General features: G+C 43.2%; 1 protein-coding gene and 2 long non-coding RNA genes across 3 annotated transcripts; all 3 read right to left on the bottom strand.

Annotated features, from left to right (window-relative positions):
* Nucleotides 1-8,258: 8,258 nt before the first annotated feature.
* LOC135747140 (uncharacterized) lies at nt 8,259-10,303 on the bottom strand. Its single transcript, XR_010531693.2, has 3 exons — nt 9,883-10,303; nt 9,682-9,724; nt 8,259-8,431 (listed from the first exon to the last, which is right to left on the bottom strand). It is a non-coding gene; the product is annotated as an uncharacterized lncRNA (long non-coding RNA).
* A 178-nt stretch (nt 10,304-10,481) lies between these two features.
* LOC135748596 (uncharacterized) lies at nt 10,482-14,518 on the bottom strand. Its single transcript, XR_010532150.2, has 3 exons — nt 14,161-14,518; nt 11,135-11,280; nt 10,482-11,032 (listed from the first exon to the last, which is right to left on the bottom strand). It is a non-coding gene; the product is annotated as an uncharacterized lncRNA (long non-coding RNA).
* A 25,628-nt stretch (nt 14,519-40,146) lies between these two features.
* Nucleotides 40,147-68,524, bottom strand: LOC135747146 (guanylate-binding protein 1-like). The gene is made up of 11 exons (XM_065265824.2): nt 68,403-68,524; nt 49,028-49,209; nt 48,814-48,941; nt 48,573-48,682; nt 48,273-48,484; nt 47,817-48,059; nt 47,390-47,538; nt 46,676-46,807; nt 41,201-41,413; nt 41,013-41,115; nt 40,147-40,823 (listed from the first exon to the last, which is right to left on the bottom strand). Exons 1-11 carry the CDS (start codon nt 68,405-68,407, stop codon nt 40,453-40,455), a joined length of 1,848 nt encoding a protein of 615 aa, XP_065121896.1. The 5' UTR covers nt 68,408-68,524; the 3' UTR covers nt 40,147-40,452.
* Between the last annotated feature and the right edge of the window lie 3,565 nt (nt 68,525-72,089).

Here is a 72,089-nt window from a genome sequence, read left to right as displayed (position 1 = left end):
CTATTAAGCCACGCCCCTAGCAACCACTTTTGAGCACCCTAGCAACCTATCCCATAGACTGCCATTATAAAATGCCCAGATGGATATCTTTGCACCACAGTGTCATAGAGACATGGGGGTGGGCTCATTTTACTCAGGCATCCAATCAGTCGCTCAGGATCCTTACAGAGTTGCTAAGCCACGCCCCTAGCAACCACTTTTGAGCACCCTGGCAACATAAAATACAAACAGTTATATCTCGGCATCAGAACATCGTAGAGACACGGGGGTTGAACCGTTTTACTTGTGACTAGGGGTGTAACAATTGGGCACATCATTGGCCACTCCCAAGCCACGCCCCTAGCAACCAAATTTGAGCACCCTAGCAACCGAATAAACAAAGCCTTATATCTCCGCATCAGAACATCGTAGAGACACGGGGTTTGGACCGTTTTACTTGTGACTTGGAGTGTAATCACTGGGCACATCATTGGCCACTCCCAAGCCACGCCCCTAGCAACCAAATACAGTACCCTAGCAACAGAGTAAACAAAGCCTTATATCTCCGCATCAGAACATCGTAGAGACACGGGGGTTGGACCGTTTTACTTGTGACTCGGAGTGTAATCACTGGGCACTTCATTGGCCACTCCCAAGCCACGCCCCTAGCAACCAAATACAGTGCCCTAGCAACAGAGTAAACAAACCCTTATATCTCCGCATAAGAACATCGTAGAGACACGGGGGTTTGACCGTTTGACTCATGACTCGGAGGGTAATCACTAGTGGATGCCATTTTTTTCCCTAGCAACCAAATACAGTACCCTAGCAACAGAGTAAACAAAGCCTTATATCTCCGCATCAGAACATCGTAGAGACATGGGGTTTGGACCGTTTGACTCGTGACTCGGAGGGTAATCACTAGTGGATCCCATTTTTTCCCTAGCAACCAAATACAGTACCCTAGCAACAGAGTAAACAAAGCCTTATATCTCCGCATCAGAACATCGTAGAGACACGGGGGTTGGACCGTTTGACTCATGACTCGGAGGGTAATCACTAGTGGATGCTATTTTTTTCCCTAGCAACCAAATACAGTACCCTAGCAACAGAGTAAACAAAACCTTATATCTCCGCATCAGAACATCGTAGAGACACGGGGGTTGGACCGTTTGACTCGTGACTCGGAGGGTAATCACTAGTGGATGCCATTTTTTTCCCTAGCAACCAAATACAGTACCCTAGCAACAGAGTAAACAAAGCCTTATATCTCCGCATCAGAACATCGTAAAGACACAGGGTTTGGACCGTTTGACTCGTGACTCGGAGGGTAATCACTAGTGGATGCCATTTTTTCCCTAGCAACCAAATACAGTACCCTAGCAACAGAGTAAACAAAGCCTTATATCTCCGCATCAGAACATCGTAGAGACACGGGGGTTGGATCGTTTGACTCGTGACTCGGAGGGTAATCACTAGTGGATGCCATTTTTCCCCCTAGAAACCAAATACAGTACCCTAGCAACAGAGTAAACAAAGCCTTATATCTCCTCATCAGAACATCGTAGTGACACGGGGGTTGGACCGTTTGACTCGTGACTCGGAGGGTAATCACTAGTGGATGCCATTTTTTCCCCTAGCAACCAAATACAGTACCCTAGCAACAGAGTAAACAAAGCCTTATATCTCTGCATCAGAACATCATAGAGACACGAGGGTTGGATCATTTTACTTTTGGCTTGGAGTATAATCATAAATTGTCCCTCGAAATTTGCCACGGCAAGCACCACTTCACATTTTCTTCAGGAAATGTACCTATCTAGTTATTATTCTTCTTTTTCTGGACACTTTTTCGGCGCGTAACTCGTCCCGCACGGTTTAACGTAGTCCCATGAAAGAGGGCTCAAATCGACCGGATTATTGAGGAGAGGTGTGCTATGACTTTTATAAGCGATCGGGTGCAGGATTTCTGAAAGGGGGGCGAAAAACCACCCGAAAAATCCCATTGACTTAACATTGCGCCCAACTTTGACGAGTCATAGCTCCGCTCGAGGATTTTATAGAAACATGTGGGTTACAACATTTGAAGAGGGTGGTAGGCTCTCTAAGAACATACATCATAATGGGGTGTAAGTTGTACCCCTGGGGTGTAAGAGGTGCCCAAAAATGCCTAATGAAAAGTCAATGGGGCAAAATCCCATAGACTTAACATTGCAAAAATTTTGACGGGTCATAGGTCCGAGCCAGGATTTCATAGAAACATATGGGTTACAACATTTGAAGAGGGTGGTAGGCTCTGTAAGAACATACATCACATTGGGGTGTAAGTTGTACCCCTGGGGTATAAGAGGCACCCGAAAATTCCCATTGACTTATAATGGGGCAGGAAACATGCCCATATAAGGGAATAAAACAGTTCCAGATGGGATATCTTTGGTTTACAGTGTCGTAGAGATAAGTGGGTGGGCTCATTTTACTCGGGCATCCAATCAGTCTCTCAGGATCATCCCAGAGCTATTAAGCCACGCCCCTAGCAACAATTTTGGGCACCCTAGCAACATCTCCCATAGACTGCCATTATAAAATGCCCAGATGGATATCTTTGCACCACAGTGTCAAAGAGACATAGGGGTGGGCTCATTTTACTAAGGCATCCAATCAGTCTCTCAGGATCCTTACATAGGTATTAAGCCACGCCCCTAGCAACCACTTTTGAGCACCCTAGCAACATAAAATTCAAACAGTTATATCTCAGCATCAGAACATCGTAGAGACACGGGGGTTGGACCGTTTGACTCGTGACTCAGAGTGTAATCATTATGGGATGCCATTTTTTTCCCTAGCAACCAAATACAGTACCCTAGCAACAGAGTAAACAAAGCCTTATATCTCCGCATCAGAACATCGTAGAGACACGGGGGCTGGACCGTTTGACTCGTGACTCAGAGTGTAATCATTATGGGATGCCATTTTTTCCCCTAGCAACCAAATACAGTACCCTAGCAACAGAGTAAACAAAGCCTTATATCTCCGCATCAGAACATCGTAGAGACACGGGGGTTGGACCGTTTGACTCGTGACTCAGAGTGTAATCATTATGGGATGCCATTTTTTTCCCTAGCAACCAAATAGAGTACCCTAGCAACAGAGTAAACAAAGCCTTATATCTCCGCATCAGAATATCGTAGAGACACGGGGGTTGGACCGTTTGACTCGTGACTCGGAGTGTAATCACTATGGGATGCCAATTTTTTCCCTAGCAACCAAATACAGTACCCTAGCAACAGAGTAAACAAAGCCTTATATCTCCGCATCAGAACATCGTAGAGACACGGGGGTTGGACCGTTTGACTCGTGGCTCAGAGTGTAATCATTATGGGGTGCCATTTTTTCCCTAGCAACCAAATACAGTACCCTAGCAACAGAGTAAACAAAGCCTTATATCTCCGCATCAGAACATCGTACAGACACGGGGGTTGGACCGTTTGACTCGTGACTCGGAGTGTAATCATTATGGGATGCCAATTTTTTCCCTAGCAACCAAATACAGTACCCTAGCAACAGAGTAAACAAAGCCTTATATCTCCGCATCAGAACATCGTACAGACACGGGGGTTGGACCGTTTGACTCGTGACTCGGGGTGTAATCATTATGGGATGCCAATTTTTTCCCTAGCAACCAAATACAGTACCCTAGCAACAGAGTAAACAAAGCCTTATATCTCCGCATCAGAACATCGTAGAGACACGGGGGTTGGACCGTTTTACTTTTGGGTTGGAGTATAATCATATATTGTCCCGAGAATTTTGCCACGGCAAGCACCACTCACATTTTCTTCAGGAAATGTACCTATCTAGTTATTATTATTCTTTTTCTGGACACTTTTTCGGCGCGTAACTCGTCCCGCACGCTTTGTCGTAGACCCATAAATTAGGGCTCAAATCGACCGGCTTATTGAGGAGAGGTGTGCTATGACTTTTATAAGCGATCGGGTGCAGGATTTCCGAAAGGGGGGCGAAAAACCACCCAAAAAATCCCATTGACTTAACATTGCGCCCAACTTTGACGAGTCATAGCTCCGCTCGAGGATTTTGTAGAAACATGTGGGTTACAACACTTGAAGAGGGTGGTAGGCTCTGTAAGAACATGGATCACAATGGGGTGTAAGTTGTACCCCTGGGGTGTAAGAGGTGCCCAAAAGTGCCCCAATGAAAAGTCAATGGGGCAAAATCCCATAGACTTACCATTGCAAAAATTTTGACGGGTCATAGGTCCGAGCCAGGATTTCATAGAAACATGTGGGTTACTACATTTGAAGAGGGTGCTAGACTCTGTCAGGACGTCCCCCACAATGGGGTGTAAGGTTACCATAGCAACCATTTTGGGCACCCTAGCAACCTATACCATAGACTGCAATTATAAAATGCCCGGATGGATATCTTTGCACCACAGTGTCATAGAGACATGGGGGTGGGCTCATTTTACTCAGGCATCCAATCAGTCTCTCAGGATCCTTACAGACTTACTAAGCCACGCCCCTAGCAACCACTTTTGAGCACCCTAGCAACATAAAATACAAACAGTTATATCTCGGCATCAGAACATCGTAGAGACACGGGGGTTGGACCGTTTTACTTGTGACTAGGGGTGTAACAATTGGGCACATCATTGGCCACTCCCAAGCCACGCCCCTAGCAACCAAATTTGAGCACCCTAGCAACCGAATAAACAAAGCCTTATATCTCCGCATCAGAACATCGTAGAGACACGGGGTTTGGACCGTTTTACTTGTGACTCGGAGTGTAATCACTGGGCACATAATTGGCCACTCCCAAGCCACGCCCCTAGCAACCAAATACAGTACCCTAGCAACAGAGTAAACAAAGCCTTATATCTCCGCATCAGAACATCGTAGAGACATGGGGGTTGGACCGTTTGACTCGTGACTCAGAGTGTAATCATTATGGGATGCCAATTTTTCCCTAGCAACCAAATACAGTACCCTAGCAACAGAGTAAACAAAGCCTTATATCTCCGCATCAGAACATCGTAGAGACACGGGGGTTGGACCGTTTGACTCGTGACTCGGCGGGTAATCACTATGAGATGCCAATTTTTTCCCTAGCAACCAAATACAGTACCCTAGCAACAGAGTAAACAAAGCCTTATATCTCCGCATCAGAACATCGTAGAGACATGGGGGTTGGACCGTTTGACTCGTGACTCAGAGTGTAATCATTATGGGATGCCAATTTTTTCCCTAGCAACCAAATATAGTACCCTAGCAACAGAGTAAACAAAGCCTTATATCTCAGCATCAGAACATCGTAGAGACACGGGGGTTGGACCGTTTGACTCGTGACTCAGATTGTAATCATTATGGGATGCCAATTTTTTCCCTAGCAACCAAATATAGTACCCTAGCAACAGAGTAAACAAAGCCTTATATCTCAGCATCAGAACATCGTAGAGACACGGGGGTTGGACCGTTTGACTCGTGACTCAGATTGTAATCATTATGGGATGCCAATTTTTTCCCTAGCAACCAAATATAGTACCCTAGCAACAGAGTAAACAAAGCCTTATATCTCCGCATCAGAACATCGTAGAGACATGGGGGTTGGACCGTTTGACTCGTGACTCGGCGGGTAATCACTATGAGATGCCAATTTTTTCCCTAGCAACCAAATACAGTACCCTAGCAACAGAGTAAACAAAGCCTTATATCTCCGCATAAGAACATCGTAGAGACATGGGGGTTGGACCGTTTGACTCGTGACTCAGAGTGTAATCATTATGGGATGTCAAAATTTTCCCTAGCAACCAAATACAGTACCCTAGCAACCGAATAAACAAAGCCTTATATCTCTGCACCAGAACATCGTTGAGACACGGGGGTTGGACCGTATGACTCGTGACTCAGAGTGTAATCATTATGGGATGCCAAATTTTTCCCTAGCAACCAAATACAGTACCCTAGCAACCGGATAAACACAGCCTTATATCTCCACATCAGAACATCGTACAGACACGGGAGTTGGATCGTTTAACTTTTGGCTTGGAGTATAATCATATATGGTCCCCAGAATTTTGCCACGGCAAGCACCACTCACATTTTCTTCAGGAAATGTACCTATCTAGTTATTATTATTCTTCCTTTTCTTCTGAGACAAAATTTCTAACTCTAACTCGTCCTAGAGCTTTCAAGCTACAGCCATCAAACTTTGGACATACCTTCGGTCTGATCTGACTCGAGTTGCTATATCTTTTCTAACTGATGGGACCTTCCGAATTCCTAAACGGGGCGCTGAAACACCCCAAAATTTCCATTGACTTAACATTGAGACAATTTTTGACGGGTCATAGCTGCGAGTGAGAAACTTGTAGAAACTTGTGGCTTACCACATTTAAGGAGGCTGACAGGCTGTGTAAGAACATACCTCACAATGGGGTGTAAGCTGTACCCCTGGGGTGTAAGAGGCCCCCAAAATTTCCCATTGACTTATAATGGGGCAGGAAACATGCCCATAAAAGGGAATAAAAGCGTCCCAGATGGAATATCTTCACTTTAGAGTGTCTTAGAGACATGGGGGTGGGCTCATTTTACTCAAGCATCCAATCAGTCTCTTAGGATCACCCCAGAGCTATTAAGCCACGCCCCTAGCAACAATTTTGGGTACCCTAGCAACATCTCCCATAGACTACCATTATAAAAAGCCCAGATGGATATCTTTGCACCAGAGTGTCATAGAGACATAGGGGTGGGCTCATTTTACTCAGGCATCCAATCAGTCTCTTAGGATTCTTATTGAGGTATTAAGCCACGCCCCTAGCAACAAAATATGAAGACCCTAGCAACATAATAAACAAAGCCTTATATCTCTGGATCTGAACATCGTAGAGACACGGGGGTTGGACCGTTTTACTTGTGGCTTGAAGGGTGATCATTATGGGATGCCAATTTTCTCCCTAGCAACCAAACTTAGTACCCTAGCAACGCAATAAATGTTAGCTTCATGCTAGCTTCCTGCTAATCATGCTACCTTCATGCTAGCTTCATGCTAATCATGCTAACATCATGCTAGCTTCATGCTAATCATGCTAGCATCATGTTAGCATCATGCTAATCATACTAGCATCATGCTAGCTTCATGCTAACTTCATGCTAATCATGCTAGCTTCATGCTAGCTTCATGCTAATCATGCTAGCATCATGCTAGCTTCATGCTAATCATGCTAGCATCATGCTAGCTTCATGCTAATCATGCTAGCATCATGCTAGCTTCATGCTAATCATGCTAGCATCATGCTAGCTTCATGTTAATCATGCTAGCTTCATGCTAGCTTCATGCTAATCATGTTAGCATCATGCTAATCATGCTAGCATCATGCTAGCTTCATGCTAATCATGCTAGCATCATGCTAGCTTCATGCTAATCATGCTAGCATCATGCTAGCTTCATGCTAATCATGCTAGCATCATGCTAGCTTCATGCTAATCATGTTAGCTTCATGCTAATCATGCTAGCATCATGCTAGCTTCATGCTAATCATGCTAGCATCATGCTAGCTTCATGCTAATCATGCTAGTCATCATGCTAGCTTCATGCTAATCATGCTAGCATCATGCTAGCTTCATGCTAATCATGCTAGCATCATGCTAATCATGCTAACATCATGCTAATCATGCTAGCATCATGCTAGCTTCATGCTAATCATGCTAGCTTCATGCTAATCATGCTAGCATCAAGCTAGCTTCATGCTAATCATGCTAGCATCATGCTAGCTTCATGCTAATCATGCTAGCATCATGCTAGCTTCATGGTAAATCATGCTACCTTCATACTTAAACATACTAACAGCCAGATAGCCTACTAAACTAAACTTATGTCAAACCGTTTTAAACGTGTAGGCTACGCTTTCTCAAGCCAACATAAAGTTTGTCTTCAAACTTTACTATCTAGTTTAATATTGTAATTGAACATTTCAATCAGGACTACAAAACTTAAGTGAGATTTAAGTAGCTTTGGGAGAATTTTTGGTACTTATTCATGGCTGGCATACCACACAAATAGTTAAAGTAGACTTACCTAAACTGTACTACCCATGCTGTGCTTCAAAAATCTTTAATTATAATGCCTTTGGGAATTTAATTATGACAAACAAATCTTTACCTTATGATCTTGCATGGGACACTTCTTGTCTGCTGTTTAGTTCATGACAAATACAGAGTTTTTAAAAAGACAAAATTCAAGAAAAAAAACTAAAAGAGACTGGGTACTGTGCAAAAACTTTAATAAAGAACAGCAAGCAAAGACACTCAAAATTAAACAGTTGAAGGGTGCTTGATAATGTAAAGGTGTAGGCTGTCATGCTGAAAACTGATTGGGATGTGGGGACTTGTGTTGGAATTCGCTGGCAGGCTCCTATGTGTCATCCCAGGTTTTTCCACTGTAATATAAGTGCAGATAATGTCATTAGAACACATAGTACAAATGTGAGGTACTTGTACTTAGCTGGCATATTTTTCTCAACATTTTCTGGTGACTGTAGTTAAAATAGTACTTTAAAATAAATATCCATAGAGTTCCTGTATATTGAAAGCCATCCCTGCTGAAAAAACAGCATACACCAGCATAATTCCCATGCCGGTCCATGCTGGTATGCTGATCACCAGCAAACCAGCACCAAAACACAACTTTCCCATCTGGCTTGTGTGCTGGTTTTTCCAGAAGGGATGTACCTTCAAATGTAGTGATTTCAAAATGTATTTATTAAAATGAATTATTAAGTTGTCATTAGTGAGTTAAGGATATTCTCCTATTTGTTAAGGTAACTAAGCTATTTTATATAAGCGGAATAAGTTAAACAATTTCTGCATGTTTTCATGTGTTCCAGATCTGGCACGTTAGATAAGGACAGTGTCTGCATCACTTCCACTCATCATTGCTCTCCTCTTCCTCACATTTATTATTACAGTAATACTGCAAGACACTACTAGACCAAATTCCAGCATCATCCTAACATGATGCATTCTGACAAAACAGAGGTATTAATTATTGGTAAAACAAAATCCCAAAATAAGATGAAATGTTATTAATTTGACTCTTAATGGATGTATTGTTACAATATGTAATATACAACCGTTTTATTAAATCACATTTCCAGCATAAGTAAAACCAGATCTCCTATCAGAAATAGTACTAAATTATCACATGCTTAGTGTTTCAGATGCTAACATTTTTATTTGTTTGTGCATAAATCACTCCTACTATTGTAATACAAGTTAACAGGCTGAATAACTGTTCATAAATGGAAACAAAACCTTAAAGCAACAAACAAAAATCCCTGATATTCCATGATTGACTATTAATGTCTGTAAAAGACCTTTAAAATTCCATGATATTCCAGAAATTCCATGCTCCGTGGGAACCCTGACTGTATCCACTTCACAAAATTCCAAGATGTTAATAGATTATTCTACATACAGATTAGATAGATCATCTCCCATTCCACATTCAGGATCACCCTCTGTTTAAATCCAGACTAACTCTTTAAATACTATTTATTTTTGCTGTCAGGATCAACATGTCCAGGGAACTTTATCTAACAGACATCACTGCCTACATTGTATTGGTTATGGAATGGACTATTTGCATTTCAATGGAATAAACATAATAAGGTAATAAAACATGACTTACCACACAGAGCACGTAACCAGTGAACTTTCAATTCGGCTTTCCTCTACACAAACACACACACAGACACACGCAGACACACACAGACACACACAAACAAAACACAATTAATAATTATTTACCTGTTGAATTACTGGATATTATCTTTGAAAGGTCAGAATCAGTCACTAAGACAAGCACTCATCTTAGAAAATAACATTTTACCTCATTTATCTGTTCCCCAGTTATTTTATCGAAAAGGAAACCTTCTGCCAACTACATTTTCAGCAACCTGAAATGATGAAAAGACAAAAAGTTTATTAAGCCATGAATGCCATGCTTTGTAGGTGAATCACATGAGTCCATATTTATGTGAAGTGATATGCAGTCCTTTCCATTAGTGTCAAACAAATTTGTGCTTGTTTTTGTCAATCAACCAAAATGATATTACGCAGTGCCCGAAAATTGCCCCTGCTATTGAAAGATACTAAGGGGACTATTTTCGGGCACTGCGTTATATCATTATGCCTTCTGCAGCCATGTTACGACAGCAAAGTCCTTGATTATTACGACAGAATAAGAGTATAGTTCCTAGAAATATCAGCTGAGAAAATCACAACTTTAAATTTTCTGTCTGTCTTAGTACACGATGTAACTACAGAAGAAGTTTTAAATAGGAAAAATATCGAAACTCTTTGGTTATTTTTTAGCGCGATGCTAATGGTCTAATCAGATTCAATGTATTATGCTAAGCTATGCTAAAAGTGGTAGTGCCAGACGCGGAGATCAGCTGAATGGATTCTAAAACGGTAAAACTTCTGGAAAATTAGCAAAAAAAAGTGAAGTGTCCCTTTAAGTCAGGAATTTACATTGACCACAGTCCTTGGACATTGGGCTCTAAAACACTGTGAACTGGCTAACAAATACCTGGTTAGCTAAATGAATTTAATTAACATGAAGACATATTTGACTAGGAGCAAATTGTGGAGTAAGATGTAACAGGAAAAGTTATCCTTTATTCTGTTCTTCACCAGTGGCCACTTCTGAGATTTAGAACTGGAAGAGACAGATGCAAATTGAAGAGAGACAAGTGTGGTATAGTGGGAAGAGGTAGATTTCTTTATCTTCCTCTTCCTCTGTGGCAAAAACTTAGAGCATGGCAGTGGAGGTGGGGAAAAAAGTGGAGAGAAAATTGTTGTAAAAGCAGTAGAGGTAGTAGGAGCAAGAGAGGTTGGAAAGAGTCTAGAAGACAGAAGAACAAGATTTAGTACAAATATTGCCTCAGACTTCTTGGTGAGGTTCTCCGGCCATTTCACAGCAGGGCTCTTAGGCCGCTCCATGGCAAGGCTCTCAGGCTGCTGTCCTGTGGAGGTTGCTATAATACAAGTTTACTTTCATCATAAAATCTGTACATATCAACAAAGGAATATACATGTATTTTAAATCCTAAATTTCTAAACATAAACATTACTCTGACCTTTTGTCAAGATAAAGCCCTCCGCATCTCCTCCAAAAAATTGTAGTGACAGGAGTGGGGTGCCAATGGGTAACAATATATGCAACCCACTTATTCGAAGCCTTTTTATCCTGTTTCCCAATAAATAAAATTGGCTTGGCTCGCACCTGAAATGAACAAGTAAATGAGGCGTTACCATAAAAGATTAAAAGAAATATTAGTCTTGAACTGTATCCACCTTATTTTTGAATGTGGACGTAAGTGATTTGACGTATTTCCCTTCTTTGTGCAAGACCTCCGTTTCAATAACCAGCCGGTAGAAAACAGTATCGTGGAAGCACACATAAAACATGATTTTAACAGTAATTGTAAATATTTACTACACCTGCCATGTATGAACCAGTGTGAGGATTAAAGTGTTTTGATATATCATATGAAGATATATTCAGTGATTTTGTGTTGTTGATCGGGGGTGACGTGTCTTCAGTGTGCAACTATAAAAGCACAGAGACATACCAGTATCTTTACAATGGGAAAGTCAGTCGAGAGTTTGTACATGGAATAAATCAAGAAGACTTTGTGTTTTTAACTTTTTCAGGCAATGGTCTAAATTGTCCCTCTGGTGTGATTTTTTTTAAACAACAATTTTTAATAAAAAATTCAATTTTAGTTTTTATGGCGATACATCATGCTTCATGTGGTCTGACAGTCAGCAGTATCTTTCTCATACAACACATTGTAAGTTATTTTATCAAACCATAATAAACATATTAAACTATTTTTTAAATTGTTTTCGTTTTATGAAAATATGATTACATTGTTTCTTACGCACTAGATGGTACCAAGGAGGTAAGATGAGAGATATGAGTTGGAATTATTTGCTTATTTTAAAATTATTTGCTTTTTAATTTAAAACATAACAAAAGAACGCACAAACACAATTAGAACTGTTATGAACATTAAAGCTCCCGTTCTTTCTGTGTTTTTAAAGCTTTGATTGTGTTTACAGTGCGCAATATAACGTGTTCATGTTTCACGTTCAAAAAAACGCTGTATTTTTCACATAATTTACTTATCTCTATAGACCCTTTTACAGCTCACATGATCAAATAGCCTGCGCGCGCATTTGGGCAACAGAAGTGGTGTTATTCCCCATTGGTTCTAACGTGGTAGCAACTCAGAAAGTTTATTAAAACGGTTTCTCAACATCAAAATGTCCCGTTGTTGCGTTTGGTTGCACTAATATAATATACTAATATACGTATATATGTATCTGGCAACTTTATTTTTGGCCATCTGCTAACGTCTTTTATCCACTCCACTATAGTACACGGATCTGGTAGCTGTGTTGAAAATGTTGATAAAGTCAATTTTTTTAAAATAACTTACTGTTTGTGTTGCTTCACTGTTGATTCTTACGATACTTCCGTTGCCTAAATGCGCACGCATACGCTGCCACGTCATCATTGTGTACAAACAGTAAAAGGGTCTATAGGGCTGTTTTCACTGTCCTAAAAATGGGCTGAAGTCTTCCTTGTTATGTGAAGTACCTCCTTCAGAAAGAAGTAACGAGTTCTGATTGTGTAGTTTGTTTAGTGTGTTGTGATTGTGTAGTTTGTTTAGTGTGTTGTGATTGTGTAGTTTGTTTAGTGTGTTGTGATTTGATAGCAGATTAGCTTGCCGTTAGCTTAGCTGGCCACTGATGTATTCCTGTGGGCGGAGTTTAGTCAAAAAACTGTTCTAGTGACATCATTAAAGCAGGAAGTAGAGGGCTGAAGTCCAAACCGGCCGTTCGCTGTAGGCTTTGAAAGGCGAATTCTGTTAAAGAAAATAAATCGACTGGCAGTGAACTTTCAGCTTTATCATTTTACAGGTATTATTTATGCTATAAAAGCAACCTTACACACTAACTAGGGTTTAAAAATGGGATCAGAAAGAACGTGACCTTGTGAACGTGAATCAGTTTATGTCATATATATTCTGTACTGTAATCACATTTTTGTAATAATATATAGCAGAATAAATAAAACAGCTAAATCGGCATATTTTTATGAGCATAATATTATTTGTTTATAAACAATTATCGTATTTATTGTTTACTGGCAGTTTCTATGAAAGGTTTTACTGGATGGATGTGTGGATACAGATCATACGACCAGCATTTGCTTTTAAGGACAGATTTCCCCCAGTGTGTGTGTGTGTGTGTGTGTGTGTGTGTGTGTGTGTGTGTGTGTGTGTGTGTGTGTGTGTGTGTGTGTGTGTGTGTGTGTGTGTGTGTGTGTGTGTGTGTGTGTGCTGTAGGAGATAAAGAGCAAGCAAATTTGAAGGACCTGATGAGTGAGAAAAAAAACTTTACAGAATTATACATTACATTTTCACCAGTATTCTTCATCAGTCTTGTCAGGCAGAATGTTTTCCACCCATTTAGTTGGTTCTGGGTTGTACTATGTGTATTAAAATGGGCTTGGGCAGGTGAAATTTTGTTATTTTAAGGGAAAGTACAGAAATGGAAAATAATTTTACATTCGCAGTGTCTATCGTAGGCTCCTATATAATATCTGAAAGAGCACTTAAATTATTCATTATTTCATATTACAACATGACAAGCCACAAAAGTAGTGCTGGTATGAATTAAGTTGTATTGTTTATTATAGATCATTCTGGGAGTTTATTGTATAATTTTGTGTGGATTTTAAGTAATTACTGGGCTGGAAAACAAACCAATCTGGCAACACTGTTCTTCATCTGATCATGTTGGCTAAAAGAGGCTTAATTGTTGCGAGCTAGTGTAATATAGGTAACATATCGCTACTGAAAATCTTGCATTTCCCTTTATCTTGCAATATCGACTTATTTGCGACAAAAAATAGTTTAATTAGCTACTTTTGCTATTAGCCTATGCATATGTGGTGCAACAAAGTTATTTGTTTAATGACTTATATTATTTACCATCCTAAGATTGCTACATTATGTTCCAAACACAACTTATTGTCTCGATTAAACATTTCTTTGCTGTGTAAATGTAAGAATTATCTCCATCAACTTACCGAGTGGAAATCGCAATGGACCTTGGCATCGTCGCATTCGATGACGTCAGAGTTGTTAAATTACAGGATTTAAAATAAACAAATTAATAATTAAACAACCCATTAATTAATCGAACACAATCGTAGTATAGTAAAATGTATATTTATATGTATATTTATTACCATCAACGAGCCTTTGATAAAAAAATATTTGCCTCCCAGCATGCATCACGTCTAAAGGTAATCAAAGCACTTACCTACATGATCAGAAAACGCTTAAAATGCTACTCCCACGCGCCGTGGAGCGTTGTTAAAGTCACCTCTGAATGTTGTTTTATCTGCAGTTGAACGCGGTTTAAATAAAGCTTCCCTCTGAATGTTGTTTTAACCGCATTTGCTATTGATCCTGCAGTTGAACGTTGTTTAACTCACCGCAGACCGTGCTGTTGCAGTTCAGACTGCGAGGGATTTTTTAAATTAAAAACCAGTTGACTGGCCAGATAAATATTGACTTGCGCTGGCATAGATCATTTATTGTTGCCTCTTCCTATTTATTCTTATTTATTATGGTCTGTAGAAAACGTCATGTGACGAGCCCTGGCAGCAACCATAGCAACCAAAACATATCAGTTTTACATTATTCTGGCGAGATCTGAAAAATCTGCGTAACATCGAGCAAGCGAGTGATTATGTAAATTCACTGAGTGCATATTATGAAAATAAAATATATATTTCTCGCTAGAAATGTAATCAAAACTTATTTTTATGCAGAAACTAACTCACAATATAGATTTTTCCACTAAAAATGAGAGAAATGTCCGCCATGTTTTTTGTTCTCACGGCCGGTAGCTTGAAAGTCACGTGACTTGGACGAAAGAAAAACGTAACAGTCATACAATTCAAGGGCCAATAAAAGAGTAGGCGAAAAAATATGTAACAGTCATACAATTCTAGGGCCATTATTGTAACCCCTCTATCTTTTGCAAATTGGACCAACGTAGTCAGGGTACGTTTTTTCATGAGACTGGGTTGCTAGGTCAGGTGGCTTTCTGTGTGGACTTTGCATGTTCTCCCTGTGTCAGGTGGGTTTTCTCCGGTTTCCTTCCAGAGGCCAAAAACATTCAGGTAAGGTGAAATGGAGATCCCAAACTGCCCCTCCCCCAATGTGTGTATGAATTAACTTGTGTGGATCAACTTGTGCATGGATTAACCAGTACTTGCCATGAATATAGCCATAGATGCTGGAACGAAGTCAAGAATAAACAAACAAACTCAGGGCTCCAGACTGCCACCAAATGGTGGCATTTTGCAACCCAGTCTCACCCCATTTCGTCAATATTTGACGACACTTGACCATTCGTCATATGTTGACGTGAAGGGTATACCTTTCGCGTCATTTTTTGACGAACTGGGGACTTCAATACTATTACGTCCGTTGCATTCTCTTTCCTATTTTATTACCATTTGCGCGTCGGTTTAGGGTTAGATTTACATAATGACATCCCTACCCAAACCTAACTCTAACCCCAACGCCAGGTGACAACTGTTTCTAACCCCAACGCCAGGTGACAACTGTTTAATTTCGCGTACACTGTTTAATTTCGCGTACACTGTTTAATTTTGCATAATCTAACCCTAAACCGACGCGCAAATGGTAATAAAATAGGAAAGAGAATGCAACGGACGTAAAAGTATTGAAGTCCCCAGTTCGTCAAAAAATGACGCGAAAGGTATACCCTTCACGTCAACATATGACGAATGGTCAAGTGTCGTCAAATATTGACGAAATGGGGTGAGACTGTGTTAATTGAAGTCCCCAGTTCGTCAAAAAATGACGCGAAAGGTATACCCTTCACGTCAACATATGACGAATGGTCAAGTGTCGTCAAATATTGACGAAATGGGGTGAGACTGTGTTACATTTTGCCACCAAAATTTGAGAATGTGCCACTGTATTTTACATCCAGTCGCACATGTGCGACCAGTATATTTGACCTTCTTTTGTGATGTGACACTGAATTTGAAAAAGCACGTTGTACTTTCTGCATCTATCATCAAAGTATTTATTAATAATACAGTGGAAATTAGTAGAAATGTGAATATTTGGTAAGCATGTTGATTTACGGTGTGTGCCCCTAAATTTTCTGGTTGCGCCCCTGAAATTTTCAGTTGGGGGCTACTGTGCTCCTAGTGAAAAAAGTTAGTCTGGAGCCCTGAAACTACAGATTGTTGTAATTCTAAATTAATGTATTTCAATAACCTCAGCGAGTGATCAGAGATATGAAAAATATTTTTAGTCCTGTGGTGCTGCATTCAATGGAAAAGATGTTCTTCTCACCTTGTCTACATCACCCAGTCCCTCTGTGTCCAGCAGCACCAGAGTCTGTCCTGCTTTAGATGGGTGAGGGATGCACCACATCCAGATACCTTTGGTCTTTGATTCAATTGTGTTGCCAAGAGCAAAGCCTGAGAAATGTAAAAAAATAATATAATTATCAAACATATTTCACTGTCCTCATTACAATACAGAGAAAGCATTCCTGCAGGTGTTGTCTCACCTGACTGTTGTCCTGCTAGGCGGTTCATAAGGTAAGACTTCCCAGTACGGTAGAGTCCCACTACAGACACCACCACCACTGGCTCATTGATTCCATAAAGAATGTCTTTGCCCTCTTTTCTCACATGAAACTTTCCATTTTGATCACTTTCAATCAAACACACTGGTGCTGACATCATGACTGTGTGCAAAAGAGAAATAAAGAAGATGAAACATACATAGCAATCCAGCACATGCCAATAACAAAACCAAACAGAATCACATATACAGTAAAGTTCAACAATGTCTTGTACTGGATTTAAAAACAGTGACAGCCAAGTCTACAGTTTAATATATCAAACATCAACACTGGGGACAATAGCCAATACAAGGACAAAGCATTATTACAATAAAAGCGATTTTTTTTATTATGACAGTCTAAAGAATGTTTTAAAAGCATTGACATTCAGTTGTTTTGATACATTATCAAAAGTATTATTAATGCATTAATGTAAAATCACATAGGTAGATTTAAACTGCATTGCTCAGCCTTTGTGTATATATAATTTATATAATTTACATAGAAGCCAATTAAAACAACAGTAAAGTTACCAAAATTAACCAATTAGATCAAGTCGAATGAATTTATCAGAGCCATCAGACTTAATAATTAAATCAATCCCTTCCTTTTTAGTCAGTTCATTTATATGTTCATTAAAGTGTCTAAAACACAAAACTAATTAAAACCTGAAATATCCATCTTATTCATTTACAATTTAGTTACAATTCCACGGTTATAAATCGACAGGGTGCTAATTGTTTTACAGTGAAGTGACCGTAAATAAGAGATTATTTTTCTAAATCTGATAATTAATTTCCTCATATTGAGATGCAGATGATGTCTTTACGGAGTTTAAATTCTGCCTGTGAAGCCTCCAAATTTAGCTGTACTGTAACTGAGGACAAAACGGTTTGCTTTGTAAGCAAAAGTTTCAAAAGAAAACGAAAATCTTACCGTTGCTTTCTTTCTATCCTGGATTCTCATTAATCTGAACTGTGAACGAGATCCTTGTGCTGGCTGTCTTAAACGGATGCTTCATGAGTAACACCCCTTTCGTATTGCTAGGTGTTTACCGGTGGGTTTGAGTTTTGGTTCCGAATTAGCCCTACATGGCTTTGTGCTGGTCATGCTGTTTGCTTAACTCTCCTGTGAATTCCTGGAAAATCTCTCTTTTCTCTAGCCAGGGGACACCAATAATACAGCCAAAATGTTCTCTAAAATGTACATCATTTAATATTAACTTCTTGTTTATTAAACTTAAAAAATTAAAACTCACATTTGTTATCATGCTAATACGCAACCCATTCTCACTCCCCAAGGCGTCAAAATCTGAAGCATGTTCAAACGCCTTCAGCGTCAGTATGAAGACGCGAAAGGTGCCCCTATGCGTCACTATATTGTCGAAATGGGAACTCCGTCTGTCGTGGTTCGCATGAACTTCCGGTAAACTCTGCTAAGAATAAATAACAACAAAGTTCTTTTAACATAGTTTATTTATATAACAAGCAAAAAAAAAAAAAAACATAGATTACCTAGGAAACCAAAACATTTGTTATTTTCGACAAGGCATTTGTTCAAGAGATCAGTTTAGCAACTAGTCAGACCATTAAAAAAACGAAACCGGAAGTAAGGTTTGGATCCAGACGTGTATCACGTGCATCCGATGAAACCGTCTATAGACGAAAGAGAATCCCGGAAGGTGATGCCGTCACGTTATGCGACTATCGGCAGGATCATGCCGCTTCTGGACGGTAACTACTCAATTTTTGTTCCAAATTTTTTACCATTGTCGCTTGGGGTTGGGGTTAGAACGACTTTCTGTTACATAAAATTACATCCTAACCCAAACCCAACTCTAACCCTAACCCCAAGCGACAATGGTTTAAAAATCAGAAGACAAAAAGTATAAACCAAAACAGACATCCTAACCCAAACCCGAACTGTAACCTTAACCCCAAGAAACAATGGCTTAAAAATCAGACGACAAAAAGTATAAACCAATACTTAAACTGACATCCAAACCCCAAGTCTAACCCCAACCCCAAGCGACAATGGTTTAAAAATTGGGAAAAAATTAAGTAGTTACCGTCCAGAAGCGGCATGATCCTGCCGATTGTCGCATAATGTGACGGCATCACCTTCCGGGATTCCCTTTCGTCTATATCCGACGCTGAGGGATTCAGATTTTGATGCCTTGGGGAGTAAGAATGTGTTGTAATATTGCACTGAAGACTAAATCACAGTGAAAGGGTTAAAATCTAAATCCGCACCCGCACTAGTCTAATCTACAAAACTAACTAAGTTAACTGTTAACACGTGTATGCGTACACTCTATGGGGGTGTGTGAGAGATATTCACCTTATTTTTCACAACAATGGCAATGCCATTGCGCCCATTTTGTCAACGTACTTCCGGCCGCATAGATGATGAGCAGCTGAGGCAGTGGCTGAAGGCGACGCGTTAAACTTAAAAAGCTCACTCAAGCGCCTTTATGTTTGTTTCTTACTAATTTTAACGGACGGGAAGCCGACTAGGGAACACCCTTATCCCGAGTAATAGTTCGGCTACGATGTTCCGGTAGCTTTAAACCACGCCGGGTGTTGAAAAGGTGGTCAGTTTCAGGTAAGCTAACTTAGCTAACTATGTGCTCGTTCGATTTGTGAAGTCCGTCCTACGAATACACTTAACATTAGTTAATAAAATGCAACTATTTTGAAGGATTTTAATTGCCCACCTATATTTTTTATATTTACGATAAGACAACGAGATATTATAGTACATTACATTCTTACAGTAGCTCACGTGATTCCTACAAGTTACCAAGATTTCAGATGCTAGGATGTTTAATTAAATGGGTTGACAAATGTGGAAAGCTGTAACAAGTAGCATTCCCTTACTGTTTTACATCTGCAATAATTTTATTTTGCCATAATCTGACCATCAGTCGCAAGGTCATACCATTTTAAGTTGGCCTTGGAATAGGGTGGACCTGAAGGCCTACAACTAATTTAAAATGACTTAATTTTATAGCCTAGTACTGGTTAAATGAATTACATTATGGTTTTTGAGTCATGGGCAGTGTTGTTTTTTGAGAAAAAAGTAGTGTAACGCGTTACTACTGAAAATTTGGTAACGTAACGTAGTTCATTTTCCAATTCAGCGCAACGTTACTTTTGGTTAGATTTGACAGCGACACTGCCATCTGCGCAATAGTCACAATAGTCACAAGGTCCACACACATGACAGAGGCTCTTATCAGTCTGCAAAGAAATCATGGCAAGCAAGAAGCAGCTGACGCTAACTTTTGAGGGATGGAGGCATCTTAATTTTAATCAATGTTTTATCAACCAATTGCCTGATTTTAATAAATAAGAAATAAATTAAAGAAAACGATTCAGCTTCATATTTATGTTTAAATGAAATATTTTTTTTAAACATAAATATAAAACTAAATCGTTTTCTTTTATTTATTTCTTATTTATTAAATTCAAGCAATTGGTTGATAAAACATTGATTGAAATTAAGATACAATTAATACAAAACTAAATTCACTTTAGAGAAAGGTTTCTACGAAAACAAACCTAATAAAGTGGTAAAAATCATGTCTACCCACTCCGTTTGAAGTGAATTTCGTTTTGTATTAATTGTATCTTAGCATAGTATCTCGGAAGATCGTGCTTGTTAAATAGCTCGGTGGCTCTACTGCACTGAAGCAGCAGTTTAAAATATAAACCCAAAATTCAGCGAACGTCAAGAACAAGAAAACGGAAACAACAATCAGACAAAGACGCGGAATTTACAAAATGTTACACAGACCATTTTTAAATTTCAATGTTTCTGCACAGAATTACCAACTTGTTCACTTTGTTTGGTATTAATAAGCTGCGCATTGGAGTGCTGGCCGTGGTGCTGAAGACGCGCTTGGATGGAGTACTGGTGGCAGCACAGATATTTACGTGCAACCTATTGGAAACTATTATTCGTTATTATATAATTATTATTCGTTATTTTACTTTATTACTTCCACTTAAGAAGAGTTCTGCACTTTTTATTTCAATATTTCTCTTTATATAAATACTATTTTGTACTTAAATCTATAATTTCATTATTTTACTAACCCAACTAACTCATCTGGGCTTTCCGATAGGTTGCACGTAAGGGGAAAAGTATAGCTTTCTTCCCCTTGGGAAGAGTTCTGCACTTTTAAACTTAAAAAAATATATCTCTTTACAAAAAAAACTTTTTTTCTTCTATTTAAAAGCTGTAATTTCGTTATTTTACTAACCCAACTAATGACTCCTCCACTTTCCAATAGATTGCACGTAGATATCTGTGTATATGTGCCATCACGCGTCTACAGCACCGCGGGGAGCAGCCAGCACTCCAATGTGCAGCTTATTAATACCAGACAAAGTTGGTATTTCTGTCCAGAAACATTGAAATTTATACATGGTCCGTGTAACGTAATTTAAATTCCGCGTCTTGGCCTTATTGTTTTTTTCTTGTTCTTGACGTTCGCTGAATTCTGGGTTTATATTTTAAACTGCCGCTCCAGTGCAGTATAGCCACAAAGCTATTTAACAATGAGCACAATCTCCCGAGACACTACAACATGCTACTAATAATTCATTAATAAGAGCTGTTTTCTTGTTCACAATTAAATATTTTAAGTTAAATGTACAGTGTTAAAACATGTAAAAAAGACAAGATTTTAACAATGTCAAGATCAAATGCCTGAGTAACAGGGTATTGTGTGTATGTGTTTGTGTGTTTGTGTATGTTTCCAAAATATTTTCAAAATACAGGCAACATAAAAGTAACGTAAAAGTAACGAGTAACGTAAAAAGTTACTTTCCAAAGGCGGTAACTAAGTAAAGTAATGGATTACTTTTTTAAAAAGTAACGAGTAACGAGCAAACACTACTTTTTTAAAGTAACTTCCCCAACACTGGTCATGGGTTGAAAATTTTTCAGAAAAGCAAAAAAGTGATCTGGGAAAATAAAATAAGAACAAATCAAGAAATTAAAAGTATACACTGTAAAAAAATTCAGTAGAAATACAGTGTTATTGCAGCTGGGTTGCCGGTAGGCCTAACTTTCCGTAGATTTAAATTTATGTTATTGGCCACTGCTATAACTAAGCCACGCCCCTTCCTAGTTTCCACCTCGAGGAGGTCTCAAAACCAACCCAATGACCAAACAACACAAGAACAGATGAGTATAAAATATAATCTTTATTTAAATTAGTTAAAAAGAATAGGGAAATGGGGAAAGGGAAGTTTAAAACTAAACAGTCTCTGCTCTGCCCTCCAGGTGGGCTGTAACACGTAGAAGGGGGGGGGAGGGGACCAAGTGTCGGAGGACCAAGACACTATCGGGAAAAAGGGCAAACAGGTAAGACTCTTCCGTCTTAGTTTATTGATCCCGTGGCGCCCTCCTTTTCTTCCTGGAGGCAGAGAGAACACAAGTCAATTTGTTCGGGATATTGGGGCTCACACTACTCACGAGCGGCCGCACACAGGTAAGTTTCTCACGGTCACAGGCTCTGGGTCTTTCTCCCTCCCACTGTAGGCTCTTGGCTGTAACACAGGGGTGAATCTCAATACTGGGGCTCACACTACTCACGAGCGGCCGCACACAGGTTAGTTCCTCACGGTCACAGGCTCTGGGTCTTTCTCTCTCTCACTGTAGGCTCTTAGCTGTAACACAGGGGTTAATCTCAATACTGAGGCTCACACTACTCACGAGCGGCCGCACACAGGTAAGTTTCTCACGGTCACAGGCTCTGGGTCTTTCTCTCTCCCATTGTAGGCTCTTAGCTGTAACACAGGGGTTAATCTCAATACTGGGGCTCACACTTCTCACAAGCGGCCGCACACAGGTAAGCTTCTCACGGTCACAGGCTCTGGGTCTTTCTCTCTCCCACTGTAGGCTCTTAGCTGTAACACAGGGGTTAATCTCAATACTGGGGCTCACACTACTCACGAGCGGCCGCACAGGGGTAAGTTTCTTACGGTCACAGGCTCTGGGTCTTTCTCTCTCCCACTGTAGGCTCTTAGCTGTAACACAGGGGTTAATCTCAATACTGGGGCTCACACTACTCACGAGCGGCCGCACACAGGTAAGTTTCTCACGGTCACAGGCTCTGGGTCTTTCTCCCTCCCACTGTAGGCTCTTGGCTGTATTACAGAGGTGAATCTCAATACTGGGGCTCACACTACTCACGAGCGGCCGCACACAGGTTAGTTCCTCACGGTCACAGGCTCTGGGTCTTTCTCTCTCTCACTGTAGGCTCTTAGCTGTAACACAGGGGTTAATCTCAATACTGAGGCTCACACTACTCACGAGCGGCCGCACACAGGTAAGTTTCTCACGGTCACAGGCTCTGGGTCTTTCTCTCTCCCATTGTAGGCTCTTAGCTGTAACACAGGGGTTAATCTCAATACTGGGGCTCACACTTCTCACAAGCGGCCGCACACAGGTAAGCTTCTCACGGTCACAGGCTCTGGGTCTTTCTCTCTCCCACTGTAGGCTCTTAGCTGTAACACAGGGGTTAATCTCAATACTGGGGCTCACACTACTCACGAGCGGCCGCACAGGGGTAAGTTTCTTACGGTCACAGGCTCTGGGTCTTTCTCTCTCCCACTGTAGGCTCTTAGCTGTAACACAGGGGTTAATCTCAATACTGGGGCTCACACTACTCACGAGCGGCCGCACAGGGGTAAGTTTCTCACGGTCACAGGCTCTGGGTCTTTCTCTCTCCCACTGTAGGCTCTTAGCTGTAACACAGGGGTTAATCTCAATACTGGGGCTCACACTACTCACGAGCGGCCGCACACAGGTAAGCTTCTCACGGTCACAGGCTCTGGGTCTTTCTCTCTCCCACTGTAGGCTCTTAGCTGTAACACAGGGGTTAGTCTCAACACTGGCACTCACACAAGGTCAACACTGGCAACGTTTCACGGTGACTGGCTTCGGTTCCTTTAACTGCATCAGACAATTCTTATAATTCGCACATTTAGTGGATGTTTTCAAAAGTGGCCCCGATTCGGGGATGGTAGACTTACGGTACTACGCTTAATCAGTAGGTGGATATCTTCTCAACCTCTGCGATGGTGGAGCGCCGTGGTTCGTTCTTCCCACACACCGCTGGAACTATCAGCGGGGGAGATCCAGCACTGCCACGCCGAGCCGAACGCCGCCCTTTCCTCTCGTTCCTTGAACTCCCGAGAGCCGGGAAAGGGGCGCACCTTTGTAGGGGCTCCATGACAGGTGGTATCGACCTCAGCTTCCCTATACACGACAGTACACATGCACACACTTGCTCTGTGAGCAGTTGTTTTACTCACAAGTACTCTGCTGTTCCCAGACGTCTCACCACCGTCCCACCGAATCGGCCACGTACGAAGAAGACAGAACCAGCACTTCACCGAATCTCCAATGCAAAGGCCACACGCACAGCATAAACAAATAATGGGCTTCCAGCCTCACGGCCTCCTGTTGTCTCACGGCCAGCTCAATGGGAAAGGCTGCTAGAAACACCACACAGCATCACAGCAATCTTTTAAGTGTAAATCTCACAGCAAAGTCTCAGACTCACCCACAGCACTCTTCACTCTTCTACGTGAATAAAAATAGGTTCGCAGCCCCTCTCCGTCTGGCTGCCTTTTGGGGCCGATGGATATTAAATGGGTGGCTGGCAATACAAATGTCACTGCAGTGGTCCTTTAATCCTCTCCAAAACACTAAACTCCGGCTCGCCCACCACCTTGCTCCGTGGTGGGGCCAACCTCGCCACTAAGGCTCAAAATACACGTTGGAGCATCGATTCACAATGGTGCAATAGTTTAAACAGGAGTACTCACAACGCTGACAATCTGTTTCCTTTGTTTTGTTTCCGTAGGCGGATGCTATACTCTTCACCCCGCTGTAAATCGCTGTTAAAGAGCCTACAGTGGGAGAGAGAAAGACCCAGAGCCTGTGACCATGAGAAACTTACCTGTGTGCGGCCGCTCGTGAGTAGTGTGAGCCCCAGTATTGAGATTAACCCCTGTGTTACAGCTAAGAGCCTACAGTGGGAGAGAGAAAGACCCAGAGCCTGTGACCGTGAGAAACTTACCTGTGTGCGGCCGCTCGTGAGTAGTGTGAGCCCCAGTATTGAGATTAACCCCTGTGTTACAGCTAAGAGCCTACAGTGGGAGAGAGAAAGACCCAGAGCCTGTGACCGTGAGAAGCTTACCTGTGTGCGGCCGCTCGTGAGTAGTGTGAGCCCCAGTATTGAGATTAACCCCTGTGTTACAGCTAAGAGCCTACAGTGGGAGAGAGAAAGACCCAGAGCCTGTGATCGTGAAAAACTTACCTGTGTGCTGCCGCTCACGAGTAGGTCAACACTGGTCAACACTGGCAACGTTTCACGGTGACTGGCTTTGGTTCTTTTAACTGCATCAGACAATTCTTATAATTTGCACGTTTAGTGGATGTTTTCAAAAGTGGCCCAGATTCGGGGATGGTAGACTTACGGTACTACGCTTAATCAGTAGGTGGATATCTTCCCAACCTCTGCGATGGTGGAGCGCCGTGGTACGTTCTTCCCACACACCGCTGGAACTATCAGCGGGGGAGATCCAGCACTGCCACGCCGAGCCGAACGCCGCCCTTTCCTTTCGTTCCTTGAACTCCCTAGAGCCGGGAAAGGGGCGCACCTTTGTAGGGGCTCCGTGACAGGTGGTATCGACCTCAGCTTCCCTATACACGACAGTACACATGCCCACACTTGCTCTGTGAGCAGTTGTTTTACTCTCTGTAAATCCACTTCCACCATTTTCCTTGGTCTACTCACGGTCAGTAGGCTGTTAACAACAGTAAGCACACCACAACACTGCACACACAACGGCTTACTTCTCACAGATACTTCAATGTAACATATACTCAGCCTGTGTCTCCCTCTTCCTCGTCTCCCGCTCTTACTTTCCACAGCTGTAAAATCTTCCGTTTACCAGCGTGAGTCAAACCAGTGCTTCTTCATAAATATCACCAGAGCAAAGCATCCACGAAACCCAGCCGTCTTCGACTCCTTCAGCAGACTCTTGCGCTGACCGGACTGCAAAGCAGAACACACAATGACAACAATCCCCAACAATGACCGACCTCTTCTCTGTCTTTACAACTCCTATATATATCCCACTCCTTCCGTGTATCTTCCAATCGCTGACCGCTGTGTTTATTACTCCCACCTGTTTCGAATTCGGCTTGATTTCGCTTCGCAGCGCTTACCGGAAGTTCCGGTGTGTTCGTTTCGTCCTCCGAGTGGGAAACCTTCTGGGCGGAACAAATCTTCCCTACCAAAGGTTCCGCCCCTCGAAATCGTCACCGGGTGACATCCTCCCCCGCCAAAGCGTTCTAGTCCCGAGAACGCCTCCTGGCTATCCACTCACCATAACGGGCAGGGGGCCGGCCTCGGTTCTCTCTCTGTGACCGTCTCGGGGGAGAATCAAGCTCGGCTCGCGCTGGCGCATCGTCCTCTGGTGCCCTTGGAGCCTGCTGAGCTGGTACCACTGCTGGACCTCCCGGGACCACTGCCCACCATCCGACCCAAGGGGCCGCTGGCGCAGGTTCCTTCGGGACCTCCTTTACTGACCTGGGGTAGTTGGGACATGGGCGGATCATATTGCGGTGGACCACTCGATCAGGCCCCGGCTTACCTTCCGGCCGGATAGTATACACCGGCTGTCCTGGGCGTTGCTGCATGCGGACCACATACGGGGTGTCCTCCCAGCGATCGCTCAGCTTCCCTTTTCCCTGTCGCCGATTGTCCCTTACCAGAACCCTCTCTCCTGGTAACAGGGGGCATCCCGGGCTGTTCGGTCATACAACCTCTTATTCTTAGCTCCAGTCGTCTGTATCCGCTTCGTCACCTGCTCGTAAGCAAAATGCAGGCGCTGATGGTGCCGTCCCACCCACTCAGTCAAGCTTCCATTCTCCTCTCCTGCCGCCACCCCCAACATCAGGTCGGTGGGCATCCTTACGTGTCTGCCAAACATCAGGTAAGTAGGGGCGTACCCCGTGGTGCTATGCACACTGTTATTATATGCCTGAAGGAGATTTGGTAAGGCACTCACCCAATCATCTTGCCGCCGTTGGTCCAGGGTCCCCAACAACCCCAACAGGGTCTGGTTGAACCTCTCGCAGCTTCCATTGCCCTGGGGATGAAATGACGTGGTGTGGGTCTTGGTGCAGCCATACATCTGACACAACTCTTTGATCACCCGCAATTAGAAGTTTGCTCCCTGATCCGAGTGTAGGAACTCCGGGCACCCAAACGTCTGAAAAACGGTCCTCCATAGGGCCGTGGCCGTGGTTTTCGCCGTCTGATCTAGAGTGGGGACAGCCCAAGCATATTTGGTGAACAGGTCAGTGACTACAAGGATAGTTTGATTGCGTTCCGTAGGGTGACCCAGCGTCAGGAAATCCATTGCCATGATATGAAGGGGGGCCTTTGCATGTATGGGAACCATGGGTGCTCTGGCCTCTCGCCTGGACTTGAACAAGGTACACCGGGGACATGCCTGGATAAAGGTGTTCACTGATGCCTCTAACCCTGGCCAATAAAAATGCCTACGCAAAAGGGACACGGTTCTCTCTTGTCCTTGGTGTCCTAGCTGGTCATGATATGCCATGATTAATGCACGTACCTGTTCTGCTGGTACCACAATCTGGCGGATCTCCTCGCCCAGTCCTGGGTCCCTGCTGTTCCTACACAACACTCCTTCTTGCAACCGCAATTTGTCCCACTGCCCCAACAGTTTCCGTCCCACGTCAGTCTGGGCCCGTCTCTCCTCCTGCGTTGGCCGTCGGCCCTGTTCCAGCCACTTATAGACTTCGCTCACCTCCTTGTTCTGTAATTGTCGTTCCTTCCAGCGGTGGGGGTCCCATCCCCAACTCACGGGCACCGACTCCTGCTGTCCTCCCGGTGCGTTCACCACACCCACCATACATCCTCCTCTGTCCCCCATCATTCCTGCCCTGCTTGTCTCCCCAGGGCCATCTCCTTCGGGGAGTCTTGACAATACGTCGGCGTTGGTGTGCTCTCGCCCCGGCCGATACTGCAACTGATAATCAAAGTTCGGCAGCTGGGCCACCCAGCGCTGCTCCACGGCTCCTAATCTCGCAGTCTGTAAATGCACAAGAGGGTTGTTATCAGTGACTACAGTTACCTTAGCGTCCCAGAGGTAATCTTTAAACTTCTCACTCAGTGCCCATTTCAATGCTAGCAACTCTAATTTGAAGGAGCTGTAGTTGGCGTCGTTCCTCTCAGCTAAGTGGAAACTCCGACTCGCGTAAGCGATAACCCTCTCTGCTCCGTCCTGCTGCTGGGCCAACACTGCCCCTAAGCCGAGGTGGCTGGCATCTGTGTACAGAACAAAGGGTTTTGTGAAGTCGGCATACGCTAAAATGGGAGCCTGCAACAGCTCTTGCTTAAGCGCCCGGAACGCGGCCTCACAGCCCGGACTCCACTCTATAGCGGGGGACCCACGACCCCGAGGGCGGCCTGTACCGGCCAGTAGCTGATTTAAAGGCTTAGCAATCTTTGAAAAGTCTTTTATAAAGCGCCGGTAGTACCCCACAAAACCCAAAAAGGAACTAACTTGTCTCACCGTCTTTGGGGCGACCCAGTCCCTTACCGCCGACACCTTTTCCGGGTCCACGTACACTCCTGCAGCGCTAACTACGTGACCCAAGAACTTGACCTCTCGGCGCAGTAGATGACACTTGTCCGGTTGTAACTTCAGCCCATACTTTTCCATAGCCTGAAAGACCTTTTCCAAGTGCTGGAGGTGGGATTCAAAATCTGGGGAGTAAACAATCACATCATCTAGATACACCAGCACTGACTCCATTAACTGACCCCCCAGACACCGCTGCATCAGGCGTTTGAAGGTGGCGGGAGCATTGCAAAGGCCGAAGGGCATCCGGTCCCACTCGAATAGTCCAAAAGGGGTCGTGAATGCGGTCTTCTCCCGGTCCACTTCGGCCACTTGTACCTGCCAATACCCGCTTGCCAAGTCCAAGGTGGAATACCACGCCGACTGGGTGAGACTGGCCAAAGAATCTTCAATGCTAGGTAGAGGGAAAGCATCTTTCTTTGTCACATGATTTAACTTCCGATAATCAACACAGAACCTCCACGCCCCTGTCTTCTTCTGGACCAGCACTATGGGCGCAGCCCATGGGCTGCTACTCTCTCGTACAATACCTTTGTCCAGCATGCCCTGTAGTAATGTACGCACCTCGGTATATAGTGTGGGCGGTATCGGCCGATACCGCTCTCGACTAGGGCCGGCCTCCCCAGTGGCCACTCTGGTTCACCCATAATCCTCGTAGTGGGCTGAAAATACATGCTGCCATTTCTTCAACAATGCTTGCAACTTTTGTGTTTGTACTTGCTCTAGTTCTCCCCCCCGTAGGGACTCACCCGCAAGATGGCCTGGCATACCTCCTTCCATGACTCTAGACGGTGATCCGGCTTGAGTGAGAGCCACCTCAACCACCGTGGGACGCACCTGCCGGAAACTCACATCGCTTCCTTCGCGTACTTGCTGGGGCGTGACCTTCATCAATCGGGCCAATCTTTGGTGTCGATACAAGTGTACAGCGTAGGGGTTCTCATTTCGGATCCTCACAGGGACCCGTCCCCGCCGGACCACTGCCAGGCTCCGTGCCACTTCGACCTGCTGGCAGTCCACATGGGGCTCTACTAACACCCAGTCTTCAGGGCCTCCTTCTCGTGGCGGGACCCTCGCCCACACAACAGCCTCACTCCTGGCCGGCACAGATAGGGCATATCGACAAGCTACCCGTCCTACCTCTTCATGATCCCTCCGGACCTTGGTCATGTGCACCCGGCGGCAGTCGGCCACCACTTGCTCCCACTTAGATCGCTCGGCTGGCGGTATCCTTTGGATGGGCCTGACTTGGAACAACTTCTCCCAGCACTCCGAGAGGACATTCATTCCCAATAAGGCTCTGTGTGTACCCAGACAGTGGTCCTGGACGATAATCACCCCTTTCTGAGGAACAACTACCTCATGGATCTCCAGGTCCGTCAGCCGATAGCCAATGTAGGGGATGTCTAGGCCATTCGCACCCTTCAGGGTGAGCCAAGGGGCGTCTACTTCACGTGTTCCTTGTCTCCCGAAGATTTAGTGGGAGAGACTTTCAGAAAATAAGGTAACTTGCGAACCGGTATCAATCAGGCACTGAATTGTCACACCACATACTCGTACCTCTGCCACTGGGCTATGCCCAATCATCTGGTTCCTAGAGCCAGCATCATCCAACGGGTCCTTTAAAGGGGTCCCGGCCACACGACCCACTGTGGCCGGTCGACCTAAAAACCCCCTTCCGACATTCTTCGGGCCCCGAACTGACGACTGTAGTGCCCGGGCTCTCCGTAACGATTACAAATGGGCCTCCCTTGTTCGTCCCATTCGAAACGAGGCCGGTTTGGTCGTTGACCTGGGTTGCGACCACCCTCTGAATACACTCGGCTTCGGGGCACTGGTCTCGGCTCTTCTCGGGTTTGTCCCTGACGCAACTCCTCCAGTAAGACCTTCGATAACTCTGACATTTGATCTCTAACATCGTTTAGGAGCTCCTTCTTCAAAGCCTGTTTCCAGTCGGCCGTCTCAGACGCCGCTGCTGTTGCTCCACTTTTGGCCGCACACACCGGGGGCTCGCTCACCTCAGCCTCATCGCTTTCCAATGCCACGGCTTCCTTCTTTAACTCTTCGAAGGTAAGCGCAGGATCTCTCCGAAATTGTACTCTTATACCCTGTCTTACGGGGCCCTCCTTCATCCGTAACAGGAACTGGTCTCGCAACAGAGTTTCTCCATCTCCCAGCCCATGGTCTTCCCGGCTCTATAATCGAGTAAACTGCTCTCGTAGCCGCAGTGCATATGCTTGAATGGTTTGACGGGGGCCATGCTCGCAGTTAAAAAACTGCGCACGGAGAACAGCGACAGGGGTATGATCGCCATATTGCTCGGAGAGGAACTGCAAGATCGTTTGGGCGGTGGCTCGGACGGCTTCCGGGGGTGGCCTGAACTTCTCGCCGTGCTTCTCCTTCGAGCGAGTTCAGCACAAACTGTAATCGTTGGGCAGCGCTTAGTCCTTGGAGGTCAGCCAAGTATTCAAGTTGGGCTTTCCACTCAGATAGGCGGACCTCAGATTCTACTCCCCCATATTTCTGCATCCAGGGGTTGCCTACAAATACTGGCATGGCACGGGGCGGAACTTCGGGTCCTTCGTTGTTGGCCATTGGGAGGCCTTGGTCGCTCAACTCGAGGTGGAATCCTGCCGACTACGCCAAAATCTGTCACAGGTCGGGGCTGGCCACTGCTATAACTAAGCCACGCCCCTTCCTAGTTTCCACCTCGAGGAGGTCCCAAAACCAACCCAATGACCAAACAACTCAAGAACAGATGAGTATAAAATATAATCTTTATTTAAATTAGTTAAAAAGAATAGGGAAATGGGGAAAGGGAAGTTTAAAACTAAACAGTCTCTGCTCTGCCCTCCAGGTGGGCTGTAACACGTAGAAGGGGGGGGGACCAAGTGTCGGAGGACCAAGACACTATCGGGAAAAAGGGAAAACAGGTAAGACTCTTCCGTCTTAGTTTATTGATCCCGTGGCGCCCTCCTTTTCTTCCTGGAGGCAGAGAGAACACAAGATAGTCAATTTGTTCGGGATATTGGGGCTCACACTACTCACGAGCGGCCGCACACAGGTAAGTTTCTCACGGTCACAGGCTCTGGGTCTTTCTCCCTCCCACTGTAGGCTCTTGGCTGTAACACAGGGGTGAATCTCAATACTGGGGCTCACACTACTCACGAGCGGCCGCACACAGGTTAGTTCCTCACGGTCACAGGCTCTGGGTCTTTCTCTCTCTCTCACTGTAGGCTCTTAGCTGTAACACAGGGGTTAATCTCAATACTGAGGCTCACACTACTCACGAGCGGCCGCACACAGGTAAGTTTCTCACGGTCACAGGCTCTGGGTCTTTCTCTCTCCCACTGTAGGCTCTTAGCTGTAACACAGGGGTTAATCTCAATACTGGGGCTCACACTACTCACGACCGGCCGCACACAGGTAAGCTTCTCACGGTCACAGGCTCTGGGTCTTTCTCTCTCTCCCACTGTAGGCTCTTAGCTGTAACACAGGGGTTAATCTCAATACTGGGGCTCACACTACTCACGAGCGGCCGCACAAAGGTAAGTTTCTCACGGTCACAGGCTCTGGGTCTTTCTCTCTCCCACTGTAGGCTCTTAGCTGTAACACAGGGGTTAATCTCAATACTGGGGCTCACACTACTCACGAGCGGCCGCACAAAGGTAAGTTTCTCACGGTCACAGGCTCTGGGTCTTTCTCTCTCCCACGGTAGGCTCTTAGCTGTAACACAGGGGTTAATCTCAATACTGGGGCTCACACTACTCACGAGCGGTCGCACACAGGACCTCAGCTTCCCTATACACGACAGTACACATGCACACACTTGCTCTGTGAGCAGTTGTTTTACTCACAAGTACTCTGCTGTTCCCAGACGTCTCACCACCGTCCCACCGAATCGGCCACGTACGAAGAAGACAGAACCAGCACTTCACCGAATCTCCAATGCAAAGGCCACATGCACAGCATAAACAAATAATGGGCTGCCAGCCTCACGGCCTCCTGTTGTCTCACGGCCAGCTCAATGGGAAAGGCTGCTAGAAACACCACACAGCATCACAGCAATCTTTTAAGTGTAAATCTCACAGCAAAGTCTCAGACTCACCCACAGCACTCTTCATTCTTCTATGTAAATAAAAATAGGTTCGCAGCCCCTCTCCGTCTGGCTGCCTTTTGGGGCCGATGGATATTAAATGGGTGGCTGGCAATACAAATGTCGCTGCAGTGGTCCTTTAATCCTCTCCGAAACACTAAACTCCGGCTCGCCCACCACCTTGCTCCGTGGTGGGGCCAACCTCGCCACTAAGGCTCAAAATACACGTTGGAGCATCGATTCACAATGGTGCAATAGTTTAAACAGGAGTACTCACAACGCTGACAATCTGTTTCCTTTGTTTTGTTTCCATAGGCGGATGCTATACTCTTCACCCCGCTGTAAATCCACTTCCACCGTTTTCCTCGGTCTACTCACGGTCAGTAGGCTGTTAACAACAGTAAGCACACCACAACACTGCACACACAACGGCTTACTTCTCACAGAGCCTTCAATGTAAAATATACTCAGCCTGTGTCTCCCTCTTCCTCGTCTCCCGCTCTTACTTTCCACAGCTGTAAAATCTTCCGTTTACCAGCGTGAGTCAAACCAGTGCTTCTTCATAAATATCACCAGAGCAAAGCATCCACGAAACCCAGCCGTCTTCGACTCCTTCAGCAGACTCCTGCACTGACCGGACTGCAAAGCAGAACACACAATGACAACAATCCCCAACAATGACCGACCTCTTCTCTGTCTTTACAACTCCTATATATATCCCACTCCTTCCGTGTATCTTCCAATCGCTGACCGCGGTGTTTATTACTCCCACCTGTTTCGAATTCGGCTTGATTTCGCTTCGCAGCGCTTACCGGAAGTTCCGGTGTTTTCGTTTCGTCCTCCGAGTGGGAAACCTTCTGGGCGAATCAAATCTTCCCTACCAAAGGTTCCGCCCCTCGAAATTGTCACCGGGCGACATTATTTACTGGCAACATTTTGTTCAAAGTTAAATGAACATTTTCAAGTTAAATGAAAAATTTTCAAGTCTTTGTCTTTACAGAGTAAAACTAAAAAAACAGCATCAAGCAAAACATTCTGGGAAACAAAATCTGAAGCAAAAACCAGAAAAAGGTAGATGATGATTTCTGGTTCCCAGAATGCTTTGCATGAGGCTGTTATTGTATAGTTTTATTCTGTAAAGATAAGAACTTGTTAATATTTAAAATTTATTTAACTTTGAACAAACTCTTGCCAGTAAATAACATAAATTTAAATCTACGGTAAGTTACCGACAACCCAGCTGCAATAACATTGTAATTTCTACGATTTTTTACCGTGTATAAAATCGAACAAAGTAGCAGTATTGAATAGGTACACTGCAATTTTTTTCGTTGTAAATTCACAATAAATAATTGGATAAATTTTGCATGACTTTCACAGCAAGGATTACAGCAATATACTGTGAAATATACTCACAGCAATTTACTGTAATGTTATATCTGTGATATTACAATGCATTGATGTAAAAGCACGACTGTATACTGTAACTTCACAGCTTCAATGGCAAAGCAATTACTGTGATATCACAATACATTACTGGGGAATTACAATCTTTTGCTGTACATCATTACAACAAGGCAATTTTACAATTTTATTGTCACCATGGTTGAGATTCATAGTCTGATTCTTGATGTTTGTGCGTCCCAGTTATACAGCGGATATTTTTGTCCAAAGTTTCTAAAACTCCTTAATGACAAACTGCTGTGAAAGTGCTGGATCTCATTTACATTATTGACAGAAAATAAACTTTTGATTAGTAAATTCATTAGGTGATAATCTTTACCATTATGTACCAACCACCTCAGAATTACAATGTTAACTTTACATGTTCATAACAAATGTGGTGTATTAACACAAAGTTAACACAACCAGGGAAAAAACTAGCAAGCAAAGAGCCAAGGGTCAAGAGTCCCTAAAACAAACAATAATCACAATAATGGTGACTATAAATGAAACAAAACCTCAACATCTAAACCTAAAAAGTGAATTTTGTTTTCTACATTTACTGAACATTCAGAAATACTGTAATGTTTTATAAAATAATAAAATGCAATGTTTCTCTATCATTTACATAACAATTAAACAAGTCAATATAATAAACAGTTGTGGTTTTAAACATTGTGTGAACATTAAAACATGACATTGTCATAACGTTTAAAATGGTAAAATGTAACATTCCTCCAACGTTCAGACAACACAAAAATGTTCTTAGAACGTCAAGAAAACTGGACACTTTTTACGTTGGCAAAACGTTTTTGGGAACCTTGGGAACTTTCAGGGAACGTTCTTAGAACTTTTTTCTGTTAGCTGGGTTCATCTACATCAACGTGCCATATTTTTTAAAATAAATTTATATTTTTCTGATTCCATATTTATTTTAATAAGTCAGACTACGTCCATGTTTTTATACAGTCTATGGTTCAAAACAGTTCGGTTATGTCATGTGACTTCCCAGGGCATATTTCAATACAATATTTCACTGTAATAATACAGTTTAATGCTGTGAAATCCTTAATTTTTTTTACTGTGTTGCTGTGATATTACAGACTTTTTTGTGATATAACAGCAGGTTTTAGATTGCAAGATTTTACTGTAAAATAAGAGTTAAATGCTGTAAAATCCAAGGACACTATAGTTTTCACAGGTATTCCTTGGGATATTACAGGGAAACTTAATTACAACAAGTTATGGTAAAATAACCCTGTTAATGATTGTAAAATGCTGGTAATTTCTAACAGTGTAGAGAAACAGTATCAAATTAATATAACAGTGTTTTTTACTATATACATTAATATAATTGATCTTTTTAAAGCTATAAAAGTGATTTTCCTTTTGTCTTCTGTAGTTTGATTAACATAATGACTCAAACATAAGCATTTCTTATAAGAGGAACTGTCCCTTTAACAATGGAGAAGCGACACTGAGACATGACCAACTGGTCACTTATAATAAACGTCTGTTTTATGAGAATACTTGCAGAGACTGTGGTATTACAATATAGTTTGTGCGTATATCTCCTGTCAAGCCCAAACAAATTATGTGTTTGCGTTTAATTAATTAATTTATTAATGACTCAGCATCATCTATATTAAAAATAAAATAATCACTTCATCCATTGTTTAAAACGTGAATAAAATAACATTGACTCACTGGAGTGGAGTTCCACAACTATTCAAAAACTTTGTTCTCTACCACCAGACTGTGTGTCAGTGGTGAGGTAAAACGGGCGCTGGCAGTGGACCAAAGGTCCCTGAGGGGGAATCAAAATGTTTAAAACGTTTTTTTTTTTTTGTTGTTGCTCTGTTTGCATTTGTATTGTTTTACTTCCTACACAACTATTTATTATAAATCAATAAATTATTTTCAATACACATATTTTAATGATATTTTGGTGGGGATAACCCTCAGATGGGGGGGTCCTGACCTGCTGACCTCCGGCGATTTCCGCCTATGTCGCAATGACTCTGTTGGGAAAATACTTGCGGATCCAGTCAATGTTGGCCATGCATCATGTTGCATGCGCTATAGATGCTAAAAACCGAATGGCCCTTATATTCCTAAAACCAACATACTCGATCACCTAAAATACAGTACAAAACACAATGTGGCAAATTTTACTGTATGATGGATGGATAATCCGGACCGGCCCTGTATAGGCTATAATAGTAATCAATTGCAAATGAAGTGATGAAAAAGAAGCATTTCAACAGAGTGCTATATCTTGCAAGTAGCCTAATGTATGACTTTACATCTTTAATTTTTTGAAAGCATTCACTCTTTCATTACAGATTTTGTTTAAATTGTTAATACTATTTTTTCCGTTATGCATAATATTGGGTATTGTGAGTTATGCATTTTGTTGGGTAAATCTGAGGCTATTTTGGGGATTTCTGCCTGGATTTGGCCAATTTCAAAAGCTTCCCATACCCACATGCAGAGGTGTACATACAAAAGTTTGGTATCATTTTACAGGAAACCCTTTGAAATTTCACAAAACAGTGCTAAACATGGTTGTATGTGTTGTCAGTCCTCTAATAAACACAAAAATAAACAGGCGCTTTTTGATGTTTTTTTTTAAAGTCTGTATTTAAAAGCGTATAACTCTGGCCCTGACGGGTAACGAAACCTGCAGACAGTTTTGATTTATTCCAGCAATTGTCAGCTTACAGAAAAGGAATTTTTTTCTCTATTATAATATGTGCAAAAGTTATTATACTCCAACTGAAGGGAGGAATAATACCCTTTTTGTATTAAATTTTCGCCTAAAAATATTTAAAGTGCTCCCATAACCACATACAGTGGAATAAATGCAATATCTTTATATTATTTTACAAAAAATCCTTTGAAGTTACATAAAAAGCTGCTGTTTGTGACAAATATTGTTATTTATGTTGTTTTTCATATGATGAAACATATAATAAATAGCAAGGGATTATTAATGCACACAACCAAAGAAAATGCTGTGAATGGACTCATTTACTCATTTTTTAGAGTAGGACCTAAGATAAAAGATGGTGTAGGACTTGTGGCTATCTGTGGTATCTAGCAGTTCACGCTCAAGTTTCACATACGTTTACGAAAGACGATTTTCTCGACTCATTCTCTATGCTTTTTTCTTCACCTGAGTTCTTGGGTTCAGGCCGTTAGGCCAAGCTTCCAGTTCTCAGTTGTGACTCTCTTTCTTTTTTTCTTTTTTTCTACTATCAGGTAATATCTCACATACATTGGAAAAATGTATTATGTACCATTTCATGCATTTATGGTGTAACCATTTCAATTGTAACTTTAGAGGTGACATAGAATGATTGAACGGAGTATTTATCCTTGTTCTGTGATGTGACATGTAGACATTTTTTTTTTGTTTGGGTCTGTAATGCCTTAGAAGCTTCCTAAAAACCTCTCTCAGATAGCTTTATTAGGATGGGGGATTTTAAACAAGTGGTTTTGCACCTATTTGGCTCCCCTACTGGCTTAACTTGCAATCTCATTACTGATTGGCTGACTTTGCTGCCACTCAAAAAATGAAGCCAATTATTTTAAAGTGGAGGGGCAGTTAGATGCCTGTAATGTCATAAGCATCAGTTTTTCAGCAGTTTTCTGGCTCACATTTCTAAAAGAGGAATTTCTATGAGACTGAGATGTTTAGCATGTTTAGCACTTTTTGTATGTTTGTGAATGTGGGTAGACTACCATTATTCAACAAAGACAAGGTAAAAATGGTTTTTCATTCTTTGTCCCCTTTAAGTCAGTACTGTTATTAAACCTTTTCAATTATAAAACTGTTGTTTCATTTTGATATAATGGTAACACTTTAACGTTACCTATTGCAATACAATATATTAATCAGTGCCGGCCCGAGCCCCTTAGGGGCCCTAAGCAGAATTTGTTTGGGGGGGCCCCTCCCACCATTTTTTTATTAAAAAAATAAAGAAATTACAAACATTTATAAAAAGAACAAATTTGCACATTAAGTAAGATCTAAAATTAGCATTAGGTTCAGAAATCAAATCAAATGAATCATAACACTGTCTTTATTGTATGAATTAAATATAATTATTATTTTTTAGAGCTACAGAAGTGATTTTCTCTTAGTCTTGGATTGCTTGATTAACATTAAAGACACAAATTTAAACGGGTCATAGCGTGAAAATCTGACTTTTTTCATGTTTAAGTGCTATAGTTGGGTCCCCAGTGCTTCTATCAACCTAGAAAATGTAATAAATATCAACCCAGTAACTTTGTTTGGGTAAGCCATTTTCTGCAAGCGTGTAAAAAATTTGGTCGTTCAGATTTCGCCTGTTTTGTGAGGTAGGTAGCGAGGCGAATTACAATAATACCGCCCCCTTTATCTGCAATATCCAACCACAGCACTCCCATAACACAGTGAGAAAGAGAGAAAGAAAAAGTACTTGACAATTGAATTTCAATTACAACAAACCACCATCATAGTGATCAGTGTTTGCATTTCATCAGCTCATTTGTATTTTAAACGACACACCCAAAAACGGCACATTTTTGTTCAAGACTACAAATTAGCAATTTTAACATGCTATAATAAATTATCTGTGGAGTATTTGGAGCTAAAACTTCACATAAGCACTCTGGGGACACACCACTGCTGCTGCACAAATTAAACATACTGTTAATAATCATGCAAACATACCTTTATCTTGCCCTTTTTTCTCCTCCTCTGTCCTTTTCTACTTTCTCTTTTCGGCACCAGAGGGATGCATCCTTTTTTGTGGCATGGCTTATTATTTATTACAGTGACCGGCACCTGTGCAATTCACGCGAGGTGTCTATATTGCGCATGACTCAACTGCTAGCACTACAGACACACAGCAGTTGTCTGCAAATCAGAATTTTCCTGTCTTGAATTATTCATTCGTATTCATTCATTCATTTATATTACTTGTATAAGTTATTTAAATGTACAAAAAAATTTAATGTACAAAAAAAACGATTGGTGGCCCGCTGGTGGCCCACGAGGCCCTAAGCAGCCGCTTAGTTCGCTTATGCCTCGTGCCGGTCCTGATATTAATACTCTAGCAACGCTCTCCAATATTTTGTGTCCGAAACCCGGGAACAATTGCAGTTTGGTTCTCCTTACGAAACCAGAGATCACTTACAATAAATACACAAAATAACGTATTTTAGCAATGAAATATGTGCACTTTAATCTATAAGGTTAGCAAATCCAGTGGATTATATGAACATGGAGACTGCATCAGTGAAGGTGGCCTGGGACGGAGCCAAATTCCCATTGAAATATTGTCTCAATCCGCCCCTGTTGACCCATGTAGTAATTGCTGAGTAATATATTACTGACTGTGGTAATCGGGTGTGCCTCATAAGCCTTGAAAAGTGAAGCCTCTGGCTCTTTGATTGCCCCCTGGTGGCTGGCTGCAGTACAAGTCATTACCCCGCCCTCTCCATTCAAACTAATGGGACTCTGCTCTAAATAAAAAAAGTATTTACACTTCCAATAAAAGTTTCCAAAAGGTGGTTTTGGTACTTTCAGGTAGTTGTTTTCACGCTGATATATGTTCAAGTGTTCATTATTGTGGTAAGTTTCATTTTAGCTAGTAATTTGATGCTATTGAAACGGGGCGTGTCGTTATGAGTGGCGTGGTTGAATTGGTCGAGCGAACGTTTAGGCGGAAGTTTGATAACGTGGCTCCGCCTCTGGCTCCACGGACGATTCCTTCTGCGCATGCCTTGGCTCCAAACTGACGTTTTTACGTAACATGGCGGCGACCGTGGTCGGAAATTTTTGGCTACAATTCATTACAATGGTGGGAGACGACGTCGCATCGTCCATCTTTTTTTACAGTCTATAGTGGTAATGCTGAGGTGGGCTTTTGGTCTGTTTGAGTGTTATGTGTAAACGGATGTTGACTATGTCCCCATCACATTTGGTTGGTGTCCTTTCTAGAAGTCTGTTTTTAAACTAGATCTGTCTTGCAGCTGTCCAGAACTATAATGTCCACACTGGTTTATGAGACACATACTTTTCCACCTTTATTGCAATAAAGATAAAACATTGACAGCAATGACAATGAAAAGCACAATTCTCTAAAGGCCTTAGAAGATGAGAAGAAAAAAGCACTTGAGTACTTGAAGCTAAAGCCACTAAATGCTTAAAATAAATCAATTACTTGCTGTATATATTATTGATATGCAAACTCTATTATTATTGTTTTTATTAAATTTTTGGTAAGTCCAAGGTGGAGAGAAAGGAGTGGGATCAGCAAAGGACCTGGATAAGAGGGCATCTACGGAAGGCCTGAATGTAAAATTCCAATGATTTCCCGATCCATGTGAATTTTTTCAAGTAAATAATTGCAATTGTAGTGGAGCAGTGTGGAGTATATTGTAATAAGGTATTCACAGCAATTTAACGCCATTTGAAGCCCTTGCCAGTGAGAAGATTGGGAACTATGTCTACAACATTACCAAGAAATTTCCCTACAACTTCTCCAATACTCTCTTTCTCTTCTTGTAACTTCTTTATCTCTTGATCAAGGAGTTCAGCTTTCTCTTTAAAGCCTTTCTTCATCAGCTCTTCATACTCCTTCAGTTTGCTCTCCACAGCTTTCTCCATCTCATCCCGTCGTTGCTCAATCTCCTTGTTTAACTTCTCCTCCATCTGCTTAATTCTGTCCTCCTGGCGCATTTTCTCTGCCTTTATCATTAGATCACTCTCAACACGTTTCTTCTCTTCCTCTTTACACTTTTGTTCCATCAGAGTTTTTTTCTCTCTCTCCTCTGTTCAAAACAGAAAGAAAATGAAATTAATAAGCAAGAAATTAGTCATGTATATGGCACTACATTTAGGCTAAATGAAATCCCCATTACACTTACTACAGAGACACTTTATTATTTCATATTGTATGTTCCAGAATAACATAATGGATATATTGTTAACTACATTCGTTATCATAAATGAATATTTACCCTGAACTTCTTTCTCTTTTTTAGTCAGCTTTTCATCCGTGTAAAAGATGACGTTTGCTTCAGGTCCTCTCTCCTTCATGAACTCAATCAGGACAGCTTCATCCTGCACATAAATAGTTTACAACTCAAGAGCACATAGAGATGTACAGTAAACTCCACACATACACATTTAGAGTGAATGTCCTCACCCTGACTCCTTTGTTTGGTTCACTGTGGTATTGTTCAATGATGGCGTCTCTGTCTCTGCAGTAGACTTCATATCCTCCACACCGACTGTATTCTCCTTCCTTCAGTCGTTCATTCATTTTAAAGAACAGATTCTTTAACAGCTCTTTGCACTTCCTGTCTGACGCGTTCAAATTCTCATCCAACAGGTTTACATAGTATTGACCTATGTTTTCCTTTAAACATAAAAACACATTTAAATAGAAGCAAAACACAAAATACACACATAATTACAACATACTAGTGGTCTGCTGACTGCTTAAAGGGATAGTTCACCCACAAATTAATATAATGTAATTAATGACTCACCCTTATGTCTACCAAACTTGTAAGACCTCCGTCCATCTTCCGAACACAGTTTAAGATGTTTTAGATTTAGTCCAAGAGCTTGCTGACCCTTCATTGAAAATCTACGTACAGTATACTGTCCATGTCTAGAAAGGTAATAAAAACATCATCAAAGTAGTCCATGTGACATCTGTGGGTCAGTTAGAATGTGTCGAAAAGACATTTTGGTCCAAAAATAAAAAATTTACGACTTTATTCAGCATTGCACGAGACTGAAGTCACTTAACTGCAGTGAGGCGGCTGACGTACAGCGCGGGCTGATGTGTTTTCTGGTGCACCCAAGTGTTTGTTTTTTTTTTGAGCACCCAAGCTTCGTTTACAGTCTGAGGGAGACGCACGCTGTAAGTTTGAAAAAAAACTTTACAAACATGTTTGAGGATAACACGTCAGCCGGAAGAGAAGACAATGCTGAATAAAATCGTATTTTTTTTTTATTTTTGAACCAAAATGTATTTTCGATCCTTCAACACATTCTAACTGACCCACTGATGTCACATGGACTACTTTAATGATGTTTTTATTACCTTTCTGGACATGGACAGTATACTGTACATAGATTTACAATGAAGGGTCAGCAAGCTCTCGGACTAAATCTAAAACATCTTAAACTGTGTTTCCAAAGATGAACGGTTTGGAAGACACGAGTGTGAGTCATTAATGACATTTTTTTTTTTTGAGTGAACTATCCCTTAAAGGCAGGGGTGGGCAAATATTTCTTACTTGAGGGCCACATCAGCTAGGTTCCCTTTCAGTCGGTTACTATGACATCATGTCGTGACCAACAAATTGGGAACCGCTTAACAGAGACCAATCTACTTCGAGAAAAAAATGGCAATGAAATTGGCATGAAGATATTTGCATCGCGCGGGTATTTAATAAGAGGCAGGTGCAATAATCAAATCAGCTTTTTTCGCTTCGAAAGCTGGCAGCAATCTGCTCCTGAGAAGTTACCTTTTCTGCTCTGGAACCTCTGTGTGTTGATGTTGGTTGAATAGACAGCACCACAGCAGAGACTTGCAGCTTAAAGACAGTTCCACCTCTTTATTTTACTCTTTTTTTGAGTTTGAGTGTGCTCTTTCCTCTCCCCTGCATGCTTTATCAACTCAGCGCATAAGATCAAAAGCTTGTACTTGTGCGTTTATAAAGGCAGCCGATCTCTCGTGTCACGGTTCGGGTGGCGTCTTTTTAAATATGACATTCCGGCCATGTGCAACATCCGGATGTGTGCTGTACATGAATCCCTGTGACGGCCACGATCGGTGTCTCTCGTGTTTAGGCATCGAGCATGCAAAGGTGGAGTTTCGTGAAGTTCATGTTCCATATGTGAAAACATGACTGTGGATTTGTCCAGACGGTTGGTGTATCATGGGGATCATTGCCCCCCTCCGTTGCCTACCAACCCTAAAAAGCTCCAAAAGGATGATCTGCGTATAGCGGTGCTGAACAAATCCGCTGGCTCATCCAGCGGCACACAAGTTCAGCACCCTGATCCACAGCCGGAGGTGCCGATGGAGACTGGGGCGCGTGTTCTACGTTGCCTCCAGAAACCGTTGGTACCACACGGGAATCTATGTCGTCCGTAGCATCGGAGGGGGGGGGGCGTCACTCTCGGACGCCGACTCGGATCCGCTCCCTCCCCTGGGTAGGGTGGCAGAGCTCAGCCACCCATCAGTGGAGAAGACAGGTGAGTGTTTGTATGCACAACACCTCTGTCGGTACGCTCACAGAGAGCTCGTCGGTGACCACCTCCGCTCCCCTCATTGTGGGTACACCGATCGTGCCATTAATCCCTCTCGCCCGGTGCCTGGGAGCTTGTAGGGAGCTTCCCAGCCCTTTACGATGGCTCTTATGCACGATTCGTCTCGCTACGCGATTCAATATGCTCTGCGCCCCCCCCCAATTGGCGGGCCTTCGCTTCACTACTGTAAAGGCTTCCTATGCGCACAAACTCCGTGCCGAAATCGCTGTCCTATAACGAAGGACACGATCGAGCCGATCCCTCCAGCTGAGATGAGGTCTGGGTTTTACAGCCTTTACTTCATTGTACCCAAGAAAAGCGACGGGTTGCGACCAATCCTGGACCTGTGTTCGCTGAATCGAGCACTCACAGGATGCTGTTCAAAATCTTTCAATGCATTCGTCCAAACGATTGGTTCACAGTCATCGACCTGAAGGATGCGTACTTTCATATCTCGATTCTCCCCCGACACAGAACGTTTCTCCGTTTTGCATTCGAGGGGCGGCATATCAGTAGTCTTACCGTTCTGACTTTGTCTCTCTCCTTGCATCTTCACTAAAGTTGTCGAGGGGGCATTAAAACCCCTGAGAGAGAGCGGTATGCTCATTCTAGCGTATCTTGACGATTGGCTTATAATAGCCCAGTCTCATCAAATGCTCTGCGCTCACATGGATCGTGTGCTTAAACACCTCGCCCTTCTCCCAGTTGACCTGAAGACTGAGAAGAGCAAACTTTGCCCTACGCAGAGGATATCTTTTCTTGGTATGGACCTGGACTCTGTCGATTTAACTGCACGTCTAACAGAAGCAGGTGTACAGTCCATCCTGACTTGTCTGAGTACGTTCAAGACAAGAGTGAACTTCCGCTGAAACAATTGCAGAAGCTCCTGGGTCATATGGCAGCAGCTGCGGCTGTGACACCACTCAGTCTGCTCCATATGAAACCGTTTAAGCTTTGGCTTCACGACGGAGTCCCGAGGAGAGTGTGGCTCATCCGGCGCACACCGCGTAACGATCTCACTGACTTGCTGTCTCAATTTCACTCCGTGATCAGACCCGTCATCCTCAGAGCAGGGGTATCACTAAGACAGGTCTCCAGGCATGCCATTGTGTGCACAGATGACAGTAACATTTATTTTTCCTAAGAGAAAACGAGCCACAAATCTAACACTGTAAACTGAAAGGGTATTTTAGTTTTAGAATAATTGGAAAAATCTGCGGAATTTTGTGGGATGATTTTAAATGTTTTTAGAAGAAATTAGAGAATTTAAGCTATTAAATATTACAAAATTGCATCTAAAATAATTACTTTTTAAAGGCTTACAATTAAAATGAATACACCAAGCCAATGAGTCCTCTGAATTAAACTGGACCAACATGACCCAGATAATGTGCATGTCAAGATAGAATTGTAGTCTGTAGCCTATATAAAATGACATATATTATTGTTTATATATATTATAGCAGAATAAAAAATCTTGTGTTAATACGTTATCATTATGAATTAAGCATGTATGATGATAATTTTATCATTTTTACAACACAATGTAAACTTTATATTAAACATTACAAGAGCATTCGTCTTGTAAACGAATTTGAAATGATGATGTGCTGAGTGCTGACTGTCGCGTCACATAGACGACAGACAGATCTGCTTAACTCAGTAGTAAGTTTTATTTAATCTCAAATATCAAACGGTTCATGCTCTTTATCATTAAAAACAATCACAGCAAACAGCATGCGCAGGGTTTATGTATGTGTGCTTGTTGTCAATGACGGTTACTTGTCAAAAACCCGCTCAAGCGCTGGGTATGTGTGCTTGTCAATCACTGGCATTAAATCTGTGGAGTTCTCCACGGAAATCTGCGGGCGCGGATTCCGTTGAGACATGTCGATGTTTTATTAGTCTGAAATACTAACAAACAGTGGACATACGGCTGCATGCTTTCATTTCTTCGCCTCTCTAAGTAAACAGTGGTTGTGTCACATGTGTGGTAACTTCCTAGTGTTTGCATTCAGAGCAGCGAAGAAGAAATGAGTTTCGCTTTGCAGCATTAGCTTTTTCCAGTTAAGTTTTTCAGCGCCAGCAACATCTTCTGGACATTTATAGTATTGCATCAAATGAGTCATTCTGGACCAAAATCCTACACTGTTTAATCCCATTACAAACTGCATCGCGGGCTAAATAAAAGTGCCCAGCGGGCCACATTTAGTCCGCGGGCCTTAGTTTGACCAACTCTGGTTTAAGGGTGATTTATTGTTTTAGTGTTGAACCTATGGTGTAGCCTCTAGTTTCATTTATACTTCATAGTCATTGTTTGCATTGATGTGCAAGTGCAATTGACTGTAAAAAATATGGACGTAGTGTCCGTGACGTCACCCCTAGGTTTCAAGGGCTTTTTTGAAGCCAATAGTTGGCTGGGCTTGCCATCGCCATCTTGGCAGTGTGTCATCGTGCATCACTTGCGCATAACCAAAATTGGGTAAAAGGCAGGATGTTGGTGAAGCCGAAGTGGCTCGTTGCTGAAACCACGCCCACCTAACTCGACGATTGTGACAGCAGCGGCAGTTCACCCGTCACTCAAGGGGCCATGCCCTGAATTATGCAGAACTTTAGGGATTAACATAATTTAAACTGATGAATTCCAAAATCACCCTTCTCACAGTTGTCATGAAGGGCAAAAGTAGCTATATAGACCAAAAACACTTTTTGTACCAGGCTGTAAACATATTTATTTCTGCTGTAAAGTTGGGCATTTTAACATGGGGGTCTATGAGAATTGACTCCATTTAGGAGCCAGCCTCTGGAAGCCAGTCAATGAATTGCAATACTTTGCATCTATGTGTAGGCTACGCAAAAGTATAAATTGAACTTTACACACCTGAGTACACACCCACAGGTGACTGCTTGCCCACCAGACTCCACCCACAAATTACCTTGTGGTGACTCAAAAAGCATAAACCAATGTACCTCATCTTATTTATTGTATATTTTAACAAAGGTTTGCCTAATTTACAGTGCTGTATAACCTGCATATTAAATATGCAGCTTAAAGTGTTTCTGTAGCTTAATTGGTAGAGCTTTGCAATGGCAGTGCAAAGGTCATGAGATTGATCCTCAGAGAACACAAAATCTCATGTAAGTATATCTTGTAGGTATCTGCTAAATGCATAAATGTAATGTGAGCTTTCAATAATTTATACAGTACAATATATGAAAATATGCAGATGTGTGCATAAATATTACTTAATGTAGCGTGCACAGAAAAAAGCTTTGCATACTTTTGGTATTTTCTAAAATAGTTACATTGTTCTTATATCGATACAATATTGTGTTTATATCTAGAACTCACCTCCAACTTCTTAAGGTACTCTTGATTGTCATCTTTAAAGGAACGTTTAATGAACTCAGATGTGGCCAGACTGCTGACGCTCTGATGCTCTTGGGTAACATCAGTCACATTTACTGGAAACTTCTTTTTCACCTAGAAAACACTTAGACTTTACATGCTGCTTGCGCACTTGTATTCTGCGGACCTGAATTTTCAAGTTAATTTTGACACTTTTAACCAGAGCTACTAAATATCAAGAATTTTCATCTTAAGCGAATAGGTTCGTAATTATTTTACGAGTTGGCTGATTTGTATTAATTCATATGACCACATTCGTTGATTTTTGTATGATTTTGTCTATATAATGACTTTAATCTCGAGATGATTGTATTTTTTATTTTAGCTTAAAATTTAAATTCAATTTAAAATGTATAATTAAAATGTAATTTAATATTTTTTTTTACCAAGATAAACAACAAAATATGAGAGTAACACAAAAATCTGCCTTGTTCTGTTGTTTTACTTTTGACCCATGTGTTACTTTTTTCCCAACTGACAGGGTCGAATGTAACAATATGCTACTTATGTTCGAAAGTGAAATTATACTGATGCATTTTACATTTGTTCAAAATTCCACCTAGTACTGATAGACCACACTTGTGAGTTATTAACCACAGCAAAAATATATTTCTGTCTAAAACAGGGTACTTTCGTCCCTGCTCTCCTCTGTCTTACCTCTTCCATGCCACTCTTATAAACTTTTAAAGCTTCTTCAACAGCTGCCTGATTCTCTTGATTTGCAAGAGCAACCACTGCATTGTCCAGACAGGCCACATTACCACTGTTGATTGTGTCTACATAAATCTGAGCCAGATTACCAAACACTAAAATCACACATACAAAAACTGTTAAAAATAGACTCCATGCCCATTGTATTTTCAGCCATTAAGACAAAGATCAATAAGTTCAAGAAACATAAAAATGTAATTCATTCATAAAATGTGATTACTTGATTAGCCCAGTCAATTTGATCTGTTAGACTGCATACCGTATACTGCTAAAAGTTTAAACAGCAATGTTTTAACCAGGTTCTGTTTTAAACACTGTCATCTATTTTCGATAAGAGATCCTTAATAAAGCTGAAAATTGATAAAACGCGTACTTTTCCCAGTAACTTTATGACCCCCTTTCAGTGTTTTCACACCACTTTCCGCAAAGATGTAATCACAGAAACGACTTGTGGCCTCCATGAAAGCTGGCACAAGGTCCTGCTCTTTTAAGCTCTCCAAACGCTTCATGCTTTCCGGTGAGGCTGGAGATTGGAAAACAAAACACTTCCGGGAAGGGAAATAACTCCGAATACATTCACGAGGCAGGTTGTAGTCACTGACATTTCTGCTTTTACCTAAAGAAGATTGTTCAGGAGACAACCGTAATAAATCAATGCATTAAACTGAATTGGTCTTCTACACAGTAGCACAAACAAGATATACTGGTGCATGATGTGTGAAATAAAGCATTTCAGACTAACATCCACAACTGCTGATAGAAGTCTATTAAATTCGCCTCAAAGCACAGCAGCATTTTGTGGGTGAAAAGATGATATTGCCAGACATACCATGTTTTAAATTCAGGGCAAAGTCGAGGTACTCATCCTCTGTCACTTGCTTTCCAGCAATTTCTAATTCCAAGGTGAAATCCCTCACAGACCAGACAAATGATGGGAAAAAGCACACAAACTTATAATCATCTTCCCCTCCCACATCATCTTCTTCTGATGGAGATGATAGGGATTTGATCTTGATTTGCTCAGCAAGATTAGTAACATAGCTGAAGTACATTGAGGAATAACAGCATTTTGTAAGTGTGTGTATGCACAAGAGGAAGAGGGTAATGTATGTAAGATGATAAAGGATACTGGAGCTTTTGCACTGCATCATTATCAATGGTTCCTCTGCTGTTGTACACCAGGGTGCTGCTGAGCAAAACCGCCAGACAGAAGATCCAGCCGTCATTCTTAGAGTCTCCCTGAAACAACATCTCTTGTGTTGACATACTTGTGGACACTTTTTATGTTTACTTATTAATTTAATGTATTATTACTTATTAAATTAATTTATTGTTAAGTTATAGTAACATGGCATTATTTTTCAGTGCACCTTGTCTACGTCACCCAGTCCTTCTGTGTCCAGCAGCACCAGATTCTGTCCTGTTTTAGATGGGTGAGGGACGCACCACATCCAGATACCTTTGGTCTTCGACTCAATGGTGTTGCCAAGAGCAAAGCCTGTGAAGTGTTCATTAAAAAATTCTCAAACATAATGCTTTGTCCTTGTTATCATACAGAAAAAGAGTTTTTGCATTTTATCTCACCTGACTGTTGTCCTGCAAGGCGATTCATAAGATAAGACTTTCCAGTACGGTAGAGTCCAACTACAGACACCACCACCACTGGCTCATTAATTCCATCCAGAATGTCTTTGGCCTCTTTTCTCAAATGAAACTTTCCATTTTTATCACTTTCAATCAAACATACTGGTCCTGACATCATGACTCTGTGCAAAAGAGGCAAATCAAGAAAAAAAAATGGTTTTGAGCCTTTTTGTTCAGTACAAAAACATTTGAGTTTAAGTGTTGTAAATTTGTTAACAAGAAACTAAATCACCTTTAAAAACATTTAGTTCTTAATCAAAATGTTTGATAATCAAATATAAAGGCCATCATTCCAGTACATTTCTCTGTGAAATTGTTTCTATGGGTGTACTTTCATTATGTGAACCGTACTGTACTCAAGTATGTTTGGCCACACAGTAAGGTTGGCTAGTGTGATCATACTGTACCCTGGTACTAAGGTTGCCAACTGTCCCGTATTAGCCGGGACGTCCCGTATTTTGAGGCAAATTGTTTTGTCCCATACGGGACGTATTGCGTCCCGTTTTTTGACTGCTACGCTGATCTAACCAGTGACTGATACAACAGGCTTGTTCGACTTCATGCTTGATGTCATCCACCTGCCAGTTCTTGCAGCGCCACAAGCAGCCGCAGCAATGCTGATCATGACACTTGATAATGATATCCAACAGCTTTCATCCAATCACAATCAGTAAACGTTTAAGAGGTTAAAATAATACGATTTCGAGTTTTCTGTTTTTATATAGTTGGCTATTTAGCTGTTTGTGCATGTATAACATCTGCCTAGCTACAAAGTTCGTTCTCATTTCTGAAGAGATCGCTGATCCAGAGACCTATGGTCCTGTCCTCAGGTCACAGTTTTTAAGTCAGATATTTTAAGTCAGTGACAGAATCATGGCAGTCCCATGTTTTGTGTGAAGGCACTGGCTTTGTTTTTTCAGTCCATGTGCCTTGTCTCGTCTCCTGACCCCGCCGTCTTGTCTCATTTTTAATCACCTTGTTATTGTTTGATTCATGTCACATGCCCCCTTCTTGATTTGCTCCCTTATTTAATCCCCTTGTGTTTGCTGTCATGTGCTTGTTCGTTTTGTAAGCCTCTGGTCATTTTACTCTTTGTATGAACTCTGTATAAATCAAGTTTGTATTAGTCAAGTTCAATGTTAAGTTTTGAGTCAAGTTTATTAAGTCAAGTTAGTCTAGTCTGTTTTATGTCTTGTTAATCTAGTCATGTTGTTTTGCCCTCTCATGGGTTTTTGTTCTCTTGGTTAGTGTCAATTAAAGTCTGAGTGTTCATCTGTCACCTGCATCTGGGTTCTGTTCTTGAATGTTCATGACACCTACATAAAACGCCTCAAACTGAAATATCCCAAGGCATTTCCAACTTTTTTAGGAAATTCTCGCTCTTGTGATCTATAGACTGGAACGTAAGTGTGTTTTAATTATGTAATGTTAACAAAAAAACTCAAAAAAAAAATTCAGCTCACAGAATCTGTTAGTTTAAGTTTGTCACATGTACGATTAACATCAAGAGGATAACGTTTTACCCATTTTCAGGTCACCTGATGTAAGTCACATAATAATTATTTAAAGATAACACAATATGTATTTAAACCTTCCAGAAACACCTCATACGTGTTTGCTCCTAAGTAATAGAGGCTTTTCTTACCAATAATGTCTGGATAATACTCATCTCCTTCAAGATGATAACACTCATCTCCTTAACCCTAACCCTAAAATAATGGCTTATAATAACCAACATCAGTCGATGTGATGTTTTTTATATTTTTCTCTTGCAATGATGGTAAACCTGTGCAATAAAACCTTTTCCATCGTGCCTTTTCACTTCCTGACCTCCACCTGAATTTCATGCGTCATCAAAATCACGTGACTACAAACAAGCTATATAAAGATGGATAGAACGTGCCGTGATTGGCAGGTATGGTAGCCCACTCTCGAAATGTGACCTGCATTTCATTCAAGTGAGTTGACAAAAGTAAGCAAATAGCGAAAGAATGAACAATCGCACAAGATGGAGCCAATATACGAGAAAGAAAGTGCGTGAGAAAGAACGAGTGTGCATGCAAGAGAGAGAGCGGGGCTGTGTCTGAAACTGCATATTGTGACAATACGTACTGATTTAGATGAAGTACCTACTTATCGACCATTACAACAGTAGGTATTATGTGAATATGGATAGTATTAATGAATTCGGACATACTACATCCGCCATGTTGATACATTACGTGACATACGTCATCATAACACCAAGTTAGTCGTTAACTGGAATGACATTAAACTAGCACAATTTAACCACAAGAGACAGCTGTTTAATAGATGTATTTGTATTTGAATAGAGCCACATTAACGCTTTTGGACATTTTTGCATAAAACAACACATCATCATCTTCTTCGTTGGATAACTCCTTTCCCGGGGGCTCATGGAATAGTAAAGGGTCCATCAAATGAACACTTCGGGATCTTGACAGAAGTAGTAGATCATTCGGGTTCTTTTTGCCTACTGTTTTTACAATACTATGGCTGTGTCCGGGAGCTCTAAAATGCTGGCTTCGGAGGCAGCATTCTAAGGCAGGAAGGCATCAAGTTATGTCTGAATCCAGTGTTAGGCTTACTTCCTGTATCTTTACATATTTACTGCCCATGCAAGTTCAATCTGATCACCTGAAAGACATATAGTGTGGTGTGCATAAAAAAATGGACGAAGACATGGTTAATGGCCATATATATATATATATATATATTATATTATTTATTGAACACAACATGTAAACATTCATAGTGCAGGGTGAAAAAAATATGTGAACCTTTGGGTTTAATAACTGGTTGACCCTCCTTTGGCAGCAATAACCTCAACCAAACGTTTCCTATAGTTGCAGATCAGACCTGCACAACGGTCAGGAGAAATTTTAGACCATTCCTCTTCACAAAAGTGTTTCAGTTCAGCAATATTCTTGGAATGTCTGGTGTGAATCGCTCTCTTGAGGTCATGCAACAGCATCTCAATCAGGTTGAGGTCAGGACTCTGACTGGGCCACTCCAGAAGGCGTATTTTCTTCTGTTGAAGCCATTCTGTTGTTGATTTACTTCTATGCTTTGGGTCGTTGTCCTGTTGAATCGTCCATCTTCTGTTAAGCTTCAGTTGGCGGACAGATGGTCTTAAGTTTTCCTGCAAAATGTCTTGATAAACTTTGGAATTCATTTTTCCATCGATGACAGTAATCCGTCCAGGGCCTGAGGCAGCAAAGCAGCCCCAAACCATGATGGCCCCTTCACCATATTTCACAGTTGCGATGAGGTTTTGATGTTGGTGTGCTGTGCCTTTTGTTTTCCACACATAGCGTTGTGTGTTCCTTCCAAACAACTCAATTTTGGTTTCATCTGTCCACAGAATGTTTCGCCAGTAGTGCTGTAGAACATCCAGGTGCTCTTTTGCAACTTCAAAAACATTGCTGCAATGTTTTTTTTGGACAGCAGTGGCTTCCTCCGTGGTGTCCTCCCATTAAGTCCATTCTTGTTTAATGTTTTCCTTATTGTAGATTTGTCAACAAAAATGTTAACATGTGCCAGAGATTTCTGTAAGTCTTTAGCTGACACTCTAGGATTCTTCTTCACCTCATTGAGCATTCTGCGCTGTGCTCTTGCAGTCATCTTTAAAGGACAACCACGCCTAGGGAGTGTAGCAACCGTGCTGAACTTTCTCCATTTGTAGACAATCTGTCTTACAGTGGACACATGGACATCAAGGCTTTTAGATGTACTTTTGTAGCCCTTTCCAGCTTTATGTAAGTCAACAATTCTTGATCGTAGGTCTTCTGAGAGCTCTTTTGTATGAGGCATGGTTCAATCAGACAATGCTTCTTCAGAACAGCAAACTCAAAACTGTGGTGTTTTTTATTGGACAGGGCAGCTTTAATCAACACATCCAATCTCATCACATTGATCGGACCCCAGGTTGGCTGACTCCTGGCTCCAATTAGCTCTTGGAGAAGTCATTAGCCTAGGGTTTCACATACTTTTTCCACCCTGCACTATGAATGTTTACATGTTGTGTTCAATAAAAACATGAAAATGTATAATGTTTGTGCGAGATTAGTTTAAGCAGACTGTATTTCTCTATTGTTGTGACTTAGATGAAGATCAGAACACATTTTAGGACCAATTTATGAAGAAATCCAAGTAAGCCCAAAGGGTTCACATACTTTTTCTTTTAACTGTATATACATACATACCTGTTATGAACGAGACGCCTGCTCCACCTCCCGATCGCCACCAGAGGGAGCATCCCCCGAATATTAGCGTTGGTCAAACTACACTACCCACAAACCTACATACCGGAACTGATTGCCTGCCCCCTGATCCACATCAAAGACCGCCTATTTAAGCCAGACCCAAATGCTACCTCAGTGCGAAGTCTTGATTTGCTCTGTCTGTCATTTCTGAGCGTTTACCCTGTCTGTGTTTATCTGGTTACCGTTTTTGATTTGTTCTTTGTTATTACGATTGCTTGCTGCCTGCCCCGACCTTTTGGATTGTTTATTGACTACAAGACTGCCTTTTCTATATTGTGGTGTATGCAAATGGTTCTTCCGTCTCAAGGTGCCTCATTACTATATATATACATATATATATATAATATATATATATATTACTTAAACTTTTTCCACTCCCCCAGGAGCGAGGAACGATTTTTTTGAATGTCGGAGCGTTGTGATTTTCTCTCGCTCTGAAAATGCTCCACTATCCCTCAATCAGGAGCCAGGACCAAAACCACTGTGAGGCAAGGGAGGGGCACTGAAAATGTTTCTAAACATATTTTGACCCCAATTGCATTTGTCTTGTATTGTTACCTAGTGCTTCCACAAACATCTATATGTGTCATGTTACATATATATTATATACATGTTTTTAATCATATATTTTACAGACCCCCTCGCGATTTCCGCCTCTGCATTATATAATGGACAAATTCATAAGTTATTAACTCTTTTGCCGCCATTGACGAGATATCTCGTCAATCAAGAGAAAACGCTTCCCCACCAATGACAAGTATTTCCGTCTTTCCGCAATACCACTATTATCCACTAGGTGGCGCCCTTCCGCAACTTTTTAAACCCAAAAGTATTGCCCTATGGCAAGCTGCTGCATGTCCGTGTCTGTTTTAAAGATTGCTCTGAATGGGATCTCTATGAAAAGTCTGTCACAAAAATTGAAAAATCTCTGCTTTTTGCTCAAAATGTGGTGTTTTTGCAGAAACCTACCCATATTCAAATGCTGATTACAAAAGAACTACTGAAGGTAGGATGAAACGTCTCGGTTACGGATGTAACCCTCGTTCCCTGAAGGAGGGAACGGAGACGTCACGTCGTGACCGACGAATTGGGAACTCGCTTAGAGAGACCAATCTGCTTCGAATACTACTAAAACGCCAATGAACTTGGCATTGAGATATTTGCATAATGCTGGCGCCGCCCCGCCAGGTGCGTATATAAGCAGCAGGTGCAAATAGGGAAATTAGCTTCTTATTCGCTGAGAAAGCCGGAAAGTGTGACCGGCCGTAACAGCAGGTGGCAGCACCTGTGGCGACGGGACGTGACGTCTCCGTTCCCTCCTTCAGGGAACGAGGGTTACATCCGTAACCGAGACGTTCCCTTTCAGTCGGTCACTACGACGTCACGTCGTGACCGACGAATTGGGAATCCCTATCAAAACGCCACTAGGGGCTGACCTCTTCCAGTGACTGCGTAAAAGCCCTCCGGTTCCACTTAAGGAGGAGGAGGTAGGTTTTAAGGCAGAAGGCCGGGCACTAGATGTTCCTTTAACCCCACAGAAGTGCCAGCGACTGGGAAGCGCCCTACCTGAGCGGGATAGGAACGCTGCGGAAGCCACCACCCGTCTTAAGGGCTAATGGTGGGCGAAAGTCAACCGTAGTTGAGGAAATAAGACAGCCGTGGCTGTGTAAGCAAAGCAGTGCTCTGCTAAGGGAAACGTGGGCTAGTAGGATTAACCCCACGGAAAAATACTCACAATGGAACCCGGTGGGACACAATGTGGAGCCCGAGCCAGACACGTAGGTTCGCGAGGATACAGCTAGTGAAGGCTGACAGCCAATGCTCCGCAACAAAGGCTGCCAAGGCAGCGGAGGAAGAGCAATTCAAACCATTACGCATTTTTGCTCTGAAGGCCTTCCATACTGACACAGTTATGAAGCATCAGTTGGAGGCTGCAAGCCGACATGCGAGTCTGCTCTCCGTGCCCTCCCTGGTGAGGAAAGAACACGAGAGGATACAGGCTCGATACGAACACTGTAAAATCTAATGAACGTATTAGGTGTCGCCCAACCAGCAGCTCTACAGATGTCTGTTAGCGAGGAACCACGAGCTAAAGCCCAAGATGAGGCAACACTCCGTGTGGAGTGCGCTCTCAAATTAAAGGGGCAAGGAATACCCTGAAGATTATAAGCCAGGGCGATAGTATCAACTATCCAATGAGACATCCTCTGCTTAGTGACAGCTTTCCCTTTCTGCTGGCCACCATAACAAACAAAGAGCTGGTCTGAGGTCCTGAGGCTTTGCGTGCGAACCACGTAGAGTCGCAGTGCGCGTACGGGGCACAACAAAGCCATGGTTGGGTCTGCGTCCTCCGGGGGCAGCGCTTGCAAGCTCACCACCTTATCTCTGAAAGGAGTGGTGGGAACTTTGGGCACGTAGCCTGGTCTGGGCCTCAATGTTACGCTTGAGGCAGCAGGACCAAACTGAAGGCACGAGTCGTCAACAGAGAATGCATGTAAATCCCCTACTCTCTTCACTGAGGCCAAAGCTAGCAGGGTCAGAGCTTTCATTGATAAAAGCTTCAGACTCGCAGACTGCAAAGGCTCGAACGGGGGGGCCTGAAGGGCTTTCAGCACCATGGACAGGTCCCAAGGAGGAATAGAAGGAGGGCGCGAGGGGTTTAGCCTGCGAGCGCCTCTTATAGTGTAATAACCAAATCATGCTGGCCAACTGATCTGCCGTTGATAAGTGAGTGAGTGACGAGCAGAAATAGCGGCGATATCAACTTTAATGGCGAAGGGACAGCCTACCATCTAACCTATGTTGAAGATATAAAGCACAATGTTAATGGGGCATTCTCTGGGGTCCTCGCATTGCAAAGAGCACCAGGTGACGAAAAAGGTTTCATTAAGCGCGTAAGCCCGTCTTGTGGACGGTGCTCGAACCGCGTCGATGGTGTTAGATACCGTCTGCGATAAATCACCTAAACCTTGCGCGCGCTCAACGACCATACATGGAGATCCCACGGGTCGGGGCGCGAGTGCCAATGTGCCCCTTCCTAAGAAAGAAAGTCCTTCCTCAGGGGAATCCGCCAGGGAGGGCTGTCGCGAGGAGCATTAACTATGAAAAACCAATTCCCAGTCGTCCAGTACGGACGATTAATAAAAGGCTCTCCTCGTCCTGCCTGACTTTGCACAGTGTCTGTGCGATTAAGCTCACTGGAAGGAATGCGTATTTGCGCATCCCCCGAGGCCAGCTGTGTGCCAACGCATCCACGCCGAGGCTGCCCTCGGTTAGTGAATAAAATAGGCGACAGTGGGTATCGTCCGGCGACGCAAACAGATCTATCTACGCACAACCGAACTTCTTCCAAATTAGCTGGACCGTCTGGGGGTGGAGTCGCCATTCGCCGGGGCGCGCAGCTCGAGAAGCGCGTCCGCTGCTGTATTGAGCGAGCCCGGAATGTGAATGGCACGAAGGGACCTCAGAAGCTTCTGACTCCAAAGGAGGAGATGACGAGCGAGATGCGACAGGTGACGAGAGCGCAAAACCGCCTTAACGGTAAATAACGCAACAGTCGCAATGTTATTGGTGTCGGCTAGTACATCCTTCCCTCGCATCTCCATAGCGGAGCGTACAAGTCCCAGATATACAGCGCACCGCTCGCGGCAGTTGGGGTGCTATGCACACCCCTGAGACTGCAAGCCCGTCATACGTGGCGATCATCCCGTGCTAAGGGCATACATGCTACAGAATGCCAGGAGACCTTTCAGGGGCGCATTGTCTATCGGCAATGCCGGGTCTACCACGGGGAAGTTGGAATGACACGCAGGTGTAATGTTTACACGGTGTATGCCGGTGCGCCACGCTCTCCTCGAGACTCGATCGTAAGCCAACGCTGAAGCGGTCTCATATGAAGCAGCTCGGGCGGTGTCACAACCGCAGCATGCTGTCATATGTCCAGGAGCTTCTGAAATTGTTTCAGAGGGACCGCGTACTTCCCTCGAATTAAACCGAGGCAAGTCAGAACTGACTGGTTGCGCGCTCTTGTAAAATACGCCCTTTAGTCGATCGAGTCTAGTTTCCATACTGAGAAAAAGGATCCTCTGCGCGGGGCAAAGTACTCTTTCCCAGTCGACCTGAAGACATAGACGAGCGAGATGCCGAAGCATTAACTCTGTGTTCGCGCACGTCTGCCAAGAACGGGCTATTATAAGTCGACGTACATAAAGCAGAATGCGAACAACCCTCTCTCTGATATTTTAAAGCCGTGACTAGCACATGGAGACACGGAGAGAGAGAGACAGCTCGAATGATGTACTTAGTATTAATATGCCCACCCCACGACGCAGAGCGAAAAACGGTCTAAAGCGAGGGGAGATGGACACATAAAGTACACGTCTTACAGGTCTAAGGCTGCAAACGATCTGAATATTGAAATACGAGCCTCGGCGTTATCGTCCAAAAGAACCCCCTTTGTAGAGCCGGTGCGTAAATCAAATCGATCGTAACCCGCCGCGTATTTTGGGTACTATGAGATAAAGGCTGGAAAAACCCTATCATCATCATCATCTCGGTAAGAGGGACCGGCTCGAACATCCTTCGCCAACAGGATATCGATTTTTGCACGCAGTACATGTGCATCGGACGCTTTCACTACAGTGAAACGAAAGCCCGAATTTTGGGTGTGCCGGATTCGTAACCGAGGCGGATTGTGCGTAAAACCCAACGAAACGGGCTGGGAACTGAAGCCAAGCACCCAGGCACCGTACGAGGAGAAATAACGACACTACCGAAGTACCCGCGGTGGGGCAGCGAAGCGAGACAGGTGGGACTGCCGGTGCGTCTGCTGTGACAGCATAAGCATCTACAGTATGTGTGTGTGACACTGACCTGAGCCCGCTGAGGGTGACGGTCGTCTGGTCTCCTCAGCGGAGAGCACAGACTCCGAGGAGGGTGCTGGTGGTCCCGTCTCCTCAGCGGAGAGCTGGAACTCCTCAGGACACCCGCTGGCGATAGAGGAGAGGGAGGAAGAGCACGTGAATGCCCGCTCACATCTCTCTCGATCCTCTGGAGACCTGGAGAAGGAATAGGAATGCACTCTTTTTGTGGTTTTGTGGGTGCCGGCTGAGAAGCCGGCGGAACAGAACAAAACGAAACCAAAGATTCTCCACCCGGCCCTCTACCGGTGGAGGGAGCGATGCCATCACCGTCTCCCGTAGAGTGATCCCATCCGAATCCAGGTCGCCCGTCTCAGGGCCGCTTCGATTTCCGTTTACCACGGGAAGCGGGTGGGGCGGGCGGGGCGGGCTGCCGACGGCTGTTCCCCCTCCGTGGCCTGGAAGATGTTCTAGTGGGGGGGGTGGAGGCAGCCGCCGCAGGGCGCCCTCGGCGAGGAGCAGACGGGGCCGCCGGCGCTGGAGGGCGAGATGCAGGTCGCTTGCGCCGGGGCATGATCTGAGCGATCGCCTCCGTCTGCTTCTGGGCGGCGGAGAACTGCTGGGCAAAAGACTCCACCGACTCACCGAAGAGACCAGCCTGGGACACGGGAGCGTCTAAGAACTTGTTCTTCTCCGCATCCGACATGTCCGCCAGACATAGCCATAAGTGGCGTTCCTGGACCACCATCGTGGACATGGCACGACCAATCGCCTGCGCTGTCACCTTCGTAGCGCGAAGAGCCAGATCAGTGGCAGCCCGGAGCTCCGAAAGGACAGGCGAGTCGTGTCCTCCCTCGTGCAGATCCCTCAAGGCCTTCGCTTGATGAACCTGCAGCAACGCCATTGCGTGCAGGGCTGAAGCCGCCTCTCCACATGCCTGGTGGGCAGCGCCCGTTAAACCGGAGGACTGTCTGCAGGCACGAGAGGGGAGGGTTGGGCGGTCCTTCCAAGAGGGAGCGTGTGCCGGACACAGTTGCATCGCGACAGCGCGCTCCACGGGAGGGATCCCCGTATAACCCTTAGCGGCTCCGCTGGTGAGGGAGGTGAGGGGGGAGGGCTGAAACGGCCGTAATCTCGTGGAAAACGGCGACTTCCAGGTTCTAGTCAGCTCCTCGTGCACCTCGGGGAAGAAAGGCACCGGTGGAGAGGGTTGTGAAACCCGGGCAGCTCCAAAGAACCAATCATCCAGGCGGGACGGTTCGGGCTGAGGGGGGGGAACCCACTCTAACCCTACGGTCTCCGCCGCTCGAGCGAGCACGGCCACCATCTCTGGATCGAACTCCGGCGTCCCAACCCGACCAGAGGGAGGAAGGGCGTCGGGGTCCACGTCAGGGGGAGGAGGCCCACCCTCGGATGCTGCGGCGTCGGTGGACCCGGAGGGCGGCACGATGGATTCTAGAGACATCGTAGAACACGACGCTGAAGTCTCCATCGGCACATCAACCGGCTGTGGATGAGGAGGCTGAGAGCCTGAGGACGAATCCCCCGCTCGGCTCAGCACAGTGATGCGCAGGTCGTCCTTTGAGAGCTTCACAGCCGCACCGTGGCGGCGTTCAGCACTCGCATGACGAGGGTTGCGCTTTTCCCGGAGGAAAGACAACCGTCTGCGCAAATCCACAAGGGACATGCTCTCGCAGTGAGAACACTTACCCCCAGCGAACGCTGCCTCTGCGTGCTCGATGCCCAAACACGAAAGACAACGCTCGTGACCGTCCTTCGGACCCATGTATTTGCCGCACCCAAGATCGCACGGACGAAAAGCCATCCTGAAAAGGACGCTGATGTCCGGATATACGAGAGAGTGGCTGCCTTTAACAAGGCACAAAGCTCTCTCGTATCACTCTTTTAGGGAAATTCACTCAGATGCTTAGTTGATGAGCGCACAGGGAAAGGCAACGCACACACTAAACTCAAAAACAACAAACAGATGTAGAGCCGTGGAATAAGCGAAGCGTCCGCTGTGGTACTGCTAGTACAACCAACTTCAGCAATCAGATCCCAACAGAGTAGAGTAGCTTCTCAGTAGCAGATACTGCAGGCTTTCGAAGCGAATAAAAGCTAATTTCCCTATTTGCACCTGCTGCTTATATACGCACCTGGCGGGGCGGCGCCAGCATTATGCAAATATCTCAATGCCAAGTTCATTGGCGTTTTAGTAGTATTCGAAGCAGATTGGTCTCTCTAAGCGAGTTCCCAATTCGTCGGTCACGACGTGACGTCGTAGTGACCGACTGAAAGGGAACGTTTTTTTTTTGTTTGAAAGCAGAGGGTCTGTTCTTTCATTTGGTATATTGTATGTTTCAACCCAGTATCACGAAATTGCGTGACTATTTCACGCATGGACCAGCGTGACAATGTCACGCTTTGCCGCGTTTGAGCGTGAGCATGTCACGCTTTCTGTTTGTGTCACTGTCACGTATTGGTTACTCAACTTTTTTGTCCTAATTTCTTACCATTGTCGCTTCGGTTTAGGGTTAGATTTACATAAAATGACACCCTTACCTAAACAAACTCTAACCCCAACGTCAGGTGACAATTGGTTAAAGTTTAGAAAATATAAAAGAATAAGTATTGTATCTTTTTTTTTTATAAACCAATACTTAAAGTGACAAATACTTAAAGTGACATATAACACAAGCACCAAATCTAACCCTAAACCGAAGCGACAATGGTTTGAAAATAGGACAAAAAAGTTGAGTAACCAATACGTGACAGTGACACAAACAGAAAGCGTGACATGCTCACGCTCAAACGCGGCAAAGCGTGACATTGTCACGCTGGTCCATGCGTGAAATAGTCACGCATTTTCGTGATATAGGGTTGTATGTTTATATATTTGAAGAAGAAAATTTTCTGGAAGGCATTCAACTTTTGTGAAAATCATGAAAAATGCTAGCGCTGGCTGGCAACTTTTTTTAAAAACGCTGGCGGCGAAAGAGTTAATAAGCACAGTTAATCTTAAAAGACACGTGTCAAGAAAACACGATCAAGTTTTCCGCTCACACTTTACAGTTTTTTCCAATTGCTAACACACAACTTTGCAAACTAGTCTGGATTTATCAAAAAACATAACACAATATACAAAACCACACACCCAAATAGCAAAATACCACATATATCCTGCAAAATGAAGCACTCCAACCTAAACTACATATAACATTATCAAAATCAAACTTTGACACAAATTGGAATACACTTCATTCATATTACCAGATTTTTGTCTAACCAACTACACACAGTTGGGCATAATGAAAAGTGCACTTTTCTTTAGTATGCTTTGCCATAATACTAAAATATGTATTAGATTGTTCACATGCACAAAAATATTTGCAGATACACACAAATGCTGTTGATTTTTTTTTTTTTTCACCAAACAAGTCATAACGCCTCGTCCACATCACAGGCAATATATTCCCTTGCCAGACATCGAGGGAAGAAGCACCTTGAGTGCCTTATCCATCCCTAAATTGCACCAACATCAATCTCATCATATGTCTCTTCCATAGTCTGCAAAAGAGGCATGCGCACAAAGGGCTGGTGGTCATATACCTTCCATATAACTCTTCTATGGGGTTCAAAAATGGCAAGATAAATGTTTGGTGGTCAGCAAACCAGTTTTGGACTGGAGCTACACGATGAAAGCTCACGTTGTGCCATACTACAACATTTCGGTTTCTTTGGTCTACATCATTCATACACTCTGATGGTATGAGAATGTTGTGGAGTCTTTCTAGAAATGTGAGAATATGAGCTGTGTTGTATCAAGGTTGGCATGACGGTGGAGGACACCATCCATATTGGAGATGGCAGCACATATTTTGATGTTCCCACCACGTTAGCCAGGAACATCTATAATGGCTCTGTGGCCAATGACGTTCCTGTGGTCTTTTCTAGTGCTTACATCCTGATTGAAGTGTTAACAATTAACCATTCAGGTGTTTGGGCAGATGGCACATATATTGGCCATTTAGCTCGTGTAGTGTCATTTTGAATGGTAGTGTTTTGAAAAGGCAAACATGTGACTTTATGTAAGATTGTTATGTCTTGTGCAGAGAACCGTGTTCAGTGCATTTAAAAAGTGCCATTGTGAATTGTAAAATGTGTGTAAAGCAGAAAATGTGTTTAGACTTTTGGAGACTTGAGAAGAGGTGTTGCTCTCTGTGTGTCAGTTTAAATAGTTGTGCTGTTTATGTCATTTTAGTGTGTTTGCAATTGGAAAAAACTGTCAAAGAAAATCTAAAGGTCAGTATTACAGTTTTTCTCAGTTGCCTAAACACATTTCTTGAAACTATGCCTCATATACCCCATTCACACAGACCTTTGGTCCCCGAAAATACCCTTAAAATTGCCAGACAAACGTCTGTGTGAAAACAAACACATCCCATAAATCTTCTGAGATTGTTGCCGGAAAGAGGACCTAGTAAGATACACGGAAAACCCTTGTGTGGGAACAAGAAGCCAAAACAATGCAGTAATGGGTGTGTGGTAGTGAGGATGCGCGCGTCATCTCAACAAAAGTTATGTTATGGTTCAGCTCTATGGTTCAAGAGAGATCAACATTCACGACGAGAAATGTCGCAAACTAGATTGAAGCAGTTATCTGAAGATGGAGGCAACAGTGAAGCGACTCCAATTACATTTTACTCATTGCTCAGCCTCCCTCATAGTCATACCATGGACAAGGACATGGTCAGCTAGAGTGGCTCGAATTTCATCTGAGACTGCTTGACACCTTGCCCTTCGTCTCACTCCTCCTCTTTCACTACATCCTCCTGCTCTTCCTCCTCCTTCACCATGTCCTCTTCTTCCTCTTTCACCAAGTCCTCCTCCTCTTTGTTCTCCAAGTCCTCCTCCTCTTCCTTCACCACGTCCTCTTCCTCCTCTTTCACCACGTCCTCCTTCTTTCCCTACTCCTCTGCCTCCTCCTCTCCCCCTCCTCTTCCTCCTCCTTCACCTCAACCTATTCCTTCTTTTCTCTGTGGATCCATTGTTCCAAAGCTCAGTGAACTGATTCAGGCCCTTTTATCTATCTATTGGAGGATCTGATTGATGTGTGTTCAATTTTGACTCTTAGTGTTTCCACCTTGGCAATTGTTTGCTAATTGAGCCTAAGCTGTGCTGACTTGAGTGAACAGTATGGAATGCTAGTGCTTTCCATATAACCAGATGGTGTAAGCACTGAGAATTGTAGGGATTTGTGTGTAGAGTTTTGAAGTAACAGTTCACCAAATCTGACTCGTGTTAAAGCAAGGGAGTAGTGTTTATTGTTCAGTAAAATGATTGCGCTTCTTGAAAAATGGCGTTATGGTTTTGAAATTTTAGTTCAAAAGCCTGGTTATAGTGTTTTAGCAATTGAGAAAAACTGTAATACAGCTTGAACAACCTAAACCACCACAACAGAAAAAGACATTTAAATTTGAAGATAATTTGCACCATTTACCTTGCTACAGCACGGTCCATGACACACTTTTGCCATACTGTATGCTTTATTAGAGTCTGAGAATAAATTGCGCATTCTGCTACAGAACTGCAATGGATTCTCAGTTGTGATTGATATTTTAATGAGCCAACAAGGTTGGTGTTGTTTCAAAAGAAAATGAAAATGCACAGTGGAGCGCATGAGGCGTTAATAAGGAGGGCATGGGGAGGGAGCGAGGAGTGGAAAATTGTACACCCAGAGCAGAGCTTGAGTAGCCTGGGTTTCCCCATGCTGCCTCGTGTGCAAATTTATTCACGTTGCAAGTCTAGCATGGAAACTATGGACCTTTTTTGCCCCTGAAATAGGGAACCAATCACAGAACGGGGAGGAGGCAACAAGACACTGACGACGTCTATGTAACACACCAAAGCAGTTTTGTTTATCCAACGTGGGAGCAGACGTGAAGTTACTTTTCAATGCAGCCTTAGATAGTGTTTTAAGTAGTTTTGAATGCAAGTTTATTTAAAAAAGAGCAACTTTTGGCGTTAAACAATTTCATATCCAAGAAGGATGTTTGGATATTGCAAGACATGATAGCCACAGAGTTTTATAGGACCAACCTGCTAGGCATTATCGTAGACCAGCTGTTTCTTCGGGCTGGTGTGTCCTTGAGACAGGTCTCCAGACATGTTGTATTACACACAGATGCCTCCAACACGGGTTGGAGGGCCAAATACGACGGGCTAGCAGTCTCGGGAGTGTGGACAGCACCCCAACTGCACTGGCACATCAATTGCCGCAAGCTGTGGGCTGTATATCTGGTATTCGTTCATATCATCTTAGAGCTATGAGGAAAAGATGTATTAGTTTGCACCGACAGCATTGTGACCGTTGCGTATATCAATCGCTAAGGCGGTTTGCGCTCTCGTCACCTGTCGCAAGTAGTGACCGGCCTTCTGCGCTAAGACCTAAGTCTCTGTCCAGGGGCGTTGAACAAGACCTCGGGCCCTATGTATAGGCTGTTCTGATGGGCCCCCATGCCCCACCCCATAATATATTTCAGACTTTTCAAGGGCCCTCTCTTCCTTTGGGGCCCTGGTAATCAGTACTGGTTTTACCCCCAGTCCAACACCCCTGTCTCCGTCTCCTTAGTGAATTCGGAGGGTTTTTCACAATTCCCAATTAGTCCGTCTCGATGCAAATACTTGCATGCCAAGTTAATTTGCGTTTTAGTAGTTTGGTCCCACGAGGCACGTTCCCAATTCGTCGGTCACGATGTGACGTCTCCGTTCCCTTGCTTCAGTTTTACATATGTAACCGAGATGTTATTCATTGTTTCTGTCTTCTCACAGGTTATTGCTTTGTATATATTCACATCCTGTTCCCTTGTCTTGTTACGTTCATTGTTTGTGTATGCACTATGTTACATTGTTGCCACGAGTGCCCTGTCGTGTTTGTTATTTTTTGTCTTACCTTGTTTTTGTAATAAATACACTGCAATTGGATTTGCTTTCTCATGTCCTCACTCGTTTGTGAGCAGCTCTGTAACAGAAAGAACCGTCACCCTAAGGATCCAGCAGTCTTCAGTATGTTCACTAGTCCCGCAAGAAGAGTTTTTTGTTCCAACGTTTATCTTTCCCCTCCCGTGTTGGGATAAAAAGAGGAAGGAGGAAGCCGGATTCGCCTGTCACCTTCAAGCGAAACAGTTGTGCCCCGGATGCCATTTGGTATGATCCTCTCTTGTATGGGCCCATGTCTGATTTCGGGATGGCTGTCTCGCCATTCTCTGTGGCTGATAACCTGATGTGAGGTTCCAGACTGGTGAACCGACGAACTCCCTTCTCTCGAAGAAACCCCACGCCGGTGATGGTCGCGCCTCTCAAGCCCAACTTCTGAGTTTTTTGTGTGTACGTCACCTGATCCGTTTCACCAATTGACTGCCCTTCCGATTTCTAAATTTTTTGCTTTAAACCGGCAGCTGATCTCCAGTCTGTTGGATACCCAAATGATGTCTATGCGGGCAATTAGGATTTATAGCCAAGTTAAGTCCAGCTCCCTGCTCCTTATGGCAGAGGTATGTCCATTAAATTCTGTACTTTCTGCATTTGCTTTGGCTCTGGGGTGTATATGTTTTGCTTTCTGCTCGTCTGTCTCCTGTGATGTGTCTCAAGTTCTGCCTACTGTGCTGCCCAGTGAACTGCCTAGTATGCTGCCCAGTGAACTGCCTAGTATGCTGCCCTTTGAGCTGCCTAGTGTGCTGCCCAGTGAATTGTCGTGTGTGTGCTGCCCAGTGAACTGTTGTTTGTGTGCTCCCCAGTGAACTGTCATGTGTGTGCTGCCCAGTGAACTGTCGTGTGTGTGCTGCCCAGTGAACTGCCCGACGAACTGCCAAGTGTGCTGCCCGAAGAACTGCCTAGTGTGCTGCCTGATGAACTGCCTAGTGTGCTGCCTGAGAACTGCCTAGTGTGCCTAGTGAATCACTTGAGGCTAACAATTCAGTGGAGTTGTCTGAACTCCACAGAATGGCAGAAAGATCCGTTTCATTTTTTGAATCGTTTGAGATTAAACTCATGAGCATGAGTCTCCTGAACACCCTCTCATGGCTGGAAGTTTTGAAGTTGTGTCACCTACCATCACGACTAGAAGGTCTGAAACTGAGCCAGATGTATCTCCTGCTTCAGTTGAATCATCAGAGTCACTAAGGTCACGTGAGTCCACTACACATTACGGCTGAAATGGCAGATTCTGTACTCTTTACCCTGCCTGATATGACCGACCCTGGACTTGTTGTTTGTTCTAAAGTGGCCAGTTATGATGTCTATGAACATTTGGAACTCTCTGTCCCACCTAGAATGGCCAATTAATAACTCTCTGTTTGGCCCAAGATGGCCCCTTCCAGGTACCATGAATGTTATGCCTGGTCTAAGTCACACAGAGTCAAGCTAACCAGTCAATCTGTTCTTTTTGCTCTGTGTTCTGTTTCTTTGGCTTTACCAGTCTCTCTCTTTATTCCTGTCCTTGTCTACCGGTCCAGAGCGCCACCTTGGTTACCAGTGTCACCTGGATCCCTGCTTTCTTCAGCGCCACCCTGGCCACCAGCTCCGTTATGGTCTCTGGATCTGCCTGAGGGACCACCCTGGTCTCCCACACTGCACTGGTCTCTGGTTCTGCCCGCGGCTCTGCCTTGGTCTCTGGTTCCGCTCGTGGCTCCGCCTTGGTTCCCTGGCTTTCTGCTTGGCCGGCCCCGCCCTGGCTTCCTGCTCTGCTGGCTTCTCCATGGATTCCTGCTCTGCCTTGGACTCGGTCTCTGCCTGCGGCTCCACCTTGGATTATTATTATGGTGTCTTGGACATTTGTTTGCCTCCATCCCTTCCTGTTCCACCTCTGTTCCACCTCCCTCCTGGACTCTTGTTTTTATTCTTTAGTTTGTTTTTTTCTTCTTGGTCCGTCTGGTAGCTGTCCCTTAAGGGGGGTACTGTTGGGGTGTCTGTTATGTTTTTTGTAATTGCACTATGTCCTGCCTTGTTATGTTTTTTATTTTTGTCTACTGTTTCTAGTGGTATCTTGTGTATTATGTTTGATTTGAGTCTTGCCTGTATGTCCCCATGTTGAGGATTTGTTTCCACCTAGTCATTTGTTACCATGGTTATTCATTGTTTTCGTCTTCTCATAGGTTATTGCTTTGTATATATTCACATCCTGTTCCCCTGTCTTGTTACAGTTCATTGTTTATGTATGCACTACGTTGTAACGCACTGCACGTCATGCTGGAGTTGTGTTTATTCGCATACATTGATTACACAAGAGTGAAATACAAATAGTACATACGTCACGTTGTTGCCCCGAGTGCCCTGTCGTGTTTGTTATTTTTTGTCTTACCTTGTTTTTTGTAATAAATACACTGCAATTGGATCCGCTCTCTCATGTCCTCACTCGTTTGTGAGCAGCTTTGTTACACCACTGCGCCATGATTACAATATCATCATGAGAATAATTAACCATGGCTTTATTTTTGTAGTAATTTGTTAAAAGCATAACACAAAAAAATTTATAAAAAAAACGTACACATCCTTTCTTAGAGTTTTCTTAAGGTCAAAAGATCTCAAGTGCATTGCTTGATAATTATTACATATCAGTTATCATGAAAAAAATATGTGTTAAAAACAGAGGAAAGCTGGATGTTGCAATAATTTTAGGCAAATCACACATACACCCTTCTGTCTTGCTGGTGAAATATTTTGCTGTCCATTTTGTGTTAAACATGTGGCGTTCAGAGTTTATATCATATTTTGTTAGTGCTCGCTTTTAAATTGTTCTACTCAGTGAAGCAGCATTCAAATGTACTATATGTGCCCCCAACTTTGTTACAATTCAAACATTCTAACCTAAACCCCAATTCTAATCCCAACCCTAAGCGACCATGGTTAAAAATATAAATAAATTGAGAAACCAATGCATAAATGACACGAAAGGTATGTGGTATTAAGTGAATGTGAAGGACTGTCGTATCATGCACGCAAAATTAGACTTGGGCGTATTTATACACAATTCATGAAAATGGGTTGAAAAAACTGCATTGGCATACATGTGTAAAGATCTTAAGTATAAACAAATTAAAATATAATTGTTTTACAATGTGACAGTATAGGCTAATAGATAATTTTTCTCTTCTAAATCTGACTATTGATTACCTCATTGAGATGCAGATGATCTTTGCTGAGTTTAAATTCTGCTTTTGAAGCCTCCGGATTTTAGCTGCAATTGAAGACAATCGAGCTGCAATAGACAATCTTACAGTTGCTTTCTTTCTCTCCCGCAGTCTCTCACAGAACTGAACTGTGAACAAGATCGTTTCTTATAAAGCAAGCGGAGTGATTTTGCGAGTGTTTACCATGGGTTTGAGTTTTGGTTTCAAATTTGGTAAGTTACTGATGATGACAATTCCCTTCTAAAAAACAATAGAAATCATCACAGAAATTCCCACTAGATTTAATGGTTTAAATGGGAATTTTATTGTTTGTAAATATGGTCTCTTTGGGTTTCTACTGTCTTGGGTTCTATTGTTGGGACAATTAAATCCTACTGGAATATTTCCCAAAACACACTACAGAAATTCATTTTGTAGGGGTGCTAAATGGTAAAAGCTAATGGTTAATGGTTGCTATTTTACTCAGTGTTATGTCGTGGAGTGAATGACACGCGTGTAAATACATCATACACCGACACCGTCTTGTAGCAACATAACTCTTTACTGTTGTTAGCAGTAGCAAGCATTACAGACACACTGCGCATGCGCACAGCACATGCGGGAACACATAAGGTCCTTAAAGGGGTAACACCAGCATAAAGAAATACATAACATATTCCTCCCCTTTTACTTTGAACAACAACCATAACAATTTTCATTATTATTATTTAACATTTTCCTACTATTTGAGAAAGAGGGTAGACTACCTCATTTCTCAGGCTAAACCCTGGGGATTATTCTGCCCCAATGCTGTGGGTTAGCCACTAAACTAAAGATCTAACCTCTGCGGTGCTTTCCGCATTCTTGTGGGATAACGTGGAGACACAGGCACCTGTGGTGTTTTTACTGGAGGCTTGATAACAGTTTCTGGGACAGGAGATGTGTCTTCAAGCGGGATGATTTCAGTATCCGTCACCACTGGTTTGCTGGTAAGTTGTGTAGGAGACATTTCAGGTACTCCTTCCTGGCCAGAATTTAAGGATGTTTTTGGTAGGTGAATCTGGGTTTTACACGGAACATCACTGGAGACCGCTGCAGACAACATCTGATCAACATGTCTCTTCCAGGTCACATTGTCCTTCGTTTCGACTGCATAGGAAACAGGGCCTGTTTGCGCGATCACTGTAGCAGGGACCCATTTGGCTCCTTTTCCATAGTTACGAACAAGGACATTGTCACCTCTGTTAAAGCTCCTGAATTTTGCCTTGCATCTCCTCTCCACCTGCTTTTGCTGTTGTAACAGTACAGTCTGTTTAGTTTTCACAGGTCTCAATAAATCCAGTCGGCTGCGGAGTTGTCGTTTCAGCAATGCCGTAGCTGGAGAGACTTTGGTGATGGCATGAGGTGTGTTTCTATATGCCAAAAGAAAAGCGTTTAGTCTTTGGTTCAAAGAGCCCTTGCCCTGGGATGCCTTTATGGCTTTCTTCAGAGTCTGCACAAATCGCTCTGCAAGGCCATTAGTCGATGGGTGATAAGGCGCGGACCTGATGTGCTGAATCCCATTTAAGCTTAAGAAAGACTGAAACTCATCAGACACCAGTTGGGGACCGTTATCACTTACAATCTGTTGTGGCAACCCAAAACGACTGAAAACAGATCTGAGCTCCTCAATAGTTTTCTCTGAAGTGGTGTTTTTCATGATGGCAACTTCAGGCCATTTACTGTGAGCATCGACCATCACAAAGAACATGTTATTCTCCAGTGGACCAGCGAAGTCGATATGCACCCTTTGCCATGGCTCCTCTGGAAACTCCCATGGATGTAAGGGGGCTGTCTGGGGCATTTTTCGCAGATTCTGACAGTCTGGACAGATTTTGGCTTCCTCTTCAATCTCAGCATCTAACCCAGGCCACCAGAAGTAGCTGCGTGCAATTTCTTTCATCCTCACTACGCCAGAGTGGCTGGTATGCAGTTCCTTAAGCAAGGGTTTTCTCAGTGGTGGGGGTATAATGACCCGATAACCCCAAAGTAAGCAGCCAGATTGTACCGTCAGCTCATTTTGGCGATTCATATAAGGTCTAAGATGGTCAGACATCTTTCCTCTCTTACCCTGTGAAATCCAGTCCATAACTTCAGACAAGACTGGGTCATTTCTTGTAAAACGTTTCACTTGTGCAGCCGTGACCGGTGCATTATGCACTTCTTTGAAGTAGAAGATATCAGCTTGTGAACGTTCTGGAGGTGTATCTGGCAGGGGCAATCTGGACAAACCATCCGCGTTGCAGTGTTGCTCGGATCTCCTATACCTGATGTCATATTGGTGAGCTGACAGCAAAAGAGCCCAACGCTGCATGCGACTTGCGGCCAGTGAGGGGATGCCAGATTTTGGACCAAAAATTGAGGTAAGTGGTCTGTGGTCTGTCAGTAGCGTAAATTTGCGCCCAAAAAGGTACTGGTGAAATTTCTTGACGCCAAATACAATTGCCAAGGCTTCTCGTTCGATTTGGGCGTAGTTACTCTCCGCTTTGTTCAGGGTCCTTGAAGCAAATGCAATTGGTCTCTCATCACCGGACGGCATCACATGAGAAAGTACAGCGCCAACACCATACGGTGAGGCATCGCATGCCAACTGTACTGGCAGTGATGGATTAAAATGTGTGAGTACCTCCGATTGGGTTAATGTGCACTTCACATCTTTGAAAGCCTTCTCGCATTTTTCAGTCCATTTCCATTGTTTGGACTTATTCAACAGCTCATGTAGGGGCCGTAGCTTACTCGCAAGATTTGGCATGAACTTTGCATAGTATGTCAATAGACCCAGAAATGAGCGAAGCTGGCTTACATTCTGTGGATATGGTGCTTCAATGATAGCCTTTACCTTGGATGGTGCTTTGTGAAGGCCAGCGCTGTCGATGACGTGTCCTAGGTATTCGACAGTTGGACAAAAGAATTCGCACTTGCCTTTCTTTACCCGCAGACCGTATTCACTCAGTCTCTGCAGTGTTGCATTCAAGTTTCTGAGATGATCTTCATCATCTTTTCCTGTGATGAGCAGGTCATCGAGATAGCACTGTACTCCATTTAAGCCACTTAAGATCTGGTCCATGGCCCGCTGGAACAAAGCCGGAGCCGAAGTTATGCCAAATGGGAGCCTCTGGTACCTGTATAGGCCTTTGTGGGTTACAATGGTCAGCAGTTCCTGGGAAACAGGATCGACATGCATTTGAAGGTAAGCTTGACATAAGTCTATTTTGCTGAATTTTTTACCGCCTGCTAAACCAGCAAAAAGATCGTCAATTAGCGGCAGAGGGTACTGTTCCACGGTTAAGACAGGGTTGATAGTGACTTTAAAGTCACCGCAGATTCTGACTGATCCGTCTTTTTTCATTACAGGAACAATTGGTGTTGCCCATTCGCTAACACTCACCTTCTTTAAAACTCCTGTTTTCTCCAGACGGTCAAGTTCCATTTCCACCTTTGGCTTAATCGCGTATGGAACAGGGCGGGCTTTTAAGCACTTTGGTGTGCTGTCCGACTTAATGGTCAGCTTTACTGTAATGTCTTTCATGCTGCCAAGTTCCTCAGAAAATACCTCTGCATGTTTCCTTAGGATGTTTTCTAGGCTGGCTGACTCTTTCACAACCAAATGTACTTCTTGCCAATTTATTTTTATTTTCTCCAGCCATGATCT

Source organism: Paramisgurnus dabryanus, chromosome 6, assembly GCF_030506205.2.
Source record: "Paramisgurnus dabryanus chromosome 6, PD_genome_1.1, whole genome shotgun sequence".
Classification (NCBI taxonomy): Eukaryota; Metazoa; Chordata; class Actinopteri; order Cypriniformes; family Cobitidae; genus Paramisgurnus; species Paramisgurnus dabryanus.
Note: the sequence above shows the minus strand (reverse complement) of the source record. Positions and strands in the feature narration are given on the sequence as shown.

Bases quoted from the DNA above. Each gene is read 5' to 3' on its own strand.
- LOC135747146 (XM_065265824.2), bottom strand. The intron at 48,683-48,813 runs GTGCACTGAAAA...ATGTTGTTTCAG, and splicing joins GACTGGGTGACGTAGACAAG to GGAGACTCTAAGAATGACGG. The intron at 41,116-41,200 runs GTGAGGACATTC...ATTTATGTGCAG, and splicing joins AACCAAACAAAGGAGTCAGG to GATGAAGCTGTCCTGATTGA.